Source organism: Oryza sativa, chromosome 11, assembly GCF_034140825.1.
Source record: "Oryza sativa Japonica Group chromosome 11, ASM3414082v1".
Lineage (NCBI taxonomy): Eukaryota > Viridiplantae > Streptophyta > Magnoliopsida > Poales > Poaceae > Oryza > Oryza sativa.
The window spans coordinates 29930598-30000808 of NC_089045.1; the positions used below are offsets into that span (position 1 = coordinate 29930598).

The following is a 70211-nucleotide window of genomic DNA, read 5'->3' on the forward strand; positions in this document are numbered from 1 at the left end:
GGGATTGGGTCGGTACTCTTGTCTATGGCTAGGATGGGTTGGAAACTATGTCACGTCTTCCGTCTGTATACCGTGGTGGTATGTGGCACGTGGCTACACGTGAGGAAGATGTGTCTTGTGGGTAAAGATGTACACCTCTGATCAGAGTATAATCTATTCGAATAGCCGCGCCCTCGGTTATGGGCAAGCCGAGCAATGTACCCAAGTTAGTGTTTTAATTCTTAAAACCTGCTTAACAACTAAAATGTGGAATGGTTGGCCTGGGTTGGCTTGGGACGAGCTGGGACCCAGGGTCGGGTTGCCAGTTCGGTCTGAATCATCGTAGGCCTTGGGTTAAGGCAGGTTCGTGTGGGTTCACGGCCTTGATTAATAACATTGTATAGTTCTAGAATCGTGTTTACAAAATAGCTTTGAGCAACTAAATATCTTTAAATGCTGTTTACTGCAACCCTAACCCTTTATAGTACAACTCCTTGTACTCCCTTGCATTTATTCTGCATTTGTGGGTGTGTCTTGTTGAGTACGGTGGTTGTACTCAGTCTTGCTCAATTGTTCCCAACCCCAGAAGAGGAGCCCCTAGAAGATGAAGGCTTTGGTGTCTAGCTCGTGCCTGCCGTCAAGCGCCTGTGGTCGTCGCCCTAGTCTTCCGCTGTTTCTCGTTTGTCTTTGTGTGTGCTGGGCCTTCGTTGCCCATGTAATAAGTTAACTATTTACGCTTCCGCTTGTTAAACTCTGAATTGTATCAACTTTTGGTGTACCTTGCCTCCTGGGACAAGGATTAATGCACGCACGTAAGGAACGCCCGTTGGGTTAATTCCTGTCGTGACACTAAGTGTTTCGTGCGTATATGCTAAGTCTAATTAAGACTACAATAGTCAATTGCTACTTGTCGCACCACTTCCGTAGTCAATAATTACATACTAAGTCTAATTACAAATAAAGTAATCTTATATTAAAACTCAAATAATATTATATGCTAAGACTAAAATAGTCATGTATGCTATGTGTTTCGTGCGTATATGCTAAGTCTAATTAAGACTACAATAGTCAATTGCTACTTGTCGCACCACTTCCGTAGTCAATAATGTCATACTAAGTCTAATTTGCAATAAAATAATCTTATATTAAAACTCAAATAATATTAGAACACTACACAATCTTATATGATAAGTCTAATTACATGTCTAATAATCTTAATTAATTGCATTACAAATATAACAATCATTTATATTATTACGTCACTTGCCTGCTCCAATTCCTTCTAGGGCTAGCTCTTCCACTCAGGCTTGACGGACGACTCCGACAACACGTCTTTTCTGCAAGATACAAAAAGATGTATTAGGATAAATGCGAAGTAACATATATATATATATATATATATATATATATATATATATATATATATATATATATATATATATATATATATATATATATATATATATATATATATATATATATATATATATATATATATATATATATATATATATATATATATATTGCATTTCACGTTAACGTTCGTCCTCGTTCGTTCGCTCGTTCACGTTCGTTCGCTCGTTCTCATTCACATTCGTTCGCTTGTTCTCATTCACGTTCGTTCCCTCGTTCTCGCTTGTCTTCGTTCGATCGTTCTCGTTCTCGTTCACGTTCTCGCGGCAACGTACGTTGACGTGTTCGTTCTCGCTCTCGTTCGTTCGATCGTTCTCGTTCTCGTTCGTTAACGGCGGTGTGGCGGCATCGGGGCGGCGGTTGGCGCAGCGGCGTGGCGGCGGCGGTGGCGGCGTGGCGACGGCGGCGGCGGCGTGGCGTTGCGGGGCCGTGGCGGCGGCGGCGTGGCGTGGCGTGGCGGCGGCAGCGTGGCGTGGCGGCGGCAGCATTGCGCGCGCGGCGGCGAAGGCGGCGGCGGCGTGGCGACGGCGGCGGCGGCGTGGCGTTGGCATGCGGCGGCGGCGTTGCGCGGCGGCGAAGGCGGCGGCGTGGCGCGTCGTCGTCGTGGCGCGTCGTCGTCATGGCGCGGCGTCTCGTGGCGGGCAGCGCGACGGAGAGAGATCGAGATCGGAGAGATCGAGATGCATGAAGGGAGATCTGGCGGCGGCGGCTCTCACCCCAGAGATGCGGCGGCAGCGGAGGAGGCGGAGGCGGCGGCGAGGACGACGAGCTCGAGACGACGGCGAGATACGGCGGCGTCGGCGCGGGGATTTGCCCTAGGCAGTGGCGGCGAAGGAAAGAGGCCGAGAGAGATCGATCGGCCGAAAACGTCTAAGTGTTGGTGAAGAAGACGAGGGCGCACCGGGAATATATATACCCCTGGATCTTTACTCCCGGTTGTTCTCAACAACCGGGACTAAAGATATATCTTTACTCCCGGTTGTTGAGAACAACCGGGAGTAAAGATATCTTTAGTCCCGGTTGTTCTCAACAACCGGGAGTAAATATCTTTTCCTGCTATTTCGAAATTCTTTTTAAACCCGGTTAGGGTTAAGAACCGGGACTAAAGATTATAGCACTGCATATGATTTTCGCTTACATATGTGTTTATAAAATAGAAGTTAATGCATTAACATTATTTAAAGTACAAAGATTAATGACAATTACTTCGAAAAATTATTTTTATCTGTAATAAATTAAGTGGATAAATCGTAATAAGCAAATATAATTAATAAAAATTCCAATAATCATATATACTTAGCATATATATGAATGATATTATTATATTGGTAAAAACTCTAATTAAGATATGTATGTACATACTGCATGATTTAAAATTAATAAAAATTGTAATCATCATATGTACTTAGCGTAGGAATTATATTAAATTAAATGCTAAAAACTCTAATTAACATATGTAAATGCCACATGCATGAATATTTAAACCTTTTAAAAATTCGAATAGTCATATATAAGTAGCATATGAAAGATAGTAAATTAAATTGTGAAAAACTCTAATATATGAATGATAGTTTTAAAAATATATTAAATTTAATACTTTTAAAAATTCTCCAGTCAATTATAATTAGCATATGAATGATAGTAAATTAAATGTTAAAAACTCTAATTAACATATGAAATTGCCACTTGCGTGATTTAAAACTTTTAAAAATCCTCTAGTCAATTATAATTAGCATATGAATGCTAGTAAATTAAATGTTAAAAACTCTAATTAACATACATATGAAATTGCCACCTGTGTGATTTAAAACTTTTAAAAATTGTAAGTATCACATATAACTAGCATATACATGATTTAAACTTGTTGAAACCTCTAATAATCGTGCGTAATTAACATATGCCATACATCAATTGATTTATATGGATAATCAATACATCCAAAATAGTTTACATCGTGTACACAATAATTACGGCACGTACTTTCTCCTCACTATTGTTCCCTCCTTGTGATCGCTGCGTGAGTAAGGGGTGTCTTCATTTGATAGGAGGATGCTAGGGTCAATCGTCACCGTGAAAGGGGGTTGCCCATCCAACTGATCGTAATCCTCGTCAGTCTTGTCCTCAACTCCGACGATTTTTCTTTTGCCTGGGAGAACCACTTGACGCTTAGGCTCATCAGGCCCTCTGCCCTTCTTTCCTTTGCTAGACATGTCCTTCACGAAAAAGACTTGCGTTACATCATTGGCAAGGACAAAAGGTTCGTCCGAGTATCCAACCTTGTTAAGGTCAACAGTTGTCATCCCACTGTCATCAATCATTATGCCTCCACCAGTCAACCTAACCCATTGGCACCGGAACAGAGGAACCTTGAGAGGACCATAGTCAAGTTCCCATATGTCCTCGATGGCACCGTAATACGTGGCAGTTGTTCCATCGTGTCCCATGGCATCGACACGAACAGCGCTGTTTTGGTTCGTGCTCTTCATGTCTTGGGCTCTCGTGTAGAATGTGTACCCATTGATCTCATATCCCTGGAATGTCGCGATCGACCCAGACGGTCCCCTCGCCAGGAAGGCAAGTTGTTGGTTGATCGACTCGTTACCCATGAGATGTTGTCATAGCCACGCGGGGAAAGTATCAATGTGATGCCGTGTAATCCATGCATCGGACTTACCGATGTTCCTGGCGCGAACTAGAGCCAAGTGCTCCTCGATGTAAGGAGCTACCAATGAAGAGTGTTGCAGAACAGTGAAATGGGCTTTACGGAATAAATTGTTGTCTACCGTCGTTATTGCTTTCCTTCTGAGAGTTCCCTTTCCCCGTAGTCTCCCTTCATGGCGTGATTCAGGTACCCCGATTGGGCGAAGGTCTTCGATAAATTCTACGCAAAATTCGATGACCTCCTCTGTTCCATAACCCTTGGCGATGCTTGCCTCTGGACGAGCACGGTTACGAACATACTTCTTCAGAACGCCCATGTACCTCTCGAAAGGAAACATGTTGTGTAGGTACATAGGCCCGAGAATACGGATCTCTTTCACAAGGTAACAAAGCAGATGCGTCATTATATTGAAAAATGAAGGTGGAAATATCAACTCAAAACTGACGAGACATTGCACCACTTCATTCTGAAGGGCTTCTAATCTATCCGGATCGATGACCTTCTGCGAAATTGCGTTCATGAATGCACATAGCTTTGTTATTGTTGCCCGGACATTGTCTGGAAGGATACCCCTTATTACAACTGGTAGCAGTTGTGTCATCAACACGTGACAGTCATGAGACTTTAGGTTTGTGAACTTCTTCTCCTTCGTGCTTATTATTCGCTTGATATTCGTGGAGTATCCAGACGGTACCTTTATGCTCTCCAAGCATTCAAACATACTTTCCTTCTCTGCCTTGCTAAGAGTGTAGCTGGCTGGACTCAAGTAATGGCTTCCTTTCTCCTTTGGTTCCGGGTGAAGGTCGCCACGTTGTTCCATATGCTTCAGATCATTACGTGCTTCCAGTGTATCTTTCGACTTTCCGTATACACCTAGGAAGCCAAGAAGGTTTACGCAAAGGTTCTTAGTGAGGTGCATCACGTCGATTACGTGGCGTACGTCCAAGAATTCCCAATATGGTAACTCCCAAAATATAGAGTTCTTTTTCCACATCGCCGCGTGACTATCTTCGCTCTCTATATGCTAGCTTCCAGGCCCCTTTCCGAACACTACTTTAAGATCTTTAACCATAGCAAACACTGTTTTCCCGCTGCGATGTTTAGGCTTCGTACGGTGGTCGGCCTTATGTTCGAAGTGCTTGCCTTTCTTCCATACCGGGTGGTTTGCTGCAAGGAATCGACGATGACCCATGTATACAACCTTCCTACAGTGCTTAAGATACGTACTTTCTGTTTCATCCATACAGTGAGTGCAAGCCTTGTACCCCTTATTGGACTGTCCGGATAGGTTGCTAAGTGCAGGCCAATCGTTGATGGTTACGAACAGCAGCGCTCGTAGGTTAAACTCCTCCTGTTTGTCCTCGTCCCACACGGGGACACCTTCCTTCTTCCACAACTGTTTAAGATCTTCGACCAGTGGTCTTAGGTACACGTCGATGTCGTTACCAGGTTGCTTGGGGCCTTGAATAATAATCGGCATCATTATGTACTTTCTCTTCATGCATAGCCAGGGGGGGAGGTTGTAGATACACATCGTAACGGGCCAAGTGCTATGGCCGCTGCTCATCTCTCCAAAAGGATTCATGCCATCCGTACTCAAACCAAACTGTATGTTTCGTGCGTCCTTTCCAAATTCTTTAAATTTTCTGTCGATGTTTCGCCACTACGAACCATCGGCGGGGTGTCTCAGCATCCCGTCCTGTTGACGCTCTTCAGCGTGCCATCGCAACATTCTAGCATTCCCCTTGTTCCTGAACAAACGCCTTAGCCGTAGTATTATAGGGAAATACCACATCACCTTAGCAGGAATTCTCTTCTTTGTTAGCTGCCCGTCAACTTCTCCTGGATCGTCCCGTCTAATCTTTTATCGTAGTGCTTTGCAAACAGGGCATGCTTCTAGGTTCTCATACTCCTCACCGCAATATAGGATACAATCGTTCGGACATGCGTGAATCTTATGAACTTCCAGTCCTAACGGGCAGACTATCTTCTTAGCCTCGTACGTTGTCTCGGGCAATTTGTTTCCCCCCGGAAGAATGTTCTTGACGAGTTTCAATAAATCGCCAAATGCCTTGTCACTAACCCCATTTTTTGCCTTCCATTGCAACAACTCCAGAGTGGTATCCAACTTTTTGTGCCCCTGCTCGCAACCTGGGTACAACAAAGTTCTGTGGTCCTCCAACATCTTGTCCAATTTATGGGCCTCCTTTTCACTTTCGCAGTCCTCCCTGGCGTCCTGCAACATCTGACCAAGATCATCCGCAACGTCGTTACCATCAGCAGCTATTTCCTCCTCGCCCGTTTGATTTCCTTCAAATCCAACATACTGAGCAAAGTCCGGAATATTGTCGTCTTCCACTTCATCTTCTTCCATTTCAACACCTTGCTCTCCGTGGGATGTCCAACAATTATAGCTTGGCATGAACCCCGACTCAAACAAGTGGAAATGAATAGTCCTGGATGCAGAATACTCCTTCTGATTCTTACACTTATTGCATGGACAACAAATAAAACCCCTTTGCCTGTTAGCTTCGGCCACTCTCAAAAAATAGTGCACGCCGTCAATAAACTCTTTGGACCGCCGGTCAGCGTACATCCATTGCCGATCCATCTACATGAGTCAAAAAAACCGTACACAAATAATTATTCTTACAATAATGACAGTCATACAATAATTATAAGATATCTTTATTCATACAAAAATCATAAAATATTACACCAAATAATTCTTAAAAACTATTTGTAAAGTTTTAAACTAATTTTAATGTGTTTTACTTCTTTTAATTTTCATTTTAGTTTGTTTTCTATTATTTAAGATTAACTTTCACTAGAGTTTTCCTTCTCAACTATTTTATAAAACCTTGTTTAGCAAATGAACTAAATTTCTATATATTCTTTCTTCCCCACACACATTTTCTCTCTCATCAACTTACAACTAAATTTTGGAGACAAAAAAAAGTGTGCAAAACATAGGTGCAAATGTAGTATGACAAAAAAAACATTGGAGGATGAAGTTGCAAACCTTTTAGGCACCTCCGATTTGTATGTAATCACCAAAATAAATTCAATAGAAATTTTGGCATGACCTCCCCTCTTTTTTGAAGAAATTTTGAAGCTTGCTCGGGCAGCTGGAGGAGGAAGAAGACATATATATAGGAGTGGGACTTTAGTCCCGGTTGGTAGCACCAACCGGGGCTAAAGATCACCGGGATCTTTAGTCCCGGTTGGTGCTACCAACCGGGACTAAAGTTACGATCTTTAGTCCCGGTTGGTGTTACCAACCGGGACTAAAGATCCCGGGGGGGCCTGACAAGCCCTGACAGCATTCGAACCGTAGTCCCGGTTGGTAACACAAACCGGGACTAAAGATCAAATATGCCCGTTACCCTTTTGAACCGGGACTAAAGATCATCTTTAGCCCCGGTTTTTATTGCATCCGAGACTATTGTGGAAATCGGCCGACCGACGAAAGATGGTTTCTCCACCAGTGCATTAAGCACCAAGATCGATGTAAAAAAAAGAGAGATGTGTGTAGTCATATGATCAAATTAATTTACTTACCTAGTATGCATATGTTATAGTCAGATGTTGCTTTTACAGTTACCGATACTGTATTTTTTATATCGAATTCTAGAAGCAGAAGAAAAATACTATACTAGAAAGTGCTGATCTCTACAAGGGACATACATCTGGGAACTATGAAGGAAGATTAGTTCGAGCAATCCGATGAATGGCAGTACCTCATCATATACATATTTAAGATATATATTCAGTTAAGTGCATCCATTGGGAGGTTTTGTTATGCAACAGGGGCATAATAGAATATCCAGCTAGCTGGCATGGTACATGCATGTAGGTGCATCATATCTACTTTTTATATCAGCCTTTGTTCAGCCCTTTCACTGGAACTAATTATAAATTAATCACAACCTTGTACTGATCCGCTGGTAACGACGTATATATACTATTGAATACGCGTGTAATTTGTTCATACGGTTGGTAACGATGTATACCATTTAATATGTATAAATAGTACGGAGTACACCTGAATACTACAGTACCTGTGTAGTTGGAATCTCAGGACCACATCTTAAGCCCCACCTATATATGTTTCACTTGTGATGTAGTATAAGTTCAACAACTCTTTATGGGAAAAAAAAGTAATAACCACTCACACTGTCTCTACAAGATTGTTGTCTTATTTTCTTTTACGTTAGCTTTGGTTCAGCCGCTTCAGTTAATGGAACTTTCTATATCAACAGTGAGTAACGAGGCAGTCCATTGAATTTGTAGTATTGTAGAAATAGTACATCTAACCTATGCTATTGGATTATATTGGTACAGTTCATTGAATTTTCAACTTCACATGTTAAATGTATTATTTCTATCAGGTTATTGATACGTGTATACTATTATTATATGGATGGCATTAGCAACGAGGCGGTTCATTAAAATTATCGAAATAGTACATTGAGCATGTGAAGTTTGAATCTTATGAGCACATATATTTTACTTGCAGGGTCTTTGTAAACAATCTTGTTTACTCTTTTATGCTAGCTTAATTTAGTTCGGGCGCTTCGTGGAACTAATTCTAAGCCGAGATACTGTTCTTCGTCCTTCAAGGTGATCTAATAATTTTGACATGATACGCATACTTGTACCGTACCAGCTAGTAGGTTGGTGTATTCTAAGGATCGCGCTTAGAGGGACGTGGGTCACTGATATGTGGGCTCAGCCTTTGTGGGTCCCACATGTCAGTGACAAAGTCCCTCTAACTTTACGTCGGAGGAGACTCATCGGTATTCTAATATGCCTGTTAACCAACCTCCCTATGGACATGCAATTAATTGAATATATATATATATAGTACGGAGTAGATCTTAAAATATGTACTGCACACTACGACTCATCAGATTGCTCGAACTAGTTAATACTAATAGTACCATACATGTATGATGCATGTCACATGCAGCTGAGAGCCAGAGATCAGTACTTCTATATTTTTTTTCTTCTTCTTCTAGAATTCAATATAAAAAATGCAGTACTTGGTAACTGTAAGAACAACATCTGATTAGATGAATATTTGAATGGGTAGTGATTAGTAAATTAATCTTGTCCTACGAATACATCTTTTTCTATGTATACATTGATCTTGGTGTTTGATGGACCTCCTATATAGTGGTAGTAGCTAGAATAGCACCCATGCTTGGGATGGAACATGAAAATTTTTACGCCCCAATTTTGTTTATCGATAATTCGTCATGTTCTACTAGCTAGCAGAATCTAGCAACATATAGACTCCTTCCTCTTTTGTCCTTTTCTTTTAGATGCCTTGAATTTGTAGAGATTGTACATCTAGCATGTGCAGTTAGATTACTGATGCAGTTCGTTTAATTTCCAACTCTACATGCTAAAAGGAATATATACTCATCCGGTTGATGTCATTTATTGGGGTTGTCATCAATTTAGAATTACTTCAATGAATAGACCAAATTAAATCTGACACAAAAGAGTAAAATGTACCTACATATATAGGTTCATCGGTGGTTATTACTTTTTTTTTTGAAAAATATGAATCTATCTTGCTGTGGTTTTCACGATTTCTTCTGAAACTCGGCCTTATCTATATAAACTTTCATCTACCAATCTATTTCTTTTCTTAACCGAATCTGCTAAAAAACTATACCAAATTCTGGTGTTAACTATACCAATTGATTTTTCCAAGTTAACTATTTTAATGGAGCACATTACCCCAAGCTTTCCATCATATTTTTTTAAGCGTGACACAAATAATCAAGCGGATAAACTTTTCGGAAGAGTGACAAGTATAATATGTTTAAGATAAATTAAATGCAGTCATTAGTTTCGAATGGGTCTTATTAAGTTTGGGAGTAGGTGAATTTTGGAGCGTGGCACTATAAATGAAACGAAAAGGTACACCCTATCCAACATAAAGTACAATTTAATTTCTCAATAAATTAAAAAAAATAAGGAGCTACACACATTACTATCTTGACGTACGATGGATAGCATATGTAGCAACAGAGGCAACAAAAATTAAGAGGAGGCTTTGATGAGTACATGAATGAAAGAGAGATTTTTCTATACAGAGTACAGGTAAAATTAGAATACAATAGCACTAGCTAGTTTCTTTTTGCTTTTTCATAGCTGTTAAACTCCGGCCAGAACAAATCCATAGCTGGTATTCGATCTCGGACTGTTCCCTCTTGGATACTAGTGCTGGTTCGGCCGCAGCTAGAGCAACTGATGGCGTCGTCAGGAGCAGCGTGGACAACGACAATGTTTTCACTGCTCCCGTGTGCCTCAATATTCGGTACCTCCTTATCGCCCTCAGTGATGAGAAGGCTGATCGGCCGGTTGGGATGCTGCCTTGCTTCTTTCTTCACGACGTCAATGGCAGCCTTGATGCCAGGGTTGTCGCTCTTGTACCATTTGGAGCAGCGAAAGACCACCTTTTGGAGGCTCTTGAGGTGGGTGATTCCTATGGGATCTTTGCTTGGTGGGCCAGCGTAGAACTTAAACTCGAGATGCTTGAGCTTGGGCATGGCTCCTTCCTGGAAGGTTATCCGTGGCACCCGGCTCTCCACAAGGAATCTCTCCAGCATCTGGAAGCCTGTGCGGTTAATGATGATGGGCTCTCTTTGTGGGGCCTCGAACCTCAGTACAAGCATCTGGAGGTTAGGCATATTGTTGGCTAGAAACTCATGGTCATCCTCCTCTAGCTTGTTGTACCGCCTGATGTCTAGGGAAGAAAGAACATTGAAATGATCTTTGATCAGCTTCGGGATACTCTTGTGCAAGCCAATAACCTTGAATATGCCAATAGGGGGAGATCCTAAACGATCGACAATATTGATGGATAGGACCTCACTGCACTTTGCGAGCTCAGCCTTGGGAATACCCTTGATCAGATCTTCGCATACGCCTTCTGGCAGCCGCATGCCCTCGTCACTGTCATCTGTATGCACGTGCAGCGATCCCGAGATCTGGCCAGCTTGCCATGGCAGCTCTCTCACCCCCGTGTTCCTCACATCCAGAGTCCGCAGATGCTTCAGCTCCCCGATTTGCGATGGCAGCTCTCTCACTGACGTGTTCCTCACATCCAGAGTTTGTAGATGCTTCAGCTCCCCGATTTGCGACGGCAGCTCGCTGATATTCCACATGTTACTCACGTCCAGAGTCCGCAGATGTTTGAGCTCCCCGATCTGCGACGGGAGCTCGCTGATCCGCGTGTTCCTCACGTCCAGAGTCCGCAGTTGTTTCAATTCCCCGATCTCCCATGGGAGCTCTTCGATGCCTGTGCTCCTCACGTACAAAATCTCCAGTTGCTTCAGCTTCTGTATCTCCTGTGGGAGCTTAGTGATTCGCGTACCCTTGAGACCTAGGTACTTGAGCAGCCTGAGGCTCTCTAGCTGCTCACATATCTTCTTCAGGTGGGAGTCCTCTATACCGATATTATCTTCAAGGTCCAACACTCGCAATCTTTTAAACATATCCAAGGGGACTCCTATCACGTCGCCAAGGATGACAAGGCTGCGAGTGTGTGACACATCCATACTTGAGAAGCATTTCATTGGGTACCCCCTTTGAAGACAAAGCCGGCGAATCGCCATTGTTGGAGAGGAGTAGGATAGAGATGCACTAGTACAAGTATCAGATCCCGTACCCAAACAAGTTACAAAATTGTACTCCTTCGATTTGTATCTAAGGATGGCCAGCATCATAGGGTGGATCTCATACTCGTTCAACCCTCTATGCTTCATCCATCCTCTGCCGACAAGCTCATCAAAGTAACCTTCTGCTGCTTTCTCTTCTGAAACAAATCCTTCAGCAATCCACCTTGTGACCAAACGGCCCCTTTGAACAATCCCACCATCAAGCCAATGGTACACACTACAACATAACAACAAAGTCCTCAGATAGAGAGGAAGATGGTCGTAACCAAGGCATAAACTCTCTGCCAATGGCTTCAAGGATGGGATGTCCAAAATACCATCCTCTACCCGTCTCAGAGCCCTCCATATTTGCCGTTCATCACTGTCTAAAGCTTGTATCTCTTCTGCCAATGCTGACGACACACGAATTAGTGCTAACGGCATACCATAGCACATGTCCACGATATCATAGCATGGATTAATGTTCATACATGTGACAGACTTTCTTGCTACCTTGTCACACAACAACCAAGCATCCACATAATCCAGAGCCTCAGTTTCATAAACAAACGCATCCATGTCATCATTGCGACACTTCTCAGCTATTGAATTAAGACGAGTAGTCATGATTATTCTGCTACCCAGATCATTCTTTGGAATGGACTTTCTGATGACTTCCCACTCTTCCCAGTGCCAAACGTCATCAATTATAATAAGATACCTTCAGAAGTTGAAAAAAAGTAAATAAGCCTCAATATATTAGCACTAATACATGCAACTATATAATAATTTCGAAGATATGAGTCCACCCACATGAGAAGCTTCCCCTTTGAGATGATCGAAAAACAATCAGCTTAATTTGATGTCTGTTTGTCATCTACTCTCTTTTAAAAACACGAATATTAGGGAAGGATTTAATATCAAATAAATAGCGAATATTAGGGAAAGACCTAATATTAAATAAATAGGTAGGGGTGAGGCTTCAAACATAGATTGGCTTGTGGAGCTAGCCAGAAGAACCCCTGGGTATTTCTCATCTACTCTCTTTTTATAGAAATTCTAATTAAGACCATCCTGCAGAATTTGATATCAAATATTTTTTATTAATTTCTCTTAAAACATATTTTTATTAATTCCATCAAATACACATCAACATGTTTGTTAATTTTTTTTTAAAAAAAAATATTATTATTTAAAATAACATCATTCTAAAGAACTCTGCTTACTTTTTGCCAATGAGATAAGCTGATATATTGTCAATGAGATACTGTTGGTGCGGTGTTCCGGTCCCACAATATGGTGTTGCATCATCATTATATGCTCCTACTTGCAATAAAATATCAGTAAGAGTGTCGGTGAGATTGGCACCCGGAGAGAGTGACACGAAAGCCCGGTGTTGGAATTGCTGCTCTGTCGTTGAGTGATGGGAGTACAACAGTTTTGCAAGAGTTGTTTTGCCTGCGCCAGGCAATCCAAGGATGCATATTGTTTTGACCTCGTGAAATTCACAAGGCTTCGTCGCCTCCTCTACCCTTTTTCTCTTATCCTCGACCTGCACCAACTGGGCGCGGCCCACCTTATTCCGGAGGGTGGACAAGAGCTTGCGGATGTTCGCGCCTTCACCATCCAACCGCAACGTATCTCCACACAAACTTCCCGAACGCAATCGTTCAAACGAATCACTCGCCCATATAAATGGACTGTTCCGATTGTCCGGGAAGCCCCACTCTCTTTCCGGCACCTTGACCACAGTACTTTGCTGCAGCAAAAAACATTAGTTGATCATCGAACCATTCTGTTACTGCAGTCTACGGGAATAAGACACTCCAATTTAATGGGTTGTGTTTTTGTTTTGTCAAATCAATCTTTTTTCTCATGTATCGTTCACTTTTTACTACGCTAGCTGATCCATATCCAATAAAATTTTTATCTAAAATTAATCTAGAAAAGAAATAAAGCAATTAAGAAGTTGCATATCATATTATACCTTTTTTTAAGAAAAAAAAGGAATCCAATAATGATGATGAATGGTAAACTGGCATACTACCGTCCAGCACAATTACCAAGTAAGACCTCTTACCAAGTAATGAGTAGGTGGGTTCCTATATATGTTTATATACTCCTTTTAAAAAAATGCAATGGTGGTGGCAGTGAATCTATCATCGCCCCATCATCAAGTATAGTATTTTTTTTCTATTTACCACATACTCCATCATATTTTCAACCAAATACCCCCACATACTTTAATGTTTTATTCTACATATATGATTCCATCATATTTCACTTGTACAATATAACTTCTACAAGATAAAATTCTATATTCCTTTCAAAAGAGGGCAATGGCGGTGGCAGTGAATCTGCCACCAACTATAGTATTTTTTTTATTTACCACATTCTCCATCATATTTTCAACCAACTTTACCGTTATAAAATAATTTCTCTATGATATAACTTCTACAAAACCAAATTAATTGCCCCAAAAATCTCACTATTAATTTGTTTTAATACGTAGAAAATAACGGGTATTTGGCTAGTATAGTAGTATGTGCCAATTGTGTAGCTGAATTGGTAGCTTGTGTAGCTTAATTATAAGCAATTGTAAAAAAAAATGAGCAAATTGTGTAGCTGAATTATACATTGTAAAAAAATGATGCCAAATATTGATTAAAACAGGAATACTTGCATTATAATTTTTGGGGCTTAATTTAGAGTTTACGGTAGGGTTCGCTTTTAAAATTTCATCACAACGAATGGGTATTTCAGCTTTGCCTCCATCCTCATGCAAGTGCACTTCTAGCACTAGGAAAGGATGAAATTACTACTGAAATAAAATGGTATAAATGTCCCTCATTAAATGAGGTATAATTAATAATTGGAATTTGGAAAGAAAGAATAACATGGGAATGGAAAGATATATGATATATCTGGAAGCTAGAGACGTACAACACAAAATATACTGAACGGGAGATCGAATACGATACGAAGATAGCCACGACGTACCAAAATACACACAGCGAAAACATTTTAAATTTTTATAATATAATATAATATAATATATAAATAGAGAAGTAGAGATAAAAAAGAAATAAAAGGATGTCGTCTTTACCTCCTTATCATGCCATGGTGTTGCGATGCGCCACCGGGAAGCATATATGCTTGTGTCCGCACCTTGTTCCAGCAATTTGATGAGCTCTTTCTCATGTTGTTTGTCCATCTCCACGAGCTCTGACACATCCATCATGTTGTGGACGAAGCGAGCGTGAGGAGGTGGACAGTCTACGGTTGCGGCGGTTAGGGATGGTTGATGTTGCTCCACCGGTGGCCTCCACCGCCGGCTGTCGGAGAACCGCTTGGAGACATCCTCAACTCTTGTCTTGAGCTCATCGAAAGGGCCACCGTCGCCGCCCGCCATGGGCTCCTCTAAGAAGAATTCGTCGATGGCGTCGTCCATGTCGTAGGACAGCTCACGCACCTCCGCCATCAACTCATCCTTGCACAAAGCATCGACTTCCTCCCCCGTCATTCCCCAACTAATCCTCGGGAGGAGGAGAGAGTGCACGGCCTCCAGCTGGGACCTGATGAACATGGCGTCGCTCCGGGTCCTCTCCGCAAGATCCAAGTGCTCGTCGCCCAGCAAAGCGGAGAGCTTCGATAGGACGGGAGCCAAGGCCCCCGTGGCGACGCTGTATACGGCCATGGGAGCCGCTCGCCACCGCCTCGCACTGATTTTGGGTCGGTGGTCTCTCACTAATAGTTAGCTATAGGTGCTGCTTGTGGACTGGTGGTCACTAGGGTAGGGTGGATTGCGAGTTAAGTGAGCATCCGATGATTGTTTTTATCTTAGTGCCAAACCAGCGCCCGCCTGCACCAACTTAGAGCAGCTAAATAAAATATACTAATAAGAAGATGAGACTTTATATATAGATGCAATGCTATTTCTATAACTTTTGGTGTATATGAGAAGCTATTATGCACAGGATTAAGATGTTCTAAAGTAGCTTTTCACTTCGCACAGAAAGCGAGGTAGCTCATTAACATATGATTAATTAAGTATTGGCTAAAAAACTTTAAAAATAGATTAATATGATTTTCTGCAGTAACTATTCTATAGAATTTTTTTTTAAAAAAAAGTATCGTTTAGCAGTTCGTGAAACGTGCTCGCGGAGCAAAAGTTGCGAAACGGGAGTTCCGAACTTTGCCATACCATCCATATTAGCTCCTAAGGTAGTTTGATGATGGCTTTGCATATTTTAGAAGCTTAAACGAATAATTTTAAATAACTAATATAATATATTTGCATATCATCAGTTATAAGTTATTAATTTATTTTTGTACAGTGATATCATACTATTATCATCTTGATACAATTGTTTGTAAGTAAGAGTTAATATGAAGCAAAAAGAAATATTTCAGTTAAAATTTTAATATATATATATATGTCCAAAGCTCAGACTCATCCAACTTATATATAAATTAGATAAAAATCACTATGCAAAATCATCTTATGGGGTTATATAAACGGTATTGTAAAGTTTAGGTTGGTTGAATATCTGGTTTTAAAGTTTAGAGTGCTAGACGAACTTCCATCCAAAGTTTAGGGGGTTATTTGGACTTTTTCCTAATAGTTAAGGGTTCTATTTTAACATAAAAATATTTTTAAGATTTATTTCAAATAGATCATTTAAAATAGACCCCTTTATAAGGACACCTGAACCGTAAACCATGGGCCGTTCTTTTTCCCCCTGTTTATTTTTCAGGGAGAAGTCCATGACCATGCGTCTGCACTCTACAGTACTGTAGGCCGCTGAGGCCTCCGCCCAAAACTTCTAGCTAGCTGCTGCGCTGCTCTCCTCTCTGTCCCTTTCGACGGCGGCTGCCCAAGCCTGTTCCCCCGTTGGCTTCTGTTCCATGGGTGCCCCGTGCCCATGCCCGGCCATCCCTCCAGTTTTACTTTCGTCTTGAGATCTCTTAGAGCTTCTGAAGAATCCTTGCCATGTTAGCCAGCCACCAGTTGATGTGTCTGCTGCCAAGATCTTCCGTGCTTTGCCAAGGTGAACAATCTTTTCACTCCTGGGCTTTTCCTTACTGCAAGCAATGAAGGTATAGGCACCATTATCTTTGAACCTTGGAGGAGGAAAAAAGTTGGGAGAGAAACAAGGATGTAGTGTTCATTTGATTGGGAGGGGTGCAGTTGGTAAAATTTCAGTGGAAGGAAAGTAACGCTTTTTACTGCTTGGTACATTTGCATAGGTTAGACAATTTATTTGCATGTTCACAGGAATTGGTCACACTCGATTTCAGTTTGTGTACTGTAAGTTATTATTTCTTACGAATATGCATGCATCAAAGAGGTATTGCGTAATAGAAGAATATTGATAGAGCATCTATAAGTTATAAAATTAGAAGAAAAAAAACATATTTACATGAGGTAGCACTGGACAAAAAGCGCTCCTGAAAATAAAATTACGTTCCAAGTATTATTAATAATGATTATTCATTCACTGTATGGTTTGGTTTTCGTTTTCATTTTTCTCCTTTTCCCTGGGCAGGCCAAGGAAACTCTCAGCTGGGGTTCAGTGCTTGATCTCAACGTACCGTGTGTGTGTCACTCACACTCTCCACTCCAGTGCTTGCAAGAGCTGAAAGTTGCAGTGAATTATTATACAGAAAACAAGATCGACGATGGAGTTGGCGGTAGGTGCTTCGGAAGCCACCATGAGATCTCTCCTGGGCAAGCTGGGCAACCTTCTTGCCCAGGAGTATTCTCTGGTCAGCGGCGTCCGTGGTGACATCCAGTACATCAATGACGAGCTTGCCAGCATGCAGGCCTTCCTCCGTGACCTTAGCGTTGTGACGGAGGGTCACAACCATGACAACCGGAGGAAGGACTGGATGAAGCAGATCCGAGACGTCGCCTATGACGTTGAGGACTGCATCGATGACTTTGCGCACCGGCTCCCCCAGGATTCAATCAGCGATGCCAAATGCTCCTTCATACTCACAAAAATGTATGAACTCTTGACATGGTGGCCTCGTCGCGATATTGCTTCGAGAATTGCTGAACTCAAGGTACGGGCGCAACAGATCGCGGATCGGCGCAACAGATATGGAGTGAACAACCCAGAACACTGTGACAGCAGCAACAGTCCCAGACCCAGAGCCCATGCTGCGGCTCAAGACATTGCTGAGTATCAGGACACAAAACCTCAGATCGTCAGTATAAAGGAGCCTGTGGGGATGAAGACTGTCATGGAAAACCTTGAGAAGTGGCTAACCGAACCTCAACCTGATAAGGGGCGAGCTGTTCTGTCCATTGTCGGTTTCGGTGGTGTGGGGAAGACCACCATTGCCATGGCATTGTACAGAAAAGTCAGTGGTAAATTTGACTGCCAGGCGTCAGTCGCTGTGTCTCAGAACTATGATGAAGACGAAGTCCTCAGGAGTATTCTGAATCAAGTCAGCAAACAGGAGGAGGCCGGTGGCAGCACAGAAAGTAGTAGTAGAGATGAGAACACCAGGGAACCCCAGGGCAGCAGTAGCACATCAAGTAGAGAGGAGAACACTGCCGAGTCAGGCACTAAAAGGATGTTGAACAAGTTGAAGAAAGCCCTACCACTGTCACTACTCGGAGGGAATGATGATAAGACATCGGTCAGGCAGCAGGAAACAATGGGCTCTCTTCAGCTCCGCGAAGAACTGAAACGGCGCCTGGCCGAAAAGAGGTACCCTGTTCGTAAACATTTGTTTTGCTCATATGCCAATTAACTTAATTGTAAATCCATATGTTTATTTCCTTCTACACACAACACCACACCAGTTTTTGAACGGTACTTTTCTTTTCTCTGATGTGTGCTCGTTTTCTTTTCATCATCTATACAGATATATCCTCTTGATTGATGATATTTGGTCTGCCAAGACATGGAACAGTATCATCATACCGTTTCTGCCTTCTGAAAATGATAAAGACAGCAGAATAATAGTGACTACAAGATTTCATGCTGTTGGTTCCACATGCTCCCCTAGACATAAAAATGATGAGGCCACATCCTCCCCTGGACATGGAAAGGATCTTTTGCATAAAGTTGATTTTCTCACAGGTGACAAGCCCCTAGATTTATTTAATGCAAGCATTCCTGACCCAATGAAAAGAACAGATAGAGACAAGAAGTTATCAAAGATATGTGGGGGATTGCCTTTGGCCATTGTCACCATGGCTGGTCTTGTAGCCTGCAACCCAAACAAAGCCAACTCCGATTGGAGTAAACTTTGCGAATCATTATTTCCATATCCAGTAACTACTCTTAACCTGGATGGGGTTACGAGGATACTGGATTGTTGTTACAATGATTTGCCTGCAGATCTCAAGACCTGCTTATTGTACTTGAGTATATTTCCAAAGGGTTGGAAAATTAGTAGGAAGCGGTTGGCCCGACGATGGATTGCTGAAGGTTTTGCTACTGAGAAGCAAGGGCTAACCGAAGAGGAAGTTGCAGAGGCATACTTTAATCAGCTCGCAAGAAGGAACTTAATACGCCCTGTGGAGCATGGCAGCAATGGGAAGGTAAAAGCCTTTCAAGTTCATGACATGGTTCTTGAATACATCATGTCGAAGTCAATCGAAGAGAATTTTATTACTGTGGTTGGTGGACACTGGCAGATGACTGCGCCAAGCAATAAAGTCCGTCGACTATCGTTGCAAAGCAGTGGATCCAAGCATGGAAATTCTACAAAAGGCCTGAACTTGGCTCAAGTGCGATCACTGACGGTGTTTGGGAACCTGAACCATGTTCCATTCCATTCATTCAACTATGGGATAATACAGGTGCTGGATCTTGAGGGTTGGAAGGGTTTGAAAGAGAGACATGTGACGGAGATATGTCAAATGCTTGTACTCAAGTATTTGAGCATCCGGCGGACAGAAATTGCCAAAATTCCCTCAAAGATTGAGAAACTTGAGTATTTGGAAACTCTTGACATAAGGGAGACATATGTCGAGGAGCTGCCTAAGTCTGTAGGCCAGCTAAAACGGATCAGTAGCATACTTGGGGGGAACAAAAATACACGGAAGGGGCTGAGGTTGCCTCAAGAAAAAAGAAATAAGGCAATGAAAAACCCGTCACCTCAAGGTAAAACAAAGGAGCCTGCAGAGAAAGGATTCTTGTCCCAAGAAAAAGCTAAAGGCACAATGAAGTCACTCCGTGTACTGTCAGGGATTGAGATCGTTGATGAATCAGCAGCAGTAGCTGCAAGCCTTCATCAGTTGACAGGACTAAGGAAGCTTGCCATATACAAGCTCAAAATAAGCGAGGAAAATGATACATTCAAAGAATTACTCTCCTCTATTGAGTACCTTGGCAGCTGCGGCCTGCAGACTCTGGCCATCAATGATGAGAATTCTAAATTTATCAACTCACTATACAACATGTCTGCACCTCCAAGATATCTAGTCTCCCTTGAGCTGTCCGGCAAGTTGAAATGGCTACCTGAGTGGATCACCAGCATTACTACTCTCAACAAGTTAACCATATCTATAACAGTTCTTACGACTGAAACTTTGGAGATCCTCCGCAATTTACCTTCATTGTTTTCCCTCACCTTTGCCTTTTCACTTAGTGCAGCGAAGCAAGATCAGGACACAGTAAAGGGCATCCTTGAGGACAATAAATTGGCCACTGACGGGGAAATCGTCATTCCAGCTAAAGAATTCAAGAGTCTTAAGCTGCTTCGCTTCTTTGCACCTTTCGTGCCAAAGCTCAGCTTTCCGGACAAGAGTGCAATGCCAGCACTCGAAATCATTGAAATGCGGTTTCAAGAATTTGAGGGTCTATTCGGCATCGAAATCCTTGAAAATCTCCGTGAGGTGCATCTCAAAGTTAGCGATGGGGCAGAAGCAATAACCAAGTTCCTAGTAAGTGATTTGAAGGATAATACTGAGAAACCAAAAGTATTTGTTGATGGCATCGTCACTGCATGAGAAGTTAAATTGTTGCAAATAGGAGAACTTGCCAATCATCTGATGCTGCCCCTCTATCATTACTCTCTTCTAATATATTTCTGTTTTTTTTTTGAAAGGATAATATATTTCTGTTATTACTCTCCTGGCTAAATAAAATAGGATGGCATGGAATATATGTTACCTCTTACCATGGTCCCGTAGTAGTTTGATTTCACTTGTCGTTATAGTGTCTGTTCATCTCTGTTTTCTCTTAATAAAGGGGAGATCCCAGCAAGAAACCATTCTGATCCTTTTATTTAGTTATTAAACTCTTTAAATGATGGGATAGCTATATTTATGGTGTCACAATTTCCATGAATACAATTTTTTTCTAGCCTTTGGCTGGTGAGCAGATTTGTACTGTCATTGGTCACAAACTATTGAAAACAGTTGATGGGCAATTGGGTCTCACTGTTAGTATAATTCTTGTTCTAGTTAGTCTTTTGGTTATGTTAGCTAGTTGGTAGCTGTCACTCAGTTTGATTTTCTTTTCCTGTGCACACTGCACAGCTGCTATTAGAGGTAGAGCAATTTGGATTTTACCCCTAGCTGAATACAGCAGCAGTAGAGGTCGGTTCAGCAACCCGACTTGACCATGTACTATATGTCTATATATATATATATCACCCATTCACTTGGAATGAAAGCTACAGCTTCAGAAAACTACTCTATTTTGCTTCAGCTCTCAGTCCTATTCTGCCTCTCGCCTACTCTGCTCCAGTTCAGAAACTTCACTCACCAAAGACCTAATGCTACTCTATTATTGGTGCCCAAAATTAGCCTTTACACTATGTTTACAGTTGTAAAACTTATGTTAATTTTGTGTATTAGTACTGTAATTTTGTGATTTTTGTGTCCAGTTCTATTTTTATTTGCCAGAATTTTGATTTCAAGGTATATCTGGAAAGCTTCAACCGGATTCGTTCTGTTTTTAATTTAATCAGCTAAACTTTTAACAGAATGCATGCACTAGTTTCTCCCGTTATCTTATCCAATATAACTATATTTTATGCCAATACAAATACTGGCAACTGGTGTCATTAACGTATAAATGGGTCGCCTACATAAAACCTGGCGAAGTTAGTTGGGTTGCCTAGAGTAACCTCAATAGATTAATGGGCCAGTTGGAGAAGGAGAGATAAAAAAGAAATCTAAATATGTGAGAAAACACTTGGCGAAACAGCCAACTCCAAAGACCAAAGGTATACTGTACCGTGCCACCTACTCGTTTGTCCCCGTTGCTTGTTCTGAATTGTGTAGCTGAAAATTTTGACTGCTTTTGTCATACTTATTTTGAAGTCGACAAAATTAAAGTTGGAGTCAGACCGTCAGTTTGACCAGCCCTACGGTGGCAATCAGACCAGCCTGGGGAAGGAAACATTGTCATTTCCAAATTCAACCATATTTTTCTATTTTCGCTTTAGGTGCTAAATTTAGATGTTAACGTCAACAAACAACTAGTTAATTATATCGCTGCAAGCAATTAACAAGTCTGAAATATCTCAAGTAAAGAGAGAGAGGGATCAGATTTCTCACAGATGAATGGTACTCGAAACCATCGAGAAGTGTGGTGAAGCATAACGAACGCGCTGTCGTCAGAGAGCAATCAGCAATGTCTGCCTAATTTCCGCACATCCAATCCTCGATGGATGCCAATGAAGAACCAGCACTTGGCTTCAAGCACAGGAACCTGAACAAGGAGGAGCAGTACACAAAGTATCAAGCTCTGTCCCATCGACCAACACAAACACATCATGCAATTCAGCAGCACAGCAATCAAAGTATACCACATGAAGTATCTGATGAGATTCCAATCTGAATTAGGCCGACGAAGAATCGAAGCCCAGTCGACGGTGCGAACCAGATCGCCGCCGCCGCCGCCGGCACCGCAATCTGCAGGCACACGTCCCGGTGTTTGTGCCGTGGGTCGTAGATGCGTTTGGCTAGTGGTTGGAATTTCTGAAGACTGGTCATCAATCCATGCCACTGCCATGGCTGGCTGGCTGGCTGGCCGGCTGGCTATGTACTCTACTCCGCGCTTCCCTGGGAAAGGGGATCTGGCCGCGGCGGCGACGGCGACGGCGACGGCGATGGCCGAGATAAGAACGCGAGCACAAATACGCAACCGAGAGGGTGAAGGAAGCGCCGCCACCGGCAATATCCCCTCCTCGTGGGCTCCTACCCGCCCGCCGCCGCCGCCGCCGCCGCGGCGCTCGAGTTTCCGGCGGAGGCGGCGAATCCATGGCCGTGGTGGGGTTCGCCGGATTTCTCGTCGGCGTTGCGTTGGCAGCTGTGGAATCGGGGGGTTGCCTTCCCCAGGAGGCCGACAGGTGGGCCCCATGGGTCAGCGTGGGAGACGGGAAGATCCATCGTGGTGGTGCTTTTGCATTTGAGATCCTCAGAGTATCCCATATTTCCGTTTAGGTCCACCCAAATAGGGTCGCTTGTTCGTACCGTCCGATCTACCATACGCGGTGGAGATTGAGGATGGGTAAGAACTCAGTGTATTTTCGTTCTGGCCCTCCGTCTTTATCATATTTCCCTCACTCCGAATCTCCGATCGACGGCGGCGGAAGCGGAGCTCCGGCAAGCGGTGACCACCGGCGATGGTGGCGATCGATGGCGCGAACAGGGATCAACGTCCTTCCTAGGTGAACAGGTAATTAATTGCCACCATTCTCTGAAAAAATTGACTGGAAGTCTGGAAGTATGAAACCGTGCATGCTACTCCCTGAATGCTTTAGTTCAATCTCCATAAAGCTCCATCCAAACAAAATCTTCAGATGATATTTCATTAAAAACAATCATGCCCAAGAACTGTGCAACATCCAAAACTGGCTATAATCTTTGCTGAATTATGTACTTGGGATTCATATTACATTATCAAATCCAGTTATTTTCTGGAGCTACACCAGATGAAATCACCAAGTAAAACAATTATATAAGGACGGTGAGTTGTTAATTAATTACAGCTTTGATACACCACTCTGTTTGTTAATGCCTGATAGAGTTCAGAAAGAAAAAAAATATACAGGATTACACATATTTTTAGATACAACAACCTTAGTAATATCTAATGTGTGTTAATTCTCTCAAATACTATGAACCTGAAAAAACAAGAGAGAACATGTTTGTGAATTGTGATATCCTCATGCGAGTGACCTAAAACTCTCTACAGGGTCAGACTCCTCAAGCATCACCGCAGCCTGAAAACAATCAGCAGCATCATTGATCCTCCCATCATTCCTGTGAACTTTCCCTAAATGAAGCCAAGCCATCCTGTTCGTAGGCTCAATTCTCAGTGCATCCGAGAGGAAGCATCTCGCTGCAGGGAGATACCTTGACCCTTGCTTGCAGAGAAGTGCACCAATGGCCACCTTGGATGGAACATGCTCTAGCTCTATCGAGAATGCATTGACGTAGGCAGCCAATGCCTCCTTGTTCTGATCTCGCGCCTCGAGCATGTAACCTGAATTTATAGCAACCATGAGTTAGATTTTGATGTTGAATTCAGTTAAACGCAGAGAATTGTCATGTCAGTGTTATATAGAAGTGGTGAAAGTTCAAGTTTGGTTGGGTTGATCACCTTCTGCATGCATTGTTGCAGCCGAGTAGGATTTCAGGGCTCTAGCCTTCCGCAGACATATCTCAGCGTCTCTCCAGATTGAGAGACTGGAGTACAGGTTTGCAAGTCCTTGCCAGATTTCAAACTCACTTACACTGTCATTCTGTCCCTGAATGTTAAAAAAGACCCAAAACATGAGAGAGAAAAATTTATGGTAGTGATTCCCTCTACATTTATACTACAACCAACCAAACAAATTAAATATATTTGTAATAATCACATTATGCTAAAATCTGAGCAGATTACACAAATATAAACTGTGATTTTGTGCATTGGTTTGGATCAAGGAAACACACCTCTGCATCAGTCTTGCTAGATCCAGAGGAATTCTTTTGGGCTTGAACAAGAGCAAGAAGGGCACGGTATGCTTCAACTGCTTCCATAGGTGATGATTGAGCAACCTTCAGCTTAGCCTTTAGACTAAGTAATGACCCTTGATCCAACTTTGCAGTCTCATCTAATGCAGCATTTGTTGCCACTTCTGCTTCAGGATATCTCTGCTGTGCAGAAAGAACCAATGCTAGCAACCTCCAACCTTTTGAGACTGATCCACCGATTGCGTCGATATATTCCTTTGCGCATCGCAGTGCGGCATTCATGTTCCTCTGCTCAGCATATTCAACTCCCATGTCAAATATCAGGTCTGGATTGTGCCGGTCAAGAGCAATCGACTCTGAGAATGACTTTAGAGTTTCATTCTGCAAGAGAGACCTTTGGTGATCTGATGAGACAGTCTTTGACTTCTTGCCAAGACAATTCCCCAAGAAATGGAGTCCCACACTCTTCAGATGAACATCTGAAGATTCAGAAAGTTTGATCGCTCTTCTCGCGTATTCGACGCCCTCGGAAGCTAGATGTCGCTCCTCACTGCATATCTTACTAGCCAACAACAATGCCATTATATCATTTGGATTCTCATGCTTGTTCAGAGACTTCCTCAGAAAGTTTAGTGCAACTTCTTTCTGACCAATTGCATAATAGCAAAGAGATAGAGTGTGCCATCTCTCGGTGCGAGGATATATTCCAGGCAAAACCTCTTCTAGATTCTTTGCAAGAAGAGATGGTTGGTCGCAAAGCGATAATGCGTATGTCAAATGTTCCATCACCGATGGATCCCAATGCGTCTTCCCCTGGTACCATTTCTTCAGTACTACCATTAGAAGTAGAATGGCCTCTTCAACATTGTTCTTAGGAATAAAAGAACCTTCAACTTGTGATCCCGAGCTGGGTGGGCTCCCCTCTACACAGCTATACAGCAGAAATGCAGCAAATCTCTTCTGAATCCTTGTGCAACATTCATCGTCAAGATTCCATTGGCTGAGAAGACTGCGTCGGTACGAAGCTAATGCTTCTTGATGTGATCCAGCTTGCTTCCATGCCTCTGGGAGAAGCTCAACGGATTTGTTGATAGTTTCTTGTAGCTTCTGTTCGATGTCAGGAGGACCATTCTGGAACATGCTTTCGACTGAATCAAGAACGCTCTTGCACTGATTCGCAGCTTCTGCATGTTCATTGATAATTTTTTGGTTAGTACATATGATATCCAAAAAGCAACAAAAAAATAGTTTTCTAGTGGTATGTGCTTATGTGTACCTGTTGATTTTCCTAGCTTTTGAAGGGACAATGATTTCAAGTAAATGGCTTCAAGAACAAGGGTAGCAGGATTTTCTATGCCTGATTCTGATTTCGTCTGGCCTTTCTTAGATGTCGTCTTATCAGTAAGTGATGGTTGGAATCGTTGGATGGCAGCTTGAAGGTCTATGCCATCAAACACACAGAGAGCAGCTTCTACATTACCTTTTTGAAATTCCAGTCTTCCAAGGAGAGCTCTCGCTTCCTATCAATCAATAGGCATACCGATATACTTGGAGTCCAAAGAAAAAAAATGTAACTCTTCATGTGCTAAGCTAATTCTAAATGCAAATATAACTGGAGATCAATATCACAATAATTCAACAGTTAAATATTTCTCAACATAATGTGTCTGTCATGATCTTTTCTATGCTAAAAATCCCTACATTTATCAGAGAATAGAATTATTTTTACACGTGTCGGAGTTGGTCAGCATTATTGGTACGCTTGTTTGCTCACATTTCATGGTATATTTCCAAGAGGTGAAGCCTCTTTATTATATGTTGGTAGATCTTTTATTTCCTTTTATTGTAACAACAATGTTGTAATACTTTTCATTTTTGGGGAAATTTGCAAAAACCACCCCCATAAGTCACTTGAAATTTGATAATCCACCTCATAAGTCATTTTGTTACAAATGCCCACCACCTACTTAGTTTCATTGCAAAATCCACTCCAGTGCACACGTATTTAATCGGATCAACATGTTTTCATAAATTATGAGCCATCAATACGGTCTTTACCCAAACTAAAGACTTTTAGAGTATAGTCTAAACACTTTTTTTTGAAATTCCATTCATAGAAAATGGTGATGGGAGCTTAAATATTATTGCATTGAGTTTCACTGTATCTAAACAAAGTTCAATGAAACATGAAGAATAAATTTAATGCAAGGACTTGGACAAAATTAACTTGGCTAGCTTAGTATGTGGTAGCTCTACATCAGCGATAACAGGCTGATTCGGTTAAGCGAGTGCATACTAGGGTGTTTTTTAAACAAAATTGAGTAGGAGGGTGGACATATGCAACAAAATAACTTATGGGATGGAATGTCAAACTTCAAATAACTTATGGGGTGGTTTTTTTTTTAATTTTTTTCTATATTATTTAATATAGTCAGCCTTGTCTCAAAAAAGTAGATCTTTTTTAGAAACTCCCATGTTAATTAGAGAGAAAATCAATTTTGTTGTTTTCTCTCAATCTATGGCATCTACCGTACATAAAGGACCGATGCTTGTACCATGGATAATACATATCAACTAACTCAATGAACACCTCTAGTTGATAATTAGAAGAACTAAAAGTTGTATAATGGAATGTTTCCTTCGACACGCAAGAACCCGCAAGCATAGCCTGATATAGAGACTATTGCCAATGCCAACAGCTAGCCCAGTGTGGTTGGATATCAAAGTTGATTTTAATTACCTCTAGATAACTATAATGTATGGCTTTATTATGTTTAGGGGATTAGGTCAAGAGGCTGAGGCCCATGTCTAAGTCCAAGACCTGGCCAAGGAGTAGTACCCTCAATCAAGCATGTGAGAATTAATATTCAAGCGTGGAAAACATTTAGGGGAATGATATTTCCTTCTGTAATAATTTGATCAGATTGCCATAAAGGGTATTTGGTTAGTCTTTAGAATATAGCAATAAATTTGAATTTCTCTTGTTTTTCTCCAAAGTTATTATCCCAAATCTATACTCTCGCTTGGTCTTCACAAAGCTAACGTCGTCTAGCTCTTAGCAGTGTTATACAAAACTGAAACCTTTGCCCATAACAATTATCTCTATTTATGTCAATAGTGCCATCGGTTCAATAATAGTCAGAAACAAACAAACAACAATAAAAATAGTTGCATGCATACGTACGGTTCACAATTAGACTTCTCGTAAGAAAAAAAATGTCTATAATGCATGCATATTATTGAATGTTATAATCAAATCTAAATGTTAGAATTGGTACATATCTTAACAAATAAGGTCAAAAGTTTGGTCATAAATATTTGAAATTTCAATTTTTTTCTTTTTTTACTCAACAATAACATTTTAGAAGTTGAAATGTTTTAATTTTCATTAAAAAGTAAAACTACATGATATCTCTTTAAAATTGTTTGGGCTGGCAAATGCATGAGTTGCTGGTTGTATTAGTAACACTTATGAATTCTCATATACTGCAAAATGGTTGTTGATGCAAGGATATAACACAAATGTAATTTTAGTTAACACTCTATAAGTACCAAATCTTTGCGTTGCAATTGGACAATCATAATATCAACGTATGATTGCCCCAATCACAAAGAGATAAAGGAATAGCACGCTTACACTATCACACAATCATCATATTCAAAGAACATTTTGTACACATCAATACATCATGAAATGTTCCAAATGCTTGTAAGATGTGAAAAAAAAAAGAAATAACACATTTGTGGCAAACTTTGGAATCTATGATCAAAATGGCACTCAAAAAGGCCTCCTTGGACAGTAATATCTATGTCCAATTTGCCATAATAAATCGATAACCTTGTGTCAATAATGACATCTAATGATGTTAGACCCTAAAGACGCCATGTTGTATTCGCCATTTTTGTTGATCAACTTATTCAAAAGAAAAATTTTCAAAAATTCTCACCTCGTAATTTAGAGAGAGACCCCCAGTTTCTTGAGCATTACTATTTCCTGCCTTCACTATCTCCATCCCAGTCGACGCCGCCTGCTCCTCCTTCTCCACCGTCATGGGCGACGAGGAGTCATCGGTGGTCGTCTCTGTAGGTTGCACCTCTCCACCATCCTCTGTGTCTGAAGCCATGCCGACGCCGTATAATGGTCTCACCGGCGAACACCCAGTTATCGAGTAAGGATGAATCCTATTTTGATGTTATAGGAGCAGAGAAGCCTGAAGGCGACAATAACCATGCTTCTTTCTTGCCTTTGCATTTCCCCCCGCTCCACTTCTCTATTTTTAGTCACTAACAAAAATACTATCTCTATTTGTTTTTTTAATATTTTCTCTTCGGCCATGTGTAAAATCTAGCAGAAAAACCGGACATACCAAAGGGAGAACCTCACAACTCATCTCGATAAAACTTTTTAACATATCGACCAAAATAGCACGACGCCTTTCATAAATAGTTTACTAAAATTTGTACGCATTTGTTTTCATATACTTCATGCATACATTGTGCATGAATCAACTAATAATCATTTGGATCTGGAATCTCTAATAACGTTTAGTTTACGGGTGAACACGAACAAAACACATCCTACCTCCATTGAAAAAATGCAGTACTGCTCACTGACATGTGGGTCCAAGGGGCTGTGGGGCCCACATGTCAGTGAGCCCATCCTATCTATCTTCTACGGAAGAGGGGGGGGGGGGGGGGGGGGAATATTACGTAAGCCCAGTCCAACCCTCTTTACTGCTTCCTTCTCTCTTCCACCCCCCAAATCCCCCCCCCACGGCGGACGACGCTCCCCCCCCATCCGCCGCCGCCGCCGCCGCCGCATCCTCTGCGGGCTCCGGTGACCGGCTCAGGTGAGCTCCCCGCTTCATCCCCCGCGCTGCCCCCATCCGTGTCGCCTTCGGCGCTGCCATCGGTGGTCGCGGCCAACCCCCCGGCCGACGCCGCCGCCGCAGCGCCCCCGGGCAAGGGGGGCGTCCTGGCTGCGTTGTGTTGCCTTCTTCCCCTTACGCCGCTCACCGTAGCCCTGTATTCGCCGTGCCCCTAGGCGCTGGCGCTGCCCATCGCCCTCTCTTGACCCGCGGGTGGTGGCGCGCCCTCGCCGCGCACTGCAAGATGGAGTACTTACTGATAGCAGTTTATTTGTTTCCTGAACATGATTGGGGATTAGACCTGTGCTTTGTTGGGTTTGTCTGCGATGCCGATTCAATTAGGTACTTTCTAATGGAATTCCATTATATGAGGTTATCTTTGGGGGTTTAGGGTTAGGGTTTATGCTTTAGGGTTAGTGTTATGATTTTGAGTAACGCGACAATTGAGAGTTGTTTATAGTTGGGGTTTATGGATTTAGGGTCTCGGGCAAAGGCGACAATTACAACTTGGTTTAGGGTTTAGGCTTTATGATCAATGCTATGGTTTTGAACAAGGTGACAATTAAGAATTCTATTTTCTTTTTGGCAGGCTAGCTGAATGATGTTCCTGGCATAGGAAGGGTGGCATTGTGAAGTGAAGCAAGAAAAGTTGTTGGACATGGCAGCTACAGAGGCCGCCACAGATTCATCGGGTCCGCGATATGCTCCTGATGACCCAACGCTCCCTGCACCCTGGAAAGGACTAATCGATGGATCAACCTTGTACTACTGGAACCCTGATACTAATGAGACTCAATATGAGAGGCCGGTGGCCGCTGTGCCTCCCTTGCCAACAGGTCCTCCTCCAGTAACCACTACACCTATGCCAACATCCGCATCAGGGGCTTTTTCACAGCCTAGCATGCAGTCGAACCAAGGTGGTCAAGTATCACAGTCCCAGCAGGAACGACCTGGTCAGACAGTATACCCTCAAGCCAGCCATCTTGGGCATCAGCAACTCCAACAGCCAACCCAGCAATCACCGTTTCAGCCAACGGCTCAGCATCAAGCTCCGTTTCAGCATTCACAACGAGCGCCCTATCAACAACAGCAGCAGCAGATGTCGCAGCAACCTCCTGCCCATCAGTACCCCAGCACACATCCACAACATATGCCATACCAGCATGGCCATTATATGCAACCCCAGCAGCAGCAGTTTCAGCAGGGCCCACAATATTCATATCAGGTTGGCCAGCAGCAACAGATGCCGCAAGCTGCCTACAATCAAGGTCAGCAGCAGCCTATTTCTCAAGCTGCCTACAACCAAAGTCAGCAGCCAGCGCAAGCCGTGGGTGCCTACAATCAAGGTCAGCAGCCGCCTGTTTCTCAAGCCTCATACAACCAAAGTCAGCAGCCAACACAAGCTGCAGGTGCCTACAATCAAGGCCAGCAGCCGTCAATGCCCCAAGCTTCCTATAATCAAGTTCAGCCGCCACAAATGGCACATGCTACTTACAATCAAGGTCAGCAGCCACCTGGAATGAGGATCCCTCAGGGTCAGGTGCAACCTCAGCAATCACCGGGCTTTCATCAACCCGCTCAGGTTTCACAAGTGCTGCAAGGTTCACAGTCTCAAGGACTTCAAATGCCGCCACAGCAAGGCCAACTCCAGCATGGCTTCCATTTGACAACTCCTCAGGGAAAACAACCACATCATGGCCATGTAGGTCCTCAATTGAGCCAAGTGCCACTTGGGCAGCAGAGTTCCACTCTGAAGGTTGACGAGACAGGAGTTACAGGAGGTCTTGATGGAAAACAGACTGGTTTTTCATTACCACTCAGTCAGCAGCGTGGCCAGGGTCCTGTTTCAAAACAACAGTTACCTTCTAATCATCAACTTTCTGGATCACATAATCAGCCAAATATTCCTGGAGCTGGAGGGCCATCATATCCTGCAAAGCATCATCTTGGTGGATCATCCCCAGGCGAGGCTAACAACATGAATTTTTTGAGCTCACCTGCTCAAATGCATCAAGGTGGTATGGATACAAACTATCGACAACATCCAGCTAGCAGTCCTGTCGTTCCAAATCATATTGGTCCTTCACCAGTTCGGCCTCCAATGGGTTTCAAGATGGGCAGTAGTGAGGATCACTTTGAAAGAAATGAGCTTTACTCTTCTGGCAGGATGGATGGAACAAATAATCTCCAGCAGCAGCCAAAGCTTGCTGCACTACCACCACTAAACCGGCCGGTAATAATTTATCATATGACACTTTGATGTCTTAATAAAGTCAATATTGTTTGTTTTGTCACAAGTGGTGTAGCCAATAATCCTTCTTTGTTACAAACATAGGCCATATGATACTATATAGCTTAAAAGTTATGAAGTTCATTCTTATGGTCTTATTGAAATGAAATCTTTTTACACCATATTTTATTATTGGTATCTGTGCACTAGAAAAAGGAACATAAAGAGTCCTGTAATGGTGTAGAGTTTTTACCGTGTACTACTAAAATTATAGTCCTTATGGCTTCAATGCTTATTATCAATGATCTGAAATCTTCATAGATTCTGAAGCTATCACCATTAACTCTACTCTTCATAATATTGTACAGCAGGATATGAGGAACGGGCCGCCTTATCCTCAGCCAGATAATTTAGGGGCTTTTAACATGGGACCTCCACATTCAGTGCCAAATTTGCATAACCATGGTCCGTTTCCTGAAGCTTCAATGAGGCCTCCGTCCAGAATGTTTGCTCCCCCAAATTTTCCGAGCATTGCTTCAGCTGACGCATATCGTCAACACCATGAAGTCACTGCAGTGGTAATCACTAATGGTCCAATTTGCACTATATTATGTCAAAACAATTGAATCACACTTCAGAACTTCAAATATCTTGCAACATGATATTTCTGTTTCTCTTTGTATTTCTTGTCAATAGATTTTAGCGTTCTGTTCCAAGTGTGACTAATAAGCTTTAAATATCCAATGACATGTTATCTTCTAACCTTTACAAGACAAAGATAATGAAATTGTTTTTTGTAGCATACCCAAATCTGAGTATCTGGCATGTCAAATGTGGTGTGCGGTTACATATATGTCTGATCAATCCTGGCAATCACATCTCCTAATAGAGAAATGGGAGGGATGCAAATATTTCTATATTCTTATTAGATTTTCTAACATGCCCTGCATAAAGACAATAGTTATAAAATACCACAACTCATGTGTATTTGTAGATACATCTTTGATCAATGTAATTGAGGAAAACGAATGGTATAGTCATATAGCTGGTTTTACCTGTCAATCTTGTTTTTGATAATCGCCCTTAAGTTTGTAGCTTATCTTGAGCACTTTTTGGATAGCAACTGTTACTTTTCTGTCTTGTCATATATTAGGTTCCTTTGGTACCCTTGTGTAGTCCATTATTTATATAATAATTCCTGGAATGGCTCTCCGCTACTCTCTGAAAAAGTAACAAGTACTAGACATTGTTTGTAGTACTTCCCTGTATATTGAACCCAAGAGATTTGTAGTTGGCCATAATTTGGTTGATCTGCTGTTCATGTACAATTCAGAAAAAAAATAAAGATTGTGGAGCTTAGAATCCATTGTTGTGTTTTCATGTGCATGCTCAACATTTCTACTATTGCATCTTCATTTTTCTAGTTGAGTTGGTATATCAATGTTATCTGCTTTATTTTTCATTTACTGTAAAACCTTTTCACATGCTATCCTGTTTCTAAAATTTTCAGGGTGAGAATGTGCCTCCTCCATTTATGACATTCGAGGCTACTGGATTCCCTCCAGAGATCTTGCAAGAGGTATGTTTTCTTTGGAGTTGCACTGTGCCACTAGTGCATGGTAAATTGTTAATATAGAAATTCTTGTCGGCATGGACCATTAGAAAGATTTCTTAGGAGTGAAGATTAATTTTTGAATAGCAAAGACAGCAACTTCTTATGCTGACATATAATTTAACAACTAGTGCCATCTTGTGGGCATTGTAGTGGCATACTTGTGGCTGTTTTCTGCTGACAAGTATTGGAAAGATTGGTGTTCTTTCAGATTATATAAAATGTGGCTGAGGTTTCCTGCTTCTAGTCTCTGCCACTGTGAATCTACAAAGAGCCCCTTCATGTCTTGAGTTGCTTAAGTAAGCAGCCATAATCACTTAGGATAGCATTTTCCTTTTTGTCATTATAGACAACATTTATTTACTTGGCACTATGCGCATAATATGTAAAATGGTGGAGATGCACATATGCTAATGATTCTTACTTCATTTTGTGATTTCAGATCCATGCAGCTGGCTTCTTAAACCCCACTCCAATTCAAGCTCAAACATGGCCTGTTGCACTGCAAAATCGGGACATAGTAGCTATTGCCAAGACAGGATCAGGGAAGACGCTGGGGTACCTTATTCCTGCTTTTATACATCTTAGGCGATACCAAAACAACCCAATGTTGGGCCCTACAGTGTTAGTTTTGGCCCCTACCCGAGAGCTTGCTTCACAAATACAAGACGAAGCAGTCAAGTTTGGTCGATCATCTAGAGTCTCCTGCACTGTAAGTTCTGACTTGTTTTTTTTTTTTAATATGAATTCACATGCTTAATCTGTCTTGATGAAAAAATACGCTGGAATTTTGGACTCTTGTTTGTTCTCCATAAGTTTTGATGTTACTTACGTTTTTGACACATGTAGTTTGAGTCTGATTCTTAAAAAAAAAGGAAGAAAAAGAAAATCTCTGGAGAAGCAAATTGTTCTTGTAATGGCATATTGGCGTTGCATGAACGTGCGCACCAAATAATAATTCTGCTGTTATCCTATTTAGTATCTTACCTTGTAGATAATGTGCAGTATGTCATCTGTTCTGTTATTAGATGGCACACCTCATTTCTTGATGCGATGTTGATTATTGGTCTATATATTATCAGTGTCTGTATGGGGGGACTTCAAAGGGCCTTCAGCTAAGAGAACTTGAGCGTGGAGCAGATATTGTCGTTGCAACTCCTGGACGTCTTAATGATATCCTGGAGATGAGGAAGATTAGTCTCCATCAAGTTTCATTTCTTGTGCTTGATGAGGCTGACCGTATGCTTGATATGGGTTTTGAGCCACAAATACGTAAGATTGTGGATGAGATTCCTCGAAACAGACAGACTCTGATGTATACGGCCACTTGGCCAAAGGAAGTTACAAAAATTGCTGGGGATTTACTGAAAGATCCTGTTCAGGTTAATATTGGTAGCATTGATGAACTCGTTGCCAACAAATCCATCACACAGGTATTTATATAATCAAATATAGGGTCCTTGTTATGCCGTTTTAAATGGCCTTTCTTCTTTTGGTAATTCAGTTCTAAGGTTACCTCCTGTGTGTGGATGCAGTATGTAGAGGTGGTTCCACCATTGGACAAGCAGCGGCGATTGGAGCAGATACTTAGAGCTCAAGAAAGGGGCTCTAAGGTCATCATATTCTGCTCAACCAAGAAAATGTGTGACCAGCTTGCTCGTGACATTGGTCGTAGTTTTGGTGCTGCAAGTATTCATGGTGATAAATCACAGGCTGAAAGGGATAATGTTCTGAATCAGTTTCGCACTGGCAGAGCTCCAATATTAGTAGCCACAGATGTTGCTGCTCGTGGGCTTGACATCAAAGATATCAGGTGAGGCTTTCTCATTGTCACAAGTTAAAGTCTTCTGGTGTTCGTGTTGTCTCATCACTTACAAGTACTTTACGATATTCATATTTTATCAATTGTTCAACTCACTGAGACTTCACATGTGTTTCTCAGAGTAGTGATCAATTATGACTTTCCCACTGGGATCGAGGACTATGTTCACCGTATAGGGCGTACAGGAAGGGCTGGGGCAACTGGAGTCTCATATACTTTCTTTTCTGAACAAGATTGGAAATATGCTGGTGATTTGGTGAAAGTCTTGGAAGGTGCTAATCAGCATGTCCCTCCAGAGTTGCAAGAGATGGCTGCAAGAGGTGCAGCTGGAGCTCCAAGAAATCAAGCTGGTGGGATGAGCCGTTGGGATGGACCTGGTGGTGGTGGTAACCGTTTTGAATCTGCTGTTGGTATTCCTGGTAGTTATGGTGGAATTAGGGATGGCCCAGGCGGCTTTGGTGGCCGTGATGGCCCAGGCGGTTTTGGTGGACGGGATGGCCCAGGCGGCTTTGGTGGTCGGGATGGCCCTGGGGGTTTTATTGGTCGAGAAGGTCCTGGTGGCTTTGGCGGTCGGGAGGGTCCTGTTGGCTTTGGTGGTCAGGAGAGTCCTGGTGGCTTTGGTGGACGCAAGGGACCTGGTGCCTTTGAAGGTCGAGAGGGTGCTGCTCCTGGTAGCTTTGGTGGGAGAGGTGGTCGTGGACCTGGTGGTTTTGGTGGCAGAGGTGGAGGAAGTCCTGGTGGTTTTGGTGGCCGTGGTGGCAGGGGTGATTCTCATGGTTTTGGTGGACGTGGGAGGGGTGACTTTTCTGGCTTTGGTGGACGTGGCAGGGGTGATTCTTCTGGCTTTGGTGGACGAGGCCGTGGTGATTTCTCTGGTGGACGTGGTGGGAGAGGGCGTGGATTTGGAGGGCGTGGACGATCTGACCGAGGCCCACATGACCGTTTTATCTCAGATGGACGTGGAAGATACGATAACCGCCGAGGATTTGGTGGCAAGGGTCGGGACCGGAGCTACAGCCGCAGCCCAGATAGAGGCCGCTCGCGAGGCTATGACCGAAGAAGTGGCAGTAGGAGCCTAAGTAGTAGGAGCAGAAGCCGAAGCAGGAGCTGGTCACGTAGTAGGAGCCGCAGCAGGAGCTGGAGCCGGAGCCGTAGCCGCAGCCGCAGCCCAAGTCGCAGCAGGAGCAGAAGCTATGACCAGGGTGCAGGACCGGCACGCAGGCCCCGGCCTAGATCCGGCTTCGATGTCCTGCCACCTGCAACCGGAGCCGGTCCTGCTTCAACCGGTCCTGGGCCTGTAGCTGTACCTGCACCTGGATCAGCAGGTCCTGTTCCCCCGCAGGTACCTGCACAATCACTGGCTGATGCATCTGCAATGTCACCAATGTCACCAGGTGGCCTAGCACAAGAAGGTGCACCGTTCAACGGCGGGAACGATGGCGGCCTCGTCCCAGCACAAGGGGTACTCCCTTTCCAGGGTTCTGATGTAGCAATGCCACCAAATTTTGCTGCAGCTGAAGCGTTTCCAGGCCCGGCAGTTGAGCAGGAAGCCCCTGATGTATAATGAGAATAATAGTCAATCTGTAGCTCAGTGCCCTTTTCTTCCTCATTTTTTCTTAGTCCGGTGTACGATGTAGAATGGTGGTTTTTCCTGCCAAACGGGCTAACATCCTTGGCTGCTGCGACATTATTTGGTCTTTGGAGATATGATGATGACATATGGTTGTATGGTCTTTGCTGTGACGGGAAGAGAAAGATCGAGTGCTCTATTGCAACCGCAATCTGTATTTTGGATGTCTTGCAAAACTGGCTAGTTCCTTTTTTTTTTCATTTCAATTTCTTTATACTACACCACTGTTCTTGTGGCTTTCAACGCTAGTATTGATGCTGTGTTGCTCCATCAAAAATTGATGGAAAATTGTCCCTCGTTTCGCTCCGGCCTGCCTTGCTGTCCGAACTCATAAGCGTATGGCCCACTTGTCAGTGTCACAGTCCTTCCTTCCCTTCATCAGCATATGGCCCACAGCTCAGTGGCACACACCAGGGCTCTCTATCTCGCGCTCCACCTCTGACTGACCTGTGGGCCCGTGCTGTCATTCCAATCTCGCTCCTCCTCTTTTCCCACTGCCTCCGCCGCTCTCCGCCCTCCGCCTCCGCCGCCGGAGAAGAGAACCCTCTCCACCTGCACTTGCCGCCGCGCGGCCCGCGCGCACCGGAAGGCCTTGCCGAAGCGGGAAGCCATGGTCGCCGCCGTGCTTGCCGCCGACAAAAGGTGGTATAGCGCGCTGCCTCTTCTCCTTCGCCTTCTCCCTTTTGCGTTTTGGTGCTCCTCTTACGGGTTTAGTGGTCGTGTTGCTCCCGCTGCTGCTGCAGGTTGGGGCCGTCTGCTGCTAAGAGTACCAGCGCGAGGGTTCCTGGGGTGATCCCTAAGCCCATCGATCTGCCAAGCCAAAGGTAAACCCACCCTGTTTTTAAAATCTCAGCACTTGATCATGGGGTTTAGCGGTGGGGTTTACCGTGCCATTGTGTTCATGGATCATATCTTCTTGTATTGCGGGTCGATGTGGTGATGAGGCTTTGCTCGCTTTTTTTTTTGTGAGAAGGTTGGGGAAATTGCTCCAAAGTAAGCTGCTTCCTTTTACCATGTTTCAGGTGTTCTTAGGATATGGAGAAATAAAATGCGGTTTTTGTTCTTATTACATGTTTCTACAATGTTTGATTTCATCAGTTAGAGAACGAAAATCATGCCAATCAGCGTTAACGATTTTGTGAATCGATAATAGAATGGGAATGCTGTTTGTTTTAGATGGACATATAGTTTTGCTTCACTGTTGCATCATCGGTTTTACTCGCATGCCAGTCATGGGGATTCCAATGGTGTACTGTCCAGGCAACACTGGTTTAGGCATTTCTCTATTATTGTTATCTGATGGGATTTTTGGGATGAATATGTCAGGGGAACGGCCACACAGGGTGATAAATCGATGCCTCCAGCATCAAATGCATGGGGTTCTCCTTCGGTTATGTATCCCAAGAATGGTGGTGGTTCTGATTTATTCAGTCACATTAGCGACCGCCCTTCTTCTAGAGGAAGCTCGACTACATCAACAATTGGAAGTGACTTCCTTGACATACCTAGTTTACGGGGTCCAAAATCAAGTCATTCATCAGTATCACATGTATTACCACCAAATCATTTGCCAACTGCTGCAAATCGTCTTCAAAGCACAGTGACAATAGCAAGAAGCTCGCGACCTTCTCGCTTTCCAGATTCTTTCACTCAAATTCTGAAAGCACCATTAAGAACTAATAACAGAAAACGGGTATGTTTTCCACCCATACCTCCTGGTGATAAGTAACCTAATGTATATATCTAATCATCCATTTTGGCTATGTAGGGGCTTAAAATGCCTGAGAAGGGGTTCACCCTAATTATGGATGATTTCCCAGTACTTGGCTCTGTGAACTCCGAATCAAACACTCGACGAGGTGACTATCTTCAACATAGCATTGCTCTGGATAAAGTCTGGTTACAGCTTTGCTTGTTTGGATTGTAGCATGCCTAATTCTAACTTGTCGTTCTGTTTAGTTCCATATTAAAATATGGAATAGAATCAATTAGCTGCTATTTTTCTTCCTTGTTTGGATATATCTATATTTTCTGCTGAACTGAGGTGCCAGAAGCTTTATCAGTTCCATAAAGTTTGAACCAGTATATATGTTCCCCTTGTTGTCTTCTCATTTACAGGCCATAATCTGCAAGGGAGATCAACTTTTGGTTCTGGTACTCAGATAGCACAAGATGAACAAAGAAAGATCCATCTTACTGGTATACACTTTGTTAATAAATATTATGTCACTATTTCATACTCCTAGTTCATTACCTCACAGGTGCTCATAGAGATTTGCTAGCAAATACATTTGTTTACCTTTCCATATGGCCATATATGTTTCTCTAGTGTGGTCATATGATGAGAAATAATATTTTGTATGGCAGGAGTCGGCGAAGTAATTTCATCTTCTAATTATGAGCATGAACATGACTTAAGAACAGACTATGTCAATGAAGGAGATGCTCAGGTTACTGCTGCAATCTTACCATGGGGGGCCAAGCATGCTCAACAACATGGTACAAATGCCCCTAAGCAAAGTGTGCCTCCACCATGGTTCAATTACTGGCATCCTCCTCCTGATCATCCTCCAGATGGAAATGAAATGCTGCATGAAGGGGCAACAGCATATGGTTCAGACAAGCCTGCAGACCCTCATATGATTTGCTCTGTTGAACCACTTGCTTATTATGGTCAGTTTCTACTCAACCAGGAGGCAGCACCAATGCAGGATCCAGGATATAGTGGTTATATATCAGACAACCAGGATGGATATCACTGTGACATGGAAGCTGATGCTCTTGTCATAATTCAACCTCACATTCTTGGGAAGGTCAAGCATGGTCATTCAGAGGGACTTCAGAAGCAACCTCTCATCAAGAAGGATGTAGCTCTACTGGAGAAGATAAAGTGTCTAAACATCAAAGCTAGAAAACTTCGTGCCTGTAAGATCTCTGAACTATCGCCATCGAAGGAATCCATGATTGAACGTTCAAAAAACACAGATGAAAAGGCTGATCATGTGAAAAAGGATGTTCTCTTCAGTTCTATCACCAGTGATACTATGTCTGCCTTTGACAGCGCTAGTTCTTTTTCTGAGAGTAGCGATTTTGTGCCAAGTAATTCCGCAAATGTGCCTGGTAGTGCAACTATTACTAGCTCATCAGAACTAGAAGCTACCGAATTTAGGAAAGCTGGAGAGCCTGGTAAATTAGGTGACCATGATGCATATGGAAGAGTAAGTACTTCAAGAAGCAGGCACGGTGGTTCTGCCAAGAACATGTCATCAAATATTTCTGAAAATGGATGGGAAGAGCACTCTACAGTTGACTCTCTGCAAGTTGTTATGGCAAATGCTCAACAAGACAAATCTTTTTCCAGGAATCTATCACTGCAGGTGCATGTGGCTGCTGTTGATGAGATGCTAAATCTGCTTGATAATGAAATCCAACTGGTATGTGGTTCTAATTCCCATATCTCATGAATCATTGAATTGTTTACAAAGAGAAATAATGCAACATGTACATGTTTTTGGAGAACCTGTGCAAAGTCTGATTGAAGTGCGTATTTTGGGGCAAGTGTACTTATTGAAGGTACTATATAACACTTCCATGCAGAAAATCCAGTCTAGTTTGCAATTGCTCACTGGATTCTGATAAATCTATTGTTTTCTACATTAACAGCTTCATTCTGAGGTACAGTTTACAATGAGATGCAATAATAGGTTAATAAACATAAGAATGATTGAGTTATTTATGTTACTTCGAGGAATGCTCTTACATGCTTATTTGCATCTATTTTATTTTTCATTTAGATGCCTATCCCCCAAATGTTTCACTCATTCCCAATATGATCTGTGGTTCTTCACCGTGCATCATTTTAGAGATCAACCTGTTTTGTTTAGGCACATTGTTTTGTGTTGTGATATTACTCCACTTCTGTTTCCTATAGATTTCTTAATGGAGTGCCTAAGAAAGTGGCACATGTACATAAATGAAATGTTAGAAATAGGAAACAAATAGTGCAAAAGGTTTACTGAGATATGCTATCTCATTCTTGTTAACTAGTGTTTTTTTTGGTGCATTCAGCATTCAAGAACAAGAGAGTTGTCTGCCCATCATGCAAAACAGGTACTGGAGGATCAGGACTGGAATAGCCAACAGAAGGCAAAATCCATTACAGAACTGGATGAATTGATAAGGCATTCACCAGAACAGAGTCAGAAGACAAATGATGCGCCCTTGGAAGAAGATAATCTTCATCTGAGACAGAAAGATGGCAGCCATGGAACTACTACGTATTGTATTGCCTCTGAGAGTTTCAATGCACCTTTGCCAGCAAACAGAGTTAATCATATTACAGATTCTATCAGCTTTATTCCAGCATCAAATACCACAGGTATTAGTAAAGACCCTGTGATTCATAAGGTCATATCTCCAGCAAAGAACACAGAGATTAACATGATGGAAACTGCTCCTAAAAGTACCTCACAGTCACAAGGCAACAGTGCTCCAAAGCATTGGAAGATTGACAATAGGCAAAGGCATGTTGAGTCATGGGAGAGAATTACAATTGAGAGGTCAAATATCGCTGAAAACGCGGAATATGCTAAAAATATTGCTGAGACTCCTACAGATGCACCGAGTGCTGAAGCTCAATGTCATGAAGACCTCTCAACCGTAGACAAGAATAGCTGGAGAGATGCTTCTGCAGCTACTACTGCATCACAACCTGTCTTTGATAAGAAGAATGCAACAAAAGTCCCTAGTGCGCATAAAACTCTTTCAGGTGTTGTCATCAGCAATTCTATGATTCCTGTTACTTCTGTTTCAGGTCTTACTGTGGGAAGTATAATGCTTGGGGATATTTCATTCATATCAGTGAACCAGGTGGGGGCTACAGCTGCCAGGGTAATACATGATACCAAAAATACCCACTCAAGGACGACTACAATTCAGCAGCCAAGCAAGAAAGAACAGCCTGAGGAAGGTGCTCTGAACAACATGGCAGTAGCTGCTCCCACCCTGCTATCTGGAAATCACAGCATTGTTCAGGATACTGCCATGATAGCAGAATGGTCTGAAATGGAGAAGCATAAGTCTGTAGAAAAAGAGCAGCTGAACCAGTGGAATCTGGGGAAAATGTTACCAGCACAAAGTCATAGAGCATCTTATGGTAATCCAGGAACATTCAATTTTGGGGCTGAGAGTCGTGCTAACAAAGCACTTTATAATTTCACTGCTGATAAAGTTGAGCCCACAACTAAGCTTGATAAATGGTTGGATAGGGAATCTAGCTGGGTTCAAGTGAAGACTGGTCAACAGTATACTGATGGATCGGCTTCACTGATGCAACATCTTACTGAACAAGTAGACAAAATTGATCAGTGGCAATCACCTGAACCTGATAAGCAAGTAAAGAGGCAATTCGAGTTCAAGACCCACGATGGTTCTGACAGCCGTTTGGAGCCAGTTCGCACAGTTCCCTTGCCTGTGAATAATTGGGAAATGCGTCATGCAAGTTACAGCCAAAAGCAAAACCATGTTGAGGGTCAAAGAAATGTTAGGACTAGTGATGCCACAAACATCTACGAGGGGAGAGACAGGACACGTGCATTCTATGAGGTTCCATCTTTGTCTAAATCCTTCTCCGATGCACTGAACAAATCACAAGGCACTGTTGTTTCTGAGTGGATGCAGGATCCCTACCAAGGAGTATATAACATGGATAACTCCCGGGGCTTTGATAGTGCTTTTGTAGACAGCAGCTGTAACGAACTGATCCAGAATGTTGATGGAGACAGTGAAATGGATCTTTACAGCGAGCAATTCAAAGAACAAGTGAAATTTGAAGATGGACACCTTCTGATATGGAATCCAAGAGAATGGGAGTACCAACTTCCATCACCACCTCCCCATGGTCAGCACAGTGGGAGTGAAATGGAACTTTGCAGTGACCAAATTGAAGGAGACATGATTTGGGAAGATGGTCACCCTTTGATATGGAATCCAAGAGATTGGGAGTACCAACCACTCAATCTAGAACCACATCACCATGGCCATGGTCAGCACAAGGAGAGTGAAATGGTTCTTCTTTACAGTGAGCAATTCGAAGAAGACATGGTACAGGAGGATGGAAAACCTTTGATATCGAATCCAGAAGATTGGGAATACAAGCAGCTCAATCCAGAACTAAATCAACATGACCATGCACACAGGGGGAGTGAAATGGTTCTTTACAGCGAGCAAATGGAAGAGGATGTGATATGGGAGGATGGGCACCCTTTGATATGGAATCCAATAGATTGGGAGTACCAACCGCTCAATCCAGAAACACATCAACATGACCATGGTCAGCCAATGGGGAGTGAAATGGTTCTTTACAGCGACCAAATCGAAGGAAACGTGATATGGGAGGATGGACACCCTTTGATATGGAATCCAACAGATTGGGAGTACCAGACGCTCAATCCAGAACCACATCACCTTGACCATGGTCAGCACAGGGGGAGCGAAACTGATCTTTACAGCGATCAAGTCGAAGGAGACGTGATATGGGAGGATGGGTGCACTTTGATATGGAATCCAACAGATTGGGAATACCAACCGCTCAATCCGGCACCACATCACCATGACCAACACAGTGGGAGATATCACAGAGGCGGTGACACGTACTCGGAATGGGGTTATGATGCTGGGGAGCCAACTTATGGCGCGAACGAAGGGAGACGAAAGGGTGGCATACATTCAGAGTACCAGTCGAAGCCAGTAGGATCGTCTGATGTTGCCCCAGATATCCAGCGGAATGCAGGTGCTGATGATCAGAGCAGGCGGCATCCAGCTTCAGGAGCAGCGTACAGGGAGCGCAGGTACTACATTTGATGTTGCTGTTAGGAAGCTGTATGTGTTACATGGAGGTGTAATCATGGAACCATCATCATTCAGCCCTGTAATCATAATTTGGACGAGTTTAGTTGATGAGGTTTTGTAGGAATAACACTTAGTATCACATTAGACACTGTTTTGCTGGGTGCATGCTATCTGTCGCTCTCGCTCCTACTGCCCGGCGGAAATCTTTTGTGGGGGACATTTTTATGGTATCTAAGGAGGCTATCATGAGACTATCATACTTTGTAATGTAAATCTGAGTAACTCTACTGCAAAAGCAATACAAATTATGTATCTATGAAGTACGTGTCTTATAAAAACTGGAGTATAGTGAAGTCGTCAATGGAAGAAGGTTCATATCCTTCCCACATGTTGGTTTAGTATACAAAACTCAACACTTGGAACAAAATTTGACTAGATTTAATCATGACGACCTGCTGTTGTGGAGGCTGGATGTCATCCTTATATACGTCACCTTGGAAGAGGAAGTCATGGATGCAGGCCGTCTTGCTGAACATAACATCGTAATACCAAAGACAACGAACATATCTTTTTTTTTTTTGAGAGAAACAACGAACATATCTTCAACTGATGGCTGCACTGTCTGACATTTCTATATGTATGGTCATTGCAATATCATGTCCATCTTTTGTTTATGCAGGAAGAGGACAGATGGAAGCTTCAATGCGTTGGCATCAACATCTCCATTGAAGCCAACATCGGAGGAAAAGAACAAATAAGAGAAAGCAAAATAAAAAGGCAACACGTAAGTAACAACATGTCTATCTCGGAAGGCAACACCATGGTCAATAGGAACTCTCTTCAGTAGCTGCAAGTTGTATTTTGCAAAGTTGGCTAAACAGTACTGTGTATTTGGGTACTGCCACATCAATGGCTACAACTTTGGTTTGTTAATGTTCCAATGTTGTCGTCTACTATATATATTTTGGTAAGTACGTGCATTCCAGAGCCTGTAAATTCTGGTGAATGAATACATGTTCTTACGACTTCGCCCACAACATGCCTATGTGTCGAGCCTCATCCTCTGCCTATGAATACCAGCACCGTTAGCACACGGGGTGAGTTGAAACCCGTTTAAACTTGTATAACACAAGTTCGAAGATCCGTAAATGCATTTTTGAGAGTTTAGAAATCGTGATGATGCACTTGCAAAAGTTTAGGACCACACATGTACTCTTTTTCTAAACACAAATATGATTCACCTAATCGTATATGTAGACATATACAGGTAGGAGTATCACAAGGGAAGATGAACTATCTGTTGAATTTTTCTTGCTCCCTCCATTTTAAATTACTTATCGTTCTAATTCTGTGCTAAGTCAGATATATCTACCTTTGATCATTAATTCTGAAAAAATCCATGTAGTTTAAGAACAGTGAATTATTTATTATGAAAATATTTATTATGATGAATCTAAAAATTTAAATCTCATAATGTGAAACCATACGAGTTTATAGAAACTGATGATCAAATATTAAAATACAAATTTAATGCTATTACTTGTGTGTCACTAAACAAATATATTGATAGCTTAAGTATTCCTTAGAAGTTACAAATATTAATTTATCGAAAATACATACACATATTATATTCTGGACATGGGACTATATAATTGATAACTTCTATTTCAGCTTTTCATAAACTTCAAATATATTATATAATGATATCCAGAGTACTAGAAGTATATATCGGCGAAGTATCGATCAAGTACCAAGAAGTAATAGTAATTAATATATTATTTTCACTACAAGAAACTTGTTAATCCATGACGGATTCTCGGTGACGGATTTACAGATCGTCACTGACAAACGTAATCGTGACGATTTTTTGTTTTTCGTCACGGATGAGCCCAATGGATATTCACGGCCCGCTAACTCGTGACAGTTTTATCAAGACTGTCACAATGTATGATTTTAAATTCGTCATACTCAGCCCAAAGCAATAAAAAATAAAACATATTTAGCGCAAAGAAAAATAAAAAATGTGATTGCAAGAAGAATCAAACCCAAAATACGATTTGTTAAATTTGAACAAAATAATTTTGCTAATTTGTTACATGTATATGATGCATAATATGGCAAACAAAAAAAAATATGGTGCGCATGGGTAAAAATCTGCAGCATGTGGGATTTGGACCCACAACTTAGCTGGAAGGTAGGAATGTGTCTTACCATTTGAACCACTTGTTCTAGATGTACCAATGTGCACTTAAATATTTTTATTTGTCCCAATGTCACTCGAGAGTTGGCGTTTCAAAAATGAAAAGAGAACTCGAATTGGTAAATTACCCATGACCTCTTGTTGAAGATAACCCATCCTACCACTGCGCTAGTTGTCTGGTGTGTTACGGTAGGATTCTATAATTTATTATAGTTGAAGCAAATGTCATAGATTTATATATTGCATTACTAGAAAAAATATATTAAAGGTTTAAACAATTTAATCAAGTGAATTAACGAGGAAACTAAAATTTTTCTTTAAAAATCATTGCCGCAATTTTTTTAATATTCTACATGGTCTAAATTATTTTCTAAAATTTTCCGTAAATTTTCGGAGCGCAATAACTAATTTTAATACCATAAAGTTTATTTAACCTATTAAAATAAATGGAAAACAAATTAAAATTCCTCTTTGTGTACTTGGGCCTTTTTCGGCCCAAGTATTACTCTCTCCCTCCCTCAGCCCGCGAATTTTTTTCGTTTTTAGATTTTTTTTAATATTTACAGAAATAATCTATCGGCGTACAAAATTGCAAAAATAGACCCTGCCGCCCACCATTGGGGCGGCAAGCTGACGTGGCAGACGGTGGGTCAACCGCGCCGTCTGCCGCCGTCGGCCAAAATTGCGATTAGGCCCTTGCCGCCCATACAGAGGGCGGCAAGGGGCTAATTGCAATTTTGGCCGCCCATGAAGAGCTTGCGGCCGTACTTTTTACATCTGGGTCCCTTGCCGCCCCAATAGAGGGCGGCAAGGGACCCAGATGTAAAAAGTACGCCCAAAAGATTTTTCTATGTAATGTTAATAATAAATAAAGAAGTATTTGTTGGTAAAACTTGTTAATATTGTTATAAAAATGTATTGAAGTTGGTTGTTGCGCAATTTCATATGTTAAGTGAGGTATTATTTTGTACCTTATTCGACGTATTAGTACTCGGATAATTAATATAGGCCTATCGCAGTATCGGTCGTAGAAACATTATATGGACTTAAACAAGGAGAATTATGTAACATGAAGAAATAGTAGTACAATTTGAACATGATACAACTATTTCCATTGCGGTTACATAGATGATATTAGATTCAAACTAGGAGGGAGGTAGTGCAATAGTTGAACACAACGACGATCTAGTAATGGGACAAGGAAGCATGACAGTAGAAATTTCAATATGCCAAGTTGTCCGATAATAGCTAACCCCTACGTGAGGATCCCTATTCTCTCTCAAACCGCGCTTTAGTAACCCTGTATTGCTCTGGTAGTTCAAGCTGCACAACACGGCTAGGTGGAGTTAGAACCCTTCTGGTGTCTATCCATTCTCTGTATTGACATCTCCTTGGTGGTTTCTGGGAGGAAAGAATAGATGTAAAGCGAGCAAAGTTAGTAAATGTTTTGAGAAAATAAGGATTCATGTAATCAAAATATTCTTACCATGAAATCGTCGTCAAGAATATTTGGACAAACAAAGAACCTTCGACCCAATGTTGTAGGATTTATGGAACGAAGAACCTGACAACGATCACCACACCTGCATCTTGGACGGGCTTCCCATGGAGGGAGTGCCGTAGTTAGCACCCGCCAGTTGCTCTGTTGTTCACGACATTGTCGTTCATAAGCCGCTTTTCTCTGTAAGTATTGCTCAGTACTTTCGGATGCGAAATACCAGCGACCTTCTTGTAAACAAGTGGTTAGGTCGAGAACGGGATTTTCTGTATCGACCCACTCGATGTATGCGCAAGCCGTAGTGCGGGTCTGCCGAATAGAGTAGTGTTACGAAGAATAAAGCGATTGCCCATACGGAATGAATAAGCATATGCAGATAATAAAATACCTCACGGTCATAGTTAGGGCACCTAAAAAAGCGCCTTCCTCGAATATCAGGATTCCTCGAAGCCATTAGTTGGCATCGATCACCGCATAGGCAGAGAGGATGCTGGCACCAAGGTGGTAGTAGGTATACACAAGGATCGCTGCGCCAGTTTGGATCCTCAACACCCCGGCGTCTAGCCATTGACGAAAGCCGGTAGGATTTGTAATGAAGGAAGTGGGGAAGAGAGTACTGAATGTGACTGAGTTCTGAAAGATTGTGAGGCCTCACTCGTTAAGGCGACTTATATAGGCGCAAAAAATCGAGTGATATCCTTGACATGTGAACGTGGTGAGGCATGGTGGGTACGCCTGATTGGCGCTGAAAGTTGCATGCCTGATCGGCGCCGAAAGTTACATTGGTTGTATGCGGCAAATGGCGGGCAAATACTCGTATCGCACGCGAATAAAGGAGGCTGCATCGGTGCGGCAGAAAGTAGTCGTGCATGCGCCGAAAGGTATCGTGCATGCGCCGAAAGATATCGTGCACATATAACAACAACGTAGTCATTACACAAGCATACAGTACTGGAAAGTGAAGCAAATAAACAAAGAGAAGACTGCTCTACTGGCCCTGCCCCACGCCGCGACCACGCTTGGTCCTCCGGGCCTGTGCTCGCACGTGGTCCTGGGAGTAGGTGAAACGATCCGGTGGCACAGCACGGGTAGCACGAGTGTCTAGCGGAGGAGTGGCCTACGCCTGGTCCTGCGTCTGCACCGGCGGTGCCCCTCCCAGCTGTGAGGGGCCGATGACGTCCTCTGTCGAGCCTGTAGCGAACTCGAAGTCAGTGATGTCGAAGAGCACGGTGGAAGGCAGCAAGCGGTCCGACGAGGTCCCAGCATGGTCCAGTGGTGGACCCTGACTCGACGTGCCGGCTGCCTGTGACGAAGTCCCGGTGTACTGCCAAAACTGCGCTGAGTGCGAGGTCGACGCAGCTGCCTGAGATGCTGACCCTGTAGCCTGGGAGAAGTGGGCGGCCTGCGTCATATCGAACTGGGCGAAACCTACACATCAACAATGGGACCTTGTAAGCTAAGACATAAAATGCATGTAAATTGATTGTTGAAGTAATGTTGTTTTTTTAAGTACCTGTGGGGGGCACACCAGAAGGCCTAGCCGAGGAAGGCGGGGTGCTGAACGGTGCACGAAACCCTGAATCAATCGGCAAGTGAAACGGCTCACATATATGGGCGAGGCATGTACAGAAAAATCCTTAAAAATACTTACCTCCGTGCGGAGGGGGAGTCGGCCTAGGAACGTGCGCAGCTGGACTGGGACCAGTCGGTACGGGTGGCCGCTGTACAGCTGCGTCTGCTCGAGCAACGTCGTCCGCACGACAGGTGAGCACTTGGAGAATCGAGCGCATCGACTCCACCATCCGCGTGTACGTCTTCAGGTGCTCCCCTACGGGTACCGGAATCCCCGCGCCTAAACGTTGGATCGTCGTTGAACCGTCAACGACGACCCGGTTGATGTCGTCGACCTGCATGGTTAATTTGTTCATACATATTCGTAAAATTTGACGATGAGAAAGACATGAAAACATAAAGGAATGGTGCGATATAGGGTACTCACACAACGAGCGAAGTCCTGGTCGCGGTGCCTGGCGTAGAGGTCTCTAGTGCTCGCAACGTGGGGCTGCTGCTCCAAGGGAGCGAAGGTGACCCTAGTACGGGTGCGTGGCTGGTACCAGCATAGGTAGGCCTGGTACGCCTCCTCAGTGTGCGGCTCTCCCTCGTGGTCCACGACCTCCTCGGTTGCGAGTAACTAGTCCTCAACAAAAGTCCCCAACTTGGCGGGCCAGTCGCCAGCTGACTGCTGACCCTTGCGCGAGTACCTGCGAATTAATGTGTAATATTAGTGTGAATCGAGAGATGTTACAAATTATTGTGAATAGGTAGATTTTAATGCAGTAACGGAAAGCGTAGTGAAAGATCTTACCAGTGAACAGCAGCTGGGACGGTCGTCGGAAAAGGTACTGGAAAGGGCTGACGGAAGCCGAACTGCCGCATCACGCGGAAAGGGGCGTGAGGCTCAACGCAGATGTCGAAGACCATCGGAACCGTAGTCATCCAGTACGCCTGGTCCCTGGTGCAGAGTGTGGACAGACCCAACGGCGCACGAGCCTGGGTAGCCGCGGCACTGTAGGGCTCCCACACGACGTCAGTCGGCAGAAGGCGGTCGAACTCCATCACAAACTCAGGATACGACCGCCTAACCTGGACGTGAGCCCATCGGCGCTGCAATACGAGACGATCGATTTGATGTATAATGAACTGAGCAATTAATTTAACAATACGAGAAGATCGATGCAACGTACCTGACGACGGCACCACAGAGTACCCATCGTTGGGTAGTCGACCTCTGGTCGCTCCTCGTACAGTGACTCCTCGTACGCGTGCTGGTCCACCTCCGGGCGGTCGATCGCAATCCTCTCAGCTGCCCAGATAGAAAGAAAGTGAGGGCACCTACCAAAGGTCGCGCTGGGATCCGTCTTCGTGCAAGCCTCACAAAGTCCACGGTACAGAGCCGCCAACAACGCGGAACCCCAGCTCCACTGAGGCACCTCGCCTACCGCGGCATCGGCGATGCTCCTGGCGTAGTGCATGAGTCCCTTGTCGACCGCGTGCCCGTGACCTCCACAGAACATCACCCAGCCGAAAAGCCAGAGCAAGTACGCCTCCAAACAGCGGCTGTAGGAGTACTCGTCGGCCTCCGCCTGTAGCTGATCGACCTGCAAGCGTTCGTTAAAATGTTAGGAACCTTAACATGTGGAATAAATATGTAGTACGCCTGTCATTTCGGTACAAAAACACTCACGGTGAACTGAAGCAGCCACCTCTTCGTAGGTCCGGTGTTGCGGTGGTGTGCCAACGGCTCGAGCGGGAGGTGCGGTGCGCGCTGTACTAGTGCGAAACGTGCCGTCAGATCGTCCTGCCAGTCCACAGCCGTGGTCACTGGCCCAATAGCGTCTCCCGCGAGTGGTAGCCCCAACAAGTACGATACGTCCTGTAGGGTAGGGGCTACCTCACCGCACGGCAAGTGAAAAGTGTGCGTCTCTGGCCTCCATCGGTCGACCAAAGCTGCTAAGAGGGACCTGTCCACAGTCCATCGTCTGGCCGGGTCCGCGTGGCCGGCGGCAGCCTCCACCAGCCGACACATCGGTAGGAGGCCGGCCTCACGCAGCCTGCAATAAGAAATTAATATGTCATTACAAAAAATATTACAGCGCAACTAATTTATAGTAATACACTGTTCGTACCTCTCGACAAAGGAGTCGTGAACCGTGAGTAGCTCACCGCACGTCCATGCCCGGAACGTCCCAAGCTGAGCCCCCTGCACCGCAGTAAGGTGAGACCGGTGTCGGTGATCTATCGCCGGGTCCAACAGCTGAGGTGTATCCTGACGTGCCATCTCTGAAAAATATAGTGTTTCGTGTTAGAACAAAATATTCATGGAATATTTGGACAAGTTCGTGGTGGTATTCATTGATGATATCCTCATCTATTCCAAAAATGAAGAAGCGCACGCGCAACACTTGCGTATGGTGCTTGACAAACTTCGTAAACACCGGTTATATGTGAAGTTTTCCAAATGTGAGTTTTGGTTGAAGGAAGTTGCCTTCCTTGGCCATGTACTCTCTGAAGGGGGCGTCGCTGTAAACCCGAGCAACGTGCAAAATGTGCTCAATGGGAAGCAGCCCCAATCTGTCCCGGAGGTCCGGAGTTTCCTTGGTTTAGCCGGTTACTACCGTCGGTTCATCGAGAACTTCTCTAGAATTGCTAGGCCTATGACCCAACTTCTGAAAAAGGAGCAAAAATTTGAATGGTCAACGGCTTGTGAAGCAAGTTTCCAAGAGTTGAAAAGAAGGCTCACAACGGCCCCAGTGCTTGTGATGCCCGACACTCGCAAAGGCTTTGACATCTATTGCGACGCATCCCACCATGGTCTTGGGTGTGTGTTGATGCAAGATGGAAAAGTTGTGGCTTATGCCTCACGCCAACTACGGCCTCATGAAGTCAATTATCCAACTCATGACTTGGAATTGGCAGCCGTTGTTCATGCTTTAAAAATATGGCGCCACTATTTGATCGGTAATCAGTGTGAAATCTATACCGATCACAAGAGCTTAAAATATTTCTTCACTCAGCCAGATTTGAACCTCAGGCAAAGAAGATGGCTTGAGCTCATCAAGGACTATGATCTTGGCATTCACTATCATCCTGGCAAAGCAAATGTTGTTGCTGATGCTCTCAGCCGAAAACTCCATCATATCACTGCCTCCTTCTTAGTAAATCAACCGGAGTTACATGAAGAATTTCAAAAGCTCAACCTGGAAGTTGTTGAGGATGGTTTCATCGCAGCCTTAGCACTGCAACCAACTCTCCAGTCCCAGATCAAAGCTGCTCAGCTCACAGATAAGAGAGTAGCCAAAATCAAGACCCAAATAAAAGAAGGGTTAACTTCCAATTTCTCTCAAAGTCCCAATGGAATAATCTTGCATGGGAAGCAAATATATGTCCCTGATGATCTGCAAATAAGAGAGCTAATCCTCAAAGAAGCACATGAATCTCCACTGTCTATCCATCCTGGTTGCACCAAAATGTATCAAGATCTCCGTACCCGTTATTGGTGGCCTAGCATGAGGCGAGATATTGCCGCCTATGTTGCTATTTGCGATGTGTGTCAACGCATCAAGGCAGAACACCAACGACTAGCAGGGTTGCTCCAACCATTACAAGTTCCTGAGTGGAAGTTTGATGAAGTCGGGATGGACTTTATCACTGGCCTACCTAAGACTCCGCACGGGCATGACTCTATTTGGGTCATTGTTGACCGCTTGACTAAGGTAGCCCATTTCATTCCGGTACATATGACATATAATGGAGCCAAGCTTGCTGAGCTCTATATGACTCATATCATTCGTCTACATGGAGTACCAAAAGCCATAGTTTCAGACCGTGGCCCTCAATTCACTTCAAGGTTTTGGGAGAACTTACATGATCTCCTCGGAACTGAACTATTCTTCAGCACAGCCTTTCATCCTCAGACCGGTGGCCAAACCGAACGTACAAATCAAATATTGGAGGACATGCTTAGAGCTTGTGTGCTGACATATGGCACAAACTGGGAAAAGTGCTTGGCATTCGCTGAGTTTTCCTACAACAATAGCTACCAAGCAAGTCTACAAATGTCTCCTTTCGAAGCTCTCTATGGAAGAAAATGTAGAACTCCTCTGTTCTGGTCTGAAGTAGGCGAAAGACAGTTCTTTGGACCATCCATCATCAATGAAGCCCAACAAAATGTTGACCTAATCCGAAAACGGCTCAAGGAAGCACAGTCACGCCTAAAGAGTTATGCTGATCGTCGCCGCCGCGAACTAAGTTTCGAGGTGGGTGACTTTGTCTATCTCAAGGTTTCACCACTGCGGGGTACCCGCCGCTTTCAAGTACACGGCAAGTTGGCCCCTCGGTATATCGGCCCATACAAAATTCTCGCCCGAAGAGGAGAAGTAGCGTACCAGTTAGAACTGCCACCACAACTTTCAGACATGCATGACGTATTCCATGTCTCTCAACTCAAGAAATGCCTTAGAGTCCCCACCGAGCTCACTCCAGTTGAACACATCAACCTTCAACCAGATCTTTCTTACCAGGAATACCCAATCCGAATTCTCGAAGAAGCCGAGCGACATACCCGTAGCCGTTCAATAAAGATGCTTAAGGTTCAGTGGAGTAACCACACCCCAGAAGAGGCCACATGGGAACAAGAGGACCGCCTTAAAGCCGACTTCCCAAGTTTCTTCAGCTAGACCTAGCAAAATCTCGAGGACGAGATTTAATTTAGGGGGGGGGGTAGGTCTGTAACAAACCAAAATTTGTAGAAAAATGGAAATTCAATATAATGAAAAAATTTCATTTATATTATTGTGGTGATAATTTGTTTTAGGTGTTTTTGGATCTTCTATGCATCATTTCATTTTGCATATATAAATTAAATTAGAGAAAAAAAAGGGGTAATAAGATTAGTGATGAGAATAATAAACAACCAATTTAATTAGTTATAACTCAGCTTTTGCATCGCAATTAAAAAAGATGAAGGCAACCAAAATTAATTTAAATTGGAATAAAAGAAGGAAACTTGTTTGAATTTCAAAAATAACTGCACATGAGAAAAATCTCAAAAATTCACCAAATGGAGTTCACCACTACGATAACTTCCAGTGCTATTGGCGCATGCTTTTGAGCAGTGTAGCCATTCCAAAAAAAATTCGTCAAACCCTCAGCCCTCTCTAAAAAAAAATCCCTGGGAAGAAATGTTCCTCACCTCCCCTATTCCTGTACTTCTCTGATCAGTGGGCCCAAGCACCCTAGACCCCACCTGCCAGTGGCCCAGCACCCCATCCCTCTCTCCTCTTTCCCATCTCTTTCCTTGCAGACATTTCATCGAACACATAGGATGCGAGCCGAAAGTCGTCGCCCCCAAGCCGCCCATTCCTCCTCTGCCCGCAAATCTCGCTGCAAGACTGTGCAAAGCTGACGACGCCTCTGCCCCGCCTCTGCCCGATGCCCTGCCGCGCCCAACCGACGCCGCCCCTCTGCCCGGAACGACGAGACGCGACGAACCCGACCGTTGCTGCCTCCGTCTGGAAAGCCACTGACCTGCGTCTGCAAAGCAAACGCCCCTGCCTCCGTGTCTCCCGCCTGCAAAGCCGACCACCGCAGCCGCCGTGCCCAACCCGTAGCCGCCGCCCCCTGCCAAAGCCGACGCCCGAAGTGACAAGGCGAGACCGACCGCTCCTGGCTCCCACTGCCTGTCCCCTGCACCTCCCTCTGCAAAGCCGGTAAAGCCGACGCCGCGCTAGCCTTCCCTCTGCCCCGCTGACACCGTGTCATCCGCCGACCCCGTCTGTGCGCGCACGAGACGCCGAACGCGTCACGACAACCTCCGCGTCCGCCTCTCGCTCCTCCCTCGCCTATAAATCGAACCCTCGCGCCAGCTAACTCTCCACACCACTCTCAACCTCCACACCCAAAGCCGAAGACCAAAACCCTCTGATTCGCCGGGAACGCCCGCGCCATCGTCACGCCCCGCGTCGGCCGAACAGGGCGCGACCGCCAACCCGCACCCGTCAAGTCGCTGCCTCGGTGAGTCTCGAACCAAACCCTTGCGCCAACATGCTCCTGGGAACCCCATGAACCCATTTCCTCAAGTTAATTTAGGACCTCTTCGCCGGAGATCTGCCGCCACCATTGCCGTCGCCGACCGCCTAGGGAGCTAGTGGCCACGCCACCTCGGACCGCCTCCGCCCAAATAGAGCACGGGGTAAGCTTCCTCATAGTCCCAAGGTGCTCCTCCATCCTTTAATCGAGTCATCGTTCGCCGTACCACGCGAGCCGTCGCAGTCCCCAACCTACCGCCGACACCGGCCATGGCGCCCGCCGTCTCCAACCTCCCCGGGCCGCGCCGCCGCATCTAGGGTGAGCGCGAGGACCCCCTCTAGTCGCCCCTGCCTCTGCCCTAGCCAGCCCCGCCGCCGGTCGCCGCCGGCGAGACCATCCGGAGCCGCCCTCGCGCTCCCCTCTGTCTGGTGCGAACGGAGGAAGAAGACAGGACCTAAAAGTAAATAGTATAAACTCTAGGGTTCCTCATACAAAGAGCCAGTACACTTACAAGTGGGACCCAGGACTTATATATAAATAAAAGAAAGTATAGGGTTGGAGCTATAAATCTACGAGACACTTGCATGTGGACCCCATTGCTTTAAGTGGATGCGCACTACCGGAATACGTTTTCCGTGTAGGAAAGTGTACTCTAGACAGTACGCTTCAGCCTTTTGTAAAGAGAAAATAATAAATCTAAGAAAATGATTTCGGTTATTTGTTTATGCACTATAAAATGCTGAAACTTTGTAAAATCATAGAAAATTCATTTTAACTTCGATTGAGGTGAACCAAATTTTGTTAGATTCATAATAATGTTGTCTTTAATACTGTAAACTCAAAATTGTCACCACTGTTGTGAAAATTTTCACTAATTTAAATTTGAATAGTAAACTTCGTATTTACCGTACTTTAAATATTAGAAACACGATAACTTTGCACATACAACATCGGATTTAGGCGATTCTTTCTCCTAAATTTATATTAAATCGCTCTCTTTACACTAAACATGTTCATGCACCATACATCATATTTTATCTTGGAGTTTTATTGGATGTTCATTTGAATGTACGTTTAAATTTAATTAGAGGGCGATTCGATTGTTGCCGTTGGCGAAAGTGTGCAGGACCAAGAGTTATTTGAGGAACCAACTAAGCAAGGCAAGTCCTATTCAATTCCTCCTTCGATCATGTTGAATCCTATATTTTCGCAAGTGCTTTTCTATTTTATAAATTGCATGCGATGTTTTATAAAAAATGGGGTATTGGTAGAAATGACCTAATTGCTGCATTACCTACCTTGATATATTGATTATCATTACTGTTGAAGCCCTAGGCTGAGTATATATGTGTGCTGTACAAGCACATTGTGGGTATATTCGAGCTACTACTATAGCTACTTGCTTAGCCATGCTTAGAAAATTTCCGATGGTTATATATGACATGATAATCATTCTTTACAAATGGGATATTTTTACACAAGAGTTGTTCTGTTGTTTATGAAAATTGGAAACTGAAAATAATGATTTTAGACTTGGGCGGCAAGTGGTGTGCATATGGTGGTAGTTGCACACCGATAAGGGGAGTGTACGCCCGAGTCGATTAAGGACTGAACTATGTGTCACCAACTAAGATTACTGTGCAACCACATGTGTCGGTTATGGGGGCGACCTTGGCTTGTTAAGTTGTTTACTGTTTAGCCTTGCATTGGGAGGCCGTTGTAGTAGGGACTAGTCTGAGCGATGGTTCATAGGAGCTACCCATGTGACCCTCTATGGGAACGGTTGTGTTCGCCATATGGCATGGGCGTCTGAGCATATCCAATATAACGGATAGTGCCTCGTTGAGGGAACGGATGTGTTCGCCTCACGGCGTTAGGATTAGGATGGGGCCCACCTTTCCTGGCGGCATTGGTTCATGGCCAATGTGGAGAAACACTCTCCGTGCTCATGCAAGGCTAGACTTTAAGCAATGTAACAGCTTCGTAGAGTGTAGCCTTTTGGCTTCTATCACATCATGTGGGTAAAGTTGTACAAACTCTGCAGAGTCTAAAACTAATCGATTAGCCGTGCTCACGGTCATGAGCGACTTGGTGAAATGATACAAGTATAGTGTTGGTGATTTACTAAAATGGTTTGTGAAATGGGTAAGGTGAATAATGGTGATGATTTTGCCCGGTGTGGGCTGATAATAAAATGATTACTTGTTGCCGTGGGTGGCACAAGGTTGGTACTATGATGATACTTATATTGCTATTATTATGGCTTACTCTTTGATTTAAAAATCCCGTTTCTATCTATTATTATCTACTATTGTGAAACAAAATTTGCTTTAAGCTGAAAATGAGCCACAAATATAGCCATCCTTGATCTCAACTTGCAATAGTCCTAGATTTCCCAAGGTTTGGGTAGGACTTGCCAATACCTAGTGTATTGACCCACTTCTTGTTGTTTTTAGACTTGGATGCAGGATGTGAGGTGTCTAGTGACGATTACTTTGCACCGGGTACCGGAGTTTTTGAGGATGGTTCTTTCTAGGGTGATTCCTAGTCGGTTGCCTGTGTGGTTTGGTAGATGGGCATACCGAAGAACTTATGTATCTTTACCTTCTCCGCTGCGTTTAAACTCTTTTATTTGGCCGGTCGGCCTAACTACTATGTAAGACCTATGCACCGTTAAGTTATGAGAACCACTTATCTACTTATATATCAAGTATGTTGTATGGATGTGATAACAATGTTGTGGATGCGTGTACTAGCCACTGATCATGGGACTAGTACAGTGTACGCTCCAGGTATTCGGGAATTCAATCCCCGGGTGCCGACAAAAGATGACTCGCAAAATTATGAAATAGTAATAAAATCATGAGAATAATTATGTACAACAAGAGTACGGGCTATTTAAATAAAGCAAACGTTACTAATGGTACATAACGATGACGTGCAATTTAACATATATGTAGAGTTTAATAATATAACATAACATAACATAACATTACGTGTCGAAGTCCGACATACATCAGCATATCTAAAGACACTAGGTGCCTTAGTCTGACATTACATCACGAGACCTAAAGACATGACAAGCCGAAGTCTGACATTACACGACGAAACATAAACACATCGATAAGTTCGGAACAAATTACAAGCAAACCCACATGCCAACATAGAACGTAAGAACTACACCACGTAGCCAGACGTGGCACGACGACGCCTAGGACGTGGTCGAGTGGAGGTAGTGCCTTCACCCATAGGGCGAGCTCCATCTGCTGCTGATCCTGATAGTCCTGCCTCCGCCGCACTTGGTTTCTCCTTGTCTTTAGGACAATGCTTGTAGGTGTTCCCACGTTCATCGCATTTGCTGCAACACTTCACCCTGCCAGCCTCCGACTCGTCCATATCGTTGCGGATGCGACGAGTTCTCCTCCTTCCAGCTTTGCCTCGGAGCTTCGATGGGTCAGGAATATTGAGTACTTCATCGTTAGTCTCTGTGAACTCCCCAGCTATGCCGAACCCATAAATCTCGCCGCTCCATGTATGATATATTGCTTGCTTACTGAAGTACTGTGACACATATACTGCATCTGGTATGCCACACTCCGCTACGGCAGCAATGACATGGGTGCATGGCCTGTGGAGCAGCTTCGGCTTTGAACAAGAGCAATGACATGTGCCGTCGGCTTTGAGAACACACTCCTGCTTCACTCTCTTGCGGTAGATACCCCTGCCTGCCTTATCTTGACATAGTATCTCAAACCTGTGTTGTTGGGTACCTTGCACTAGAGCTCGATGTTTCATGGCCTTTTTACGCAACTCCTCTAGCTTTTTCTGCATGAAAGTTCCAAACAAAATGCTGTTGTTCGGCATAGAGGGAAGAACTGCCTGGAACCGATCCCTAAAATACCTGCATGTCCCATGTAAAATGAACTCCACTATGCCAACTAGTGGCAGTCCACGGACACCGCGCATCACCCAGTTGTAAACTTCTGCCAAATTTGTTGTCATTATTCCATATCTAGCACCACCTGTGTCATACGCCTTGGCCCATTTCTCTTTTGGTTCATGCAGAATCCACTGAGAAAATTTCCGAATCTCCAATCCAGTTCTTCTAACCAAAGTTGGACTATCCGTTGGGAGAGGTCCAAGAGCTTGAGGAGGGTCAGCAACGGCGGTCGATGGAGCCGCTGCACGCTGATCACTGCATTTGGCTGTCAACTCATCTAATCTCTTCCAAAGCTCATTGAATTTTTTCTCCTGGTTCTGATTGCACAGCCTCTTGAACATGTTCATGACCTCCTTGTTCTTGAATTGCTTGAAGAAATTAGCTCCCATATGACGCATGCACCACCTACTCTGTACATCGTCCCAAACACCAGGGTATCCTCGTTCCATGCTCCTAAATTGCAATTCTTCTATCGCTCGCAGAATGCCAGCGTGCCTATCATGTATCAGGCACACATTTGGCCTCATACCAACAACTTTTGTTTTAACCAATTTCAGGAACCAGTACCAGCTGTCGGTATTCTCACTCTCAACAAAAGCAAATGCCAAGGGCAATACCTGATTGTTCCCATCTACCCCTATTGCTGTCAATATCTGGCCCCGATACTTTCCTGTCAAGAATATCCCATCAATGCAGAGAACAGGACGACAGTTCACGAATGCCATCTTGCATGCATGTAGAGCTAAGAACGCCCTTTGCAGCACACTCTTGCCAGGATGTTCAATTGATGGGAATTTCTTCACTTCGTAAGAGCTCCCAGGGTTTCTTTCCTCGATAACACCAAGCAGGCGTGGCAAATTGTCATACGAGGCTTCGTAAGTTCCAAATCTCATCTCTATTATTTTCTGTTTGGCCCTCCAGGCCTTGGCATATCTAATAGTATACTTGTATGTCTCCTCGATGTGTCGGATTATTGACCTTGGTTCATATGTGAGATTATCGATGACATGCGCATACATCTCAGATGCAACAAATGCACATGTAATGTTCCTGTGGTATTTCTGAACACTAGGTAGAAAACATGTATGCTTGGTAACGACTGACACTGTCCAATAATCCTTCCATTTCCCCTTATACGCGTGCACTCTCCAGGGACAACCATCTTTTTCCTTAACACACCGAACTTCATATTGCGACCGGTTAGACTTGGCAACCCAAAACTCTCTATGAAGTGACACTGCAAAATGTTTTACCGCCTCCTTCATATCTTCTGCTCTACTATAAATCGCTCCCTGAATAACCTCATTTTCTTTGTACTCCCATCTCACACTATTCTCTTCAGAGACAATCAGCCCAGAAAAATCCTGACTAGCCCATTCTGCTGGATTAATATCCGTCTCCTCATCTGACGAATCACTTTCCTCTACACGCTCGTTGTCAGAATCCTCCCTCTCCATTTCATCCACAATGGCTGCGACAGTCTCCCCCTCGTCGGCCACTCCACCTAGTTGAATGCCCACTGGAGCTACTATGCCCCCGTCCTCTCCTGCGTTGACCTCCTCCACAGAAGTCTCATTTACTTCAGCACTTGGTCCCTCGCCATCATCCATGTTCATCTGCACACCTGGATCCTTCGGGTGCACAAACGGAACCAAAGCTAGAGGCCACTCGCGTTGCATTGCATTTTCCACATACCATCTCCACACTTGAGAGTTTTGAACTGGCATTAGTTCTCAATAAAAACCCTCAGTAGCCCGACTTACTATAACATTGATTGTTATGTCACTTGTCTGTGGATCAAGTCTCAAGCCCCTCATTAACCATCCTTTTATAGAAGGTACACTCCTCTCAGCCGGTCTATCAATTCCCCTTTCTGATACAATAAAATCTGACAGATCTACCCCAGTTGGCCCGTAACGGACGTTTCCTGGTCCATGGTAAACTTGGAATATTTGTTTGTTCGACATATCTGTCAACGAATTAACTAGATCATATTACTCTTTCATGCAATAAACATCTACAACGTAATATCTTCTTGTGTAAGCCAATGCAACGGTAAAGTATTGATTCCAAACTAGCAGATCTACGTAGTTACCGATATCTACAATACGCACTTCTAAATTAGTACAACTAAAACCATAAAAATATAATGCATTTATTCAAACAATTTTTTTAAAAATACACACTATTTAACTCAATAGTCACATATAGGATCTACGAATATTACCTGAAATCGGCGTCTGAATCCGGCAGGGCTTCGCCCCTTCTTCTCTTCTCCTCCCCTCTCTTCTTTTTTTTTCACTGGATTTGAGAGGTGAGGAATGAGGGCTGGGGGCTGGGCGGCAGGCCTTTTATAGGCAGCGAGGCCTGCCGCCCGGCCAGAGGGCGGCAAGGGGCCGCCTGCAAAATGGCCGGCCCCCTGCGGCTCTTTTGCATTCGGACCCCTTGCCGCCCCACCAGAGGGCGGCAAGGGTTTTCATGCAAAAAAACCACCCTCCGTCACCGCCCGTTCCTCCCCCGTTTGCCACGTCAGCTTGCCGCCCACCATTGGGGCGGCAGGGTCTATTTTTGCAATTTTTCTCGCCGATAGATTATTTCTGTAAATATTAAAAAAAAATCTAAAAACGAAAAAAATTCCTCAGCCCGCAGCCTCTCTCTCCTCCTCTCTCTTCGGGCCGCCGGCCCCTTTTGCTCCTCCCTCGCTGAGAAGTCCATTTTACATCCCTCCTCTCAATTCAAATAATTTTTCGGGTAGTAAATGATTTAAAATGAAAACATTGTCAACAACAAAATTGTATAACTTGTCAAGATCTACAACTTTTGGTTTGGACATTTTGCTATATGACTTTGTTTCAATAATTTGAATTTGAATTTCATATTAAATTTCAAATTATGACAACTTCAAACAACATTTTCAAATAGTAAATGATTTCAACTGAAAAAGTCATTAACAACAAAGTTGTATAACTTATTAATATCTATAACTTTTATTTTGGTCATTTCTTCATCCGACAAAGTGATAGTAACATTGTTCACAAAATGTACACATCTCTCTTATAATTTATGAAACCATATTGGAGATATGTAAAATTTATGAACAATGTTAAAATCACTTTGTCGGATGAATAAATGACCAAAATAAAAATTGTAGATCTAGATGGATTATACAACTTGGTTGTTGATGAGTTTTTTAGTTGAAGTCGTTCACTAATAAAAAATTCTATTTGAAGTTCTCAAACTTTGAATTTCAAAATTCTAATTGTACAAATAGAGTCAGATGGAGAAATGACCAAAATAAAAATTTTGCATCTTGATGAGTTCTGCATCTTTGGTTTTGGTGACTTTTCTATTTGAAATCATTTATTTACCCCAATTTTTGTTCGAAGTTGTTAAATTTTGAAAATTCAAAATTGGAATTGTTCAAATGAACTTATTTGTAAAAAGGACCAATACAATAGTTGTAGATTTCGATGAGTTCTACAATTTTGTTATTTATGATTTTTTCATTTGAAACACAAAAATCAGCCTAAAATTAAATTTGAAGTTCTCATAAATTAAAATTAAAAAGTAGCATAAGATCTTTAGTTTTTTTTTCCAAAAATAAACATACTGGCCAGCGCCAAAATTTTCCGGCCAGGTTTGCATCGCGGTCAGGCCACTGCGCGCGGTCAAGCCAAAATTGAGGTGAAAGGCCTGTTCACTTTGATGCAAAAAAAACTTATCAAATTTTGACATTGCCAAATTTTAGTATAGTTGCCAAAATTTTGATAGGATTTCTTATATAGTTACCTAAATTTGGTAGCAGACTAAATGTAGCCACTTTTTTTGGCAACTTTACCAAAATTTGGTAAGGTTAAAAATGGCATCAAAGTGAATAGGCCCGAAATGTCCATCTTGTCCAAATAGTATCAGAAGCTAGTACATGCACCAAGGCTATTCTTGTAAAATCGCATCCGTTGTTGCTTCATACCCATGTTCCCCAACCCTAGCCGATCCAAAATCAAACGAAGCAATCCCCAACCCTAGCCGCCGCCAAGTCCCCATCTGAATCTGCATCCTCTTCCTCCTCAACCTTCGGCGGAGATGGTTTGGCGGCGAGTACGCGCTGTTCGACGCGGAGGTAGGCCTCCTTCTCCCGCTGCCGGCGGTATCGCTGGTGGAGGCGGCGCCGTCGAGGCTGCGAGCGAGGAAGGAGGAGGTGGGGAAGAGTAGTTCATAGATCAGATCGGCACCGACAGGCAGAGGCAGAGGAGGAGGCGAGGGTAGCCAGGCGTGGCGTACGTGGACCACTCCTTCTCCATCTCCGACGAGGACGACCTTGTCGGCAGCGCCGTGGGAGGGCCCGGGGCGCGCCCATCATGGAGATCGCCTTCGCGGCCGCTCTCCTCGCGTGCGGGGTGCTCGGCGCCATCGGGGGCATCCTCATGGCCGCCAACCGCTTCGGCAGCGACCGCGAGAGATCTCCTCTGGCAGCAGCAGCAGTGAGGAGGGCTCGACGGCGTGCGGCGGTGAGGAGGAGGTGAGCGGCGGTGGTCTGGTGCAGCGGCGCTAGGCGGCGAGGAGGAGGCGAGCGATGGCGCCAGATCCATCCCACGGTACCCCCATCCTCCTCCCCCTTCTTTCTCTTATTTCTAATAGATTGGATTAGTGCAAATAGAAGCACGTCCTGCCTGCCTCCCATCTGTCCTGGCCGTCGTCATCCACTTCCTCGTCATAGTTGCAGCGGTCTTCCCGTCTTTACAGTTCTCCGCATCCCAGACGTGTATCTACTACTGAATTTGTTTTTTTTTTCTTTCAGATTGAAATCAGTTCTATGAATGCACTGAAGTTTTCAATTTCACAACATGGTCGATGCGCTTCATTATATCTGAAATGAGTTAGGAACTTACTATCAACCCCTTGTTTATGGCTGTAAATTTGCAAAAGATAATAATTTTGGCTGGTAAGTACAAGTATTTGGTGATGTATATCCTTGCTCATTTTCTTAATCTGCAAATGAACCAAGTAGATTTGTTTGATGTATATACTTGATAACTTTCTTAAGCTGCAAACGGAGCCAAACTAGCAGTGTCGTTTTATGGCTGTAAATGCCATTTTTGGTTTTGCTTCCATGATGAGCAGGTCTAGTCAGTAGAATTTGTCTGTGTATATCTCTAACCACTTTAGTTGTTTGTGAATCTATCTATAGTTTGGTGGATGTGAATTATCTGAACTCAGAACAACTCTGAACTAGTTGTGCACTGCCTTGATTTTTAGTTTCTTGTACAGAGGTTTTTGTCAGTACGTGTGATATGTAGAGCTATTCCTGAACTAAGATGTTTAAAGATTAATTGTACATAACACAGATCTTTGATAGTTCTGTTTTGTTGCGTTTCTTTGCTTCAGAAACTGTGGATTTCTTGCTCTGTCCTGCAAAAGGACCACATTTATTTTCTCCTTCAATCTGTAGCATCAGTTGCTTGCTTGCTTGGCCAATGAAATGAGGTGGGTTGGGGATGGGGACATTGAGTTTTGTTAGTGCAATGTATTATGGGGACATCAGATTGGTGTTGCAAAGTAGCCCTATCATTCAAAAACTAATATCGTATCTGTAGATTGTTTCTTGTTGTTTCTCTAGCGCATAAAAAAATAATCTAACACATGGTATTGTACTATCAGGTTGCTGGGCTCAAACATATGCGAACTTTGATTGAGTGGCCAAAATGCTTTGGTGGCTGTTGGGTATTGTCATGTGCTTTTGAACAGGTTTTAATTATGTTGTATGAGATATGCTAAAAAATTATGTTGTATGAGATGTGAAGGTTGTAATGTGTTTATAATATTTATGTGCTGATCTATAACTATTTTGTTACTGATGATGAGAGAATGTCAACTGATGATCGGTAATTAATTTTGCTAAAATTATGGACGAAATATTTGTATTTTGCTAAATTTAACAGCAGCTGAATTTTAGTTGGGCTAAAATCTAGCTGTAGCCCAATTTGAACTGGGCTGAATGATGACTAAAAGGCCGAAAAAACACTCAAAAAAATCAGCCCCAAAAAAAAAACCATCAGGTCATAAATGGGCCGAAAGCTCTTGGAAAAAGAATTGGGCCACAAAACATGTGGGCTAAATCCTACATGGCATCGATGACACATCAGCGTCCACCTTGGCGAACACATGGCACATATGTGGTGATTCAATTTCGTGACGGAAAAATATCCTACGTGGCAGCTAATCTGTGACAGAAATATCCTATGTGGCAGCTATCCGTGACGGTTATTTTTCATCACAGGAAATGGGCTTGGCTGGACTAACTAGACCATGGGCTTCATCGTGACGGTTTAAAATCGTCACCGATTCTGTTAATCTGTGATGGTTTTCGACAAACCGTCACGTAGGTCAATCCATGACGCTCAATCCGTGATGATTTCTGAAACCATCACAGATGTTGTTTGGTGACGGTTTTTCAGTGATCCGTGACGGAAATTGTCCATCACGGATTAACAGGATTCTTGTAGTGTTTGAAAAAAAAAAATATCACTATACGTGACCAATAAGCATATGAGAGTATCCGATACGTATCTATATCCAATATGCTAGTTTTTAGAAGTATTCAGGTAACATACGTAGTAGGTAGCTAGTCGTGAGCCATGGACAAATATATTTCCACATGCATGCACGGCAGTGGTCAGAAAAATTCCAACAAATTAGAAGAGGAGCTTAACTAATTGCCGTATTTCAACTTTCTCTTGTCTTACAAGGTGGACTTGGCACATGTGCACACGTCCCGCCATAATGCCACCTGACAGTCTTATTGTCTTAGGCCCAAGTGTTCAACCTTAGGATCATCCAGTATCACAAGTGGATGATTAATTTGTATGTGTCCAGCCAGGTCCAAAATTCTTCCTCATGCCATCCAAAAGTTTCGTTCCTTTTCGGACAAGGAATTATATATATTAATTTCACCCTAAGACAACACGATCACTATCAAATTGCAAGTTGTGAAACTGTGTGAAACTTCGCAGAGCCCCTGTTAATTGGACATGCAGGCTGCTAATATGGCCAGATGTAATACAGTGTGGTTGATAGCGATCGATCTCGGCGTTGAGAAACAGTGGAACTTCGCAGTAACCCAGATATATTGTCTCATCTATGCACGGCAATAATAAGAACAAACTGTATTGACTTTACTCAAGTCGACGTCATAGTACGTACGTGTTGTTAGTTGCCCGATTAATAATATTAATCCAACGTTCCCAAACCAAGCAAGCAGGTACTGAGGCCTAGCATCAGTTGACTATATATATCTCCCCCTTTATTTAGGCTAAACCTTTTATTACTCCCTCTGTTTCTAAATATTTGACACCGTTGACTTTTTAAGCACATATTTGACTGTCTTATTCAAAAAGTTTTGTGAAATATATAAAACTATATTTATACATATAAGTATATTTAACAATGAATCAAATGATAGGAAAAGAATTAATAATTACTTAATTTTTTGAATAAGACGAACAATCAAACATATTTTAAAAAGTCAGCGGCGTCGAATATTTATAAACGGAGGGAGTATTAGCTTAGATTTTTAAGCTGGCATTTTGGCTTTTATGACATATAAGTTGGTGACTTTAAGACTTATAAGGTGAAGTCATAACTCTAATCATATTAAAGAAACTACTCAAAATAGCTTCTGCCTTAATTAAGCCCTACTTAATTAGGTTTATAAGCCAATCCATGAGCTAAAAACCCAAAGCTTAAACAAAACAAGCAGTTTTTTTTCGCTTTTTAAAATCATAAGCCACTATTTTACTGCTAAGCCGAAAACTTCTTATGTAAAGTGGTGGTATAACTCCACTATTAAATTTAAGGCTTCACAACCACCGGCTCATAAAATATCTAAACGAAAACGATGGCTTAAAATCCTGAGCCAGTAAACCTAAACGGACGAAGAAGACCTTAATATAATAGGCTTATATATAGCTTTAGAAAAGCTCAATAGAAAAAAAATGTTTGTTTGGACTTAAAGCTTAATTAACCCTTTGGTTTATAAGTTGGCTCATAAGCCCAGTCTTATCTATTTATCTATACATACATATACTAATTGAACACTTTCTACGAGATTCCATATTAATTGGACAAATCTAACCATTGATTAAATCAATTTTACTATCTTGGCCGTACGTACAAATCTAACGTGGTGGGCTAATTTGTCTTCTAATTTCGTGGGTCTTTCAGCCACAGATCGGTCTCATCTCTCCGATAGAAATTAACGATGGAGAGGTGGGAGAGAGGATTGGCAACCACGAGATACTCATGGAGACGATTTGCAATCTCAAATCCTCTCTAACTAGGGTACTATTTTACCTCAACCTTCAACAAATTGATTCGCAATACCAAACACAACGGACATATCTTCAACCGGTCGATGCACTATTTGTCATCTCTCTCTATATGTTCATTGCAATATCATGTCTATCTTTTGTTTAGGGGCAATTGCTTATTTGACCCTGTTTTGAACTGTAATTGCCGATTTGACCCTACTTTTTGAACTTTGCTTATTTGACCCTCCTTTTTGAGTACGAAGGTCCGGTCTGACCCTATTCCGTTTGGATGAGGTGACGGTGTTAATTTTTTGGTAAATAGTCCATTTTGCCCTTGCTTATTTGACCCTGTTTTATCTTGTTTGTTTGCTTGTTTGACCCTATTTTGTTATACCGTGTATATATTCAAGAATGTTGAAATATTTGTAATAATTTTTGCTCAAGTAACAGATTTGGCATTAATTTGACAAATTTGAATCATTTTGTCAAATTTGACTTAAATTTGATAAAATTTTGTGAAAATAAATTAAATAAAATGTGTCACAATTATGACAGATTTGCCATAAATTTGAAAATTTTGATTCATTTTGACAGATTTGAACTACATCTCCCACCGTCACCACGTGTAGCACCCGCCGCCGCCCCGCGCCCCACAGCTCGCCGCCGCCACCCCCACAGCGCGCCGCCCCCCGCCCCCTCAGATCGGCGCCGCCGCGCGTCCCATCAAACCGCCGCCGCCGCCCTCCACCTCCACGAGCGGGCACCGGCGGGGCTGTACATCACGCCGCCGCCGCCTCCCCGCACAGATCGGCGCTGCCGCCCCCACAGTGCGCCGCCGCCGCCCCCTCAGATCGGCGCTGCCCCGCTCCCAATCAAACCGCCGCCGCCGCCGCCCCACAGCTTGCCGTCGCCGCCCCCACAGCTCGCCGCCGCCGCCCCCCGCCCCCTCAGATCGGCGCCGCCGCCGCCCTCCACCTCCACGAGCGGGTGCCGGCGGGGCTGTACATCACGCCGCCGCCGCCTCCCCGCACAGATCGGCGCCGCCGCCCCCCTCAGATTGGCGCCGACCCGGACCGGACGCGCCGCCGCCACCGCCCTCCACCACAACGAGCGGGCGCCGACCCGGACCGGACACGCCGCCGCCCCCTCAGCTCGCCGCCGCCGCTGCCGCCGCACACGTACTCGCCGCCGCCGCCGCACACACGAGTGAGAGAGAGGTGAGACCATGAGGAATGCACAAGTGAGAGAGAGAGAGTAGAATAGGGTTTGGGCTTTGGAGGGTATTTTCGCCATTAGGAACTCTGGAAAGATTTTCTTTTTTTAAAAAAATTGAACCCTAACGGAGTCAGCGAAAGAGGGTCAGACGGAAGCTTCGTACTCGAAAAGGAGGGTCAAATAAGCAAAGTTCAAAAAGTAGGGCCAAATCGACAATTACAGTTCAAAACGGGGTCAAATAAGCAATTGCCCCTTTTGTTTATGCAGGAAGAGGACAAAGATGGAAGCTTCAATGCGTTCGCATCAACATCTCCATTGAAGCCAACATCGGAGGAAAAGAACAATTCAGAGAAAGCAAAATAAAAAGGCAACACGTAAGTTACAACATGTCTATCGGAAGGAAACACCACGGTCAATATCGGAAGGAAACACCACGGTCAATATTCCAAAAAAGATACCATGGTCAATATCATTCCAAAAAAGACACCATGGTCAATAGGAACTCCCTTCAATATGTAGCTGCAAGTTGTAAAAGTTGGTTAAACAGTACTGTGTATTTGGGTACTGCCACATCAATGGCTACAACTTTGGTTTATTAATGTTACAACGTTTGTTCTCTACTATATTTTGGTAAGTGCATTCCAAAGCCTGTAAATCCTGGTGAATGAAGACATATTCTTACGACTTCACCCACAAGGCCACAACATACCCATGTGTCGAGACTCACCCTCTGCCTATGAATACAAGCACCGTTGGCACATGGAGTGGGTTGAAACTGGTTTAAATCTGTATAACACCAAAAACAAGTTTGAAGATCCGAAAATATATTTTGAGAGTTTAGGAATCTTGATGGTGCACCCACAAAAATTTAGGACCACACGTGTACTCTTTTTCTAAGCACAAATATGATTCACCTTGACGGAGCGTGGGACTCCTCACCGGGAGACCGCGCTGGCCCCCCTTTGCCGGTTCGGCTGGGGACCCTGGGTGAGACTCTAAACTCCCAATCTGTATGTGGAAGGTTCGCCAGACAGGAAGCACAGAAGACACCGGCGATGTATACAGGTTCGGGCCGCTGAGAAGCGTAATACCCTACTCCTGTGTTTTTGGGAGATCTGTGTATCAAAGAGCTACAAAGTATCAGCCAGCCTCTCCCTTGTTCTGGGCTCCTAATCTGGAAAGGTCCAGTCTAAGAAAAAGCTCTCTCTAAAATCTATCCCCCTCCCTCCGTGGGCAAGGTCCTCCTTTTTCATCTTAAGGGGATACCACATGCACCATCCCCCCTTTTTTATGGGGACTTACCCTACCTTTTCATAAATGGACGGAGATCTGCATGGTTGCCGTTCGAGTCACCTTCTGATGGGACGGCCCGCACCTACCTCCACTTTCGCCGGGAGCAGGCGCGACGTAGAATCATGGCTGTCTGCTGGCGACATGACCGGTGTCAGAATGGTCACAAATCGGTCATTCTTGTCCACCACGCGTCAGCTTAGCAATCTGCACGTTGGCCCTCCTTCACACTACATTTTGCCTGTAATGGTTAGGATGAAGCCTGGCATATATCTGATCAGGACTAACGTGCCATCTCTGGGAGGTAACACGCTAGCTCCAGCTGGGGACGAGCGCCTAGAAGCCCTCGTCCTGACGGGATGGGGCGAGGCGTGCGTCAGACCGCCTGTCGCCACCTAATCCCGCGATCTGACCGGTCTGTGACTGGTCACAGACCGAATAAATGAGTGCAATGCACTACGTTACATGCGTCGTGACACGCTCAGCCAAACCGCAAT

General features: G+C 43.6%; 5 protein-coding genes, 2 long non-coding RNA genes and 1 pseudogene across 12 annotated transcripts; 5 read left to right on the forward strand and 3 right to left on the reverse strand.

Moving 5' to 3' along the window:
* Positions 1 to 10001: 10001 nt before the first annotated feature.
* LOC107278320 (disease resistance protein PIK5-NP-like) lies at positions 10002 to 22662 on the reverse strand. Its single transcript, XM_026021330.2, has 5 exons — positions 22513 to 22662; positions 22262 to 22415; positions 14837 to 15592; positions 12957 to 13489; positions 10002 to 12451 (listed from the first exon to the last, which is right to left on the reverse strand). Exons 3-5 carry the CDS (start codon positions 15425 to 15427, stop codon positions 10198 to 10200), a joined length of 3378 nt encoding a protein of 1125 aa, XP_025877115.1. The 5' UTR covers positions 15428 to 15592; positions 22262 to 22415; positions 22513 to 22662; the 3' UTR covers positions 10002 to 10197.
* LOC4351153 (disease resistance protein PIK6-NP-like) lies at positions 16527 to 20958 on the forward strand. Its single transcript, NM_001423284.1, has 3 exons — positions 16527 to 16781; positions 17280 to 18452; positions 18610 to 20958. Exons 2-3 carry the CDS (start codon positions 17413 to 17415, stop codon positions 20702 to 20704), a joined length of 3135 nt encoding a protein of 1044 aa, NP_001410213.1. The 5' UTR covers positions 16527 to 16781; positions 17280 to 17412; the 3' UTR covers positions 20705 to 20958.
* LOC136353996 (uncharacterized) lies at positions 22380 to 24310 on the forward strand. The gene is made up of 2 exons (XR_010737638.1): positions 22380 to 23384; positions 23904 to 24310. It is a non-coding gene; the product is annotated as an uncharacterized lncRNA (long non-coding RNA).
* On the reverse strand, positions 23640 to 28904 carry LOC4351154 (protein NPG1). Of its 3 annotated transcripts, none has more exons than XM_066305486.1 (6): positions 28615 to 28883; positions 25944 to 26187; positions 24647 to 25851; positions 24312 to 24453; positions 23833 to 24194; positions 23640 to 23726 (listed from the first exon to the last, which is right to left on the reverse strand). In XM_066305486.1, exons 1-5 carry the CDS (start codon positions 28789 to 28791, stop codon positions 23875 to 23877), a joined length of 2088 nt encoding a protein of 695 aa, XP_066161583.1. In that variant the 5' UTR covers positions 28792 to 28883; the 3' UTR covers positions 23640 to 23726; positions 23833 to 23874. The 3 variants fall into 3 exon arrangements, with proteins under 3 accessions (XP_066161583.1, XP_066161581.1, XP_066161582.1); XM_066305484.1 differs by having other exon boundaries at positions 24312 to 24459; XM_066305485.1 differs by having other exon boundaries at positions 23640 to 24194; positions 28615 to 28904.
* Positions 28905 to 29371: 467 nt separating this feature from the next.
* LOC4351155 (DEAD-box ATP-dependent RNA helicase 40) lies at positions 29372 to 36932 on the forward strand. 2 transcript variants are annotated; one of them, XM_015761786.3, is made up of 8 exons: positions 29372 to 29517; positions 30125 to 31768; positions 32134 to 32343; positions 33276 to 33344; positions 33820 to 34089; positions 34460 to 34810; positions 34913 to 35190; positions 35320 to 36932. In XM_015761786.3, the coding sequence occupies exons 2-8, from the start codon at positions 30194 to 30196 to the stop codon at positions 36761 to 36763; spliced, it is 4197 nt and encodes a 1398-aa protein (XP_015617272.1). In that variant the 5' UTR covers positions 29372 to 29517; positions 30125 to 30193; the 3' UTR covers positions 36764 to 36932. The 2 variants fall into 2 exon arrangements, with proteins under 2 accessions (XP_015617272.1, XP_015617273.1); XM_015761787.3 differs by having other exon boundaries at positions 32137 to 32343.
* A 346-nt stretch (positions 36933 to 37278) lies between these two features.
* On the forward strand, positions 37279 to 43998 carry LOC9270610 (uncharacterized). The gene is made up of 7 exons (XM_015762191.3): positions 37279 to 37471; positions 37573 to 37653; positions 38156 to 38522; positions 38598 to 38688; positions 38948 to 39028; positions 39197 to 40263; positions 40898 to 43998. Exons 1-7 carry the CDS (start codon positions 37440 to 37442, stop codon positions 43688 to 43690), a joined length of 4512 nt encoding a protein of 1503 aa, XP_015617677.2. The 5' UTR covers positions 37279 to 37439; the 3' UTR covers positions 43691 to 43998.
* Positions 43999 to 48493: 4495 nt separating this feature from the next.
* LOC136354240 (serine/threonine-protein phosphatase 7 long form homolog) lies at positions 48494 to 51214 on the reverse strand (annotated as a pseudogene).
* A 3596-nt stretch (positions 51215 to 54810) lies between these two features.
* On the forward strand, positions 54811 to 64804 carry LOC107279531 (uncharacterized). Of its 3 annotated transcripts, none has more exons than XR_010737631.1 (4): positions 54811 to 54948; positions 55024 to 55126; positions 56052 to 56123; positions 64562 to 64804. It is a non-coding gene; the product is annotated as an uncharacterized lncRNA (long non-coding RNA). The 3 variants fall into 3 exon arrangements; XR_001541550.3 differs by lacking the exon at positions 64562 to 64804 and adding an exon at positions 57420 to 57687; XR_010737630.1 differs by lacking the exons at positions 54811 to 54948; positions 55024 to 55126; positions 56052 to 56123 and adding exons at positions 62900 to 63498; positions 63702 to 64387.
* Positions 64805 to 70211: the final 5407 nt, after the last annotated feature.

Coding starts and splice junctions, on each gene's coding strand:
- LOC107278320 (XM_026021330.2), bottom strand. CDS start 15,427: ATGGCCGTATACAGCGTCGCCACGGGGGCCTTGGCTCCCGTCCTATCG. Junction 13,490..14,836: donor CACCATGGCATGATAAGGAG/GTAAAGACGACA, acceptor TTTTTGCTGCAG/CAAAGTACTGTGGTCAAGGT. Junction 12,452..12,956: donor GCTTATCTCATTGGCAAAAA/GTAAGCAGAGTT, acceptor CAACTTCTGAAG/GTATCTTATTATAATTGATG.
- LOC4351153 (NM_001423284.1), top strand. CDS start 17,413: ATGGAGTTGGCGGTAGGTGCTTCGGAAGCCACCATGAGATCTCTCCTG. Junction 18,453..18,609: donor CGGCGCCTGGCCGAAAAGAG/GTACCCTGTTCG, acceptor TCATCTATACAG/ATATATCCTCTTGATTGATG.
- LOC4351154 (XM_066305484.1), bottom strand. CDS start 28,791: ATGGCTTCAGACACAGAGGATGGTGGAGAGGTGCAACCTACAGAGACG. Junction 26,188..28,614: donor GTCTCTCTCTAAATTACGAG/GTGAGAATTTTT, acceptor ATTGATTGATAG/GAAGCGAGAGCTCTCCTTGG. Junction 24,195..24,311: donor TGCAACAATGCATGCAGAAG/GTGATCAACCCA, acceptor CTATAAATTCAG/GTTACATGCTCGAGGCGCGA.
- LOC4351155 (XM_015761786.3), top strand. CDS start 30,194: ATGGCAGCTACAGAGGCCGCCACAGATTCATCGGGTCCGCGATATGCT. Junction 32,344..33,275: donor ACCATGAAGTCACTGCAGTG/GTAATCACTAAT, acceptor TAAAATTTTCAG/GGTGAGAATGTGCCTCCTCC. Junction 34,811..34,912: donor CCAACAAATCCATCACACAG/GTATTTATATAA, acceptor GTGTGGATGCAG/TATGTAGAGGTGGTTCCACC.
- LOC9270610 (XM_015762191.3), top strand. CDS start 37,440: ATGGTCGCCGCCGTGCTTGCCGCCGACAAAAG. Junction 37,472..37,572: donor GTGCTTGCCGCCGACAAAAG/GTGGTATAGCGC, acceptor CTGCTGCTGCAG/GTTGGGGCCGTCTGCTGCTA. Junction 38,523..38,597: donor GAACTAATAACAGAAAACGG/GTATGTTTTCCA, acceptor TTGGCTATGTAG/GGGCTTAAAATGCCTGAGAA.